This window comes from Chiloscyllium plagiosum, unplaced genomic scaffold (genome assembly GCF_037043375.1).
Source record: "Chiloscyllium plagiosum isolate Xiang-an unplaced genomic scaffold, Cpla_swu_hap1 HiC_scaffold_9, whole genome shotgun sequence".
Taxonomy (NCBI): domain Eukaryota; kingdom Metazoa; phylum Chordata; class Chondrichthyes; order Orectolobiformes; family Hemiscylliidae; genus Chiloscyllium; species Chiloscyllium plagiosum.
In genome coordinates this window covers 56,254,047-56,318,500 of record NW_028270147.1, presented here as the reverse complement: position 1 = coordinate 56,318,500, position 64,454 = coordinate 56,254,047, and the positions used below count along the sequence as shown (strand labels likewise).

General features: G+C 41.2%; 1 protein-coding gene across 1 annotated transcript; it reads left to right on the top strand.

Annotated features, from left to right (window-relative positions):
* Positions 1-9,108: 9,108 nt before the first annotated feature.
* Positions 9,109-58,795, top strand: LOC122554392 (cytochrome P450 4B1-like). Its single transcript, XM_043699322.2, has 12 exons — positions 9,109-9,336; positions 11,919-12,063; positions 15,573-15,617; positions 24,172-24,299; positions 31,223-31,347; positions 37,380-37,531; positions 39,533-39,639; positions 41,332-41,522; positions 42,270-42,403; positions 43,890-43,954; positions 50,216-50,298; positions 52,066-58,795. Exons 1-12 carry the CDS (start codon positions 9,163-9,165, stop codon positions 52,235-52,237), a joined length of 1,521 nt encoding a protein of 506 aa, XP_043555257.2. The 5' UTR covers positions 9,109-9,162; the 3' UTR covers positions 52,238-58,795.
* The last annotated feature ends 5,659 nt before the right edge of the window (positions 58,796-64,454 follow it).

Sequence of the window (64,454 nt, the reverse complement as noted above, 5' to 3'; positions counted from 1 at the left end):
CTAATCTCCAGCATCTGCAGTCCTCACATTCTCCACAAGCACCTGAAAACTGAACTGCGAAAAAGCCAATAGACTCTCGTGCAGTGGTGCCACCCACCTAATTGATATTCTCTCATATTTTAATATGCACCATACAGCCTTGCTCATTGATCCACAATAGGACTCAAGAGAACATTCACAAACTCCATCTCACTCTCATCATTGTACTGGTGTTGCTGCACTGTACTGGATGGGGAAGAAATGGAGAAGTAGAGGACTTAAAGCAGCAGGGCTGTAGGAAGTCCTCACAATGTACAACAGATGTGTGGAACTACTCACTGAAGAGCTCACCCACCTTGCAGGGAGATAAGGATCAACAATCACATTCCTAGACCTGAACAAAGAGTGTGCGTAAGGAGGCTGAGGTTGTTCAGATGGGGATTTGCTGACCTCTGCCCTGAACGAGAAGAAAACTTGCTGCGTGCTGGGTTAATGGGTCAGAGATAGTGGGAAAAACATGCCATGAAGTGGCACTGCAATAATACACCACCTTCAATCGTTATGCCTCTGAGTCACATCTGGAAAATATTTCAGGCAGCACCACCTCAAGTGTATCATAAAGGTCAGAGATACACTATTTGCCTGTGCCAGTGATGAATAAAACAAAGTTCTCTCTCCCTTTTACTGAATCCATAATGCTATAAATTGCAACCTTAGAATGATTCAGACAATTTTCACATCTTGAGTATAAAATCAAAATTAGCTGAAATGTGACTTGTTAAATTCAGCACACCAAAGTAGCAAGAGTGAAGGTTTTTTACATCTACACAAAAACAAACTTTACTATCAGGTAAACACCCACTGTCAACTCACAGTGCTCACTTTAATAATAGTTTTAATGACTCAACAACATTAATGATGTGTACCTATAACAGTCTGATTAGAACTGATAAAAGTGGATCATGTGGGGACTCCTATTGCTAGTGGTTGCCAACCTGTGAATGCTTGATTCCATGAAATCCTGTAGGCAGATTGAACTTATCCACTTGTTAAAATCTTAGGTGAGGCCCCTTGATTTATGCTTCCATCTGAAACCACAACTTTATTTTGAGGTAGACAAAGTTTGAAATCCTAGGGACTCAGTAATGCCACAAATTCCACATTTTTGATCAAAATAAACTTTGCTGTTCAAGGTTAGAAAAGTAAAACTATCTACAACATAGAAACAACTTACATCCAGAACTATGCATCTGATAACTTACGTGCAGTCAGATGTCTATTAACTGTAACTCCACAGGCAGCTACATGGAGCCTGTTCCTTTGCCTTGACTTTCTCACTGAGTAAATTTAATTGACCCTTGAACTGCTGTTCACTGATCCTTGAATTGATCTGTATGACCTATCAAAACGCTCTAAAGGAGTCCCATCTTTATTTCTGTGCAGGAACAAATGCTTCATATCTTGGAACGTCCTGTACCCTGCAATTTTGCAATCTTTACAGCTAATATCTGCCAACTTTAGAACACACAGAGACACAAAGCAACACAAAAAAAAATGATTTTATGACAGAATTCTACCTCAGATAACTCTGCAATCTTGAAGAATGATACACTAATGGAAGCAAGCTGCTCATTGCAGCTGAATTGCTTAATGTGAGCCCAAATACTGATATGCCTGTGGATATAACATTTATACATATTAGTGAGCTCTAATAAATGCTTGTTGGATATCACATCAGGCATAACATGAGCATTGCTGTATCAGGTAAAACATCTTGCTGGAGGCAAAACCCACCCCACCAGCCAGCTCAGCCATCCCATGGACATGAAGACCAGGCCTAAGCCAATCTCCTTTCAGAGCACTCTGTCCATTTTGGTGTTGATATGCAGAATTCTCAATCTTCTGTTAAAATTGTGGCACTCTGTAATTAACACTTATTTATGTCTTGTTTTGAACTATGCCCCAATATTGATTGAGTTATTAATTTTTTCCAACTAATTAATTTGGGCCTGTTTATTCCATTATTTTTCATTAATTTTCCAGTTCAATGCCTCTGCTTCCTGTTTCTTTTTAGATGTTTTCTGTATCAGTAAAAATAGGGGGTTTTGTGCACTATTTCTCATGTATGTCCTTTCTTGATGTCATTTGCTCCTTCTATTTCATTATTCAGTGCAGATTGAGCATGCAAAATACCAATTAAGGAAATAATTCTCGAAACATCCAAGAAGCCTTTCTATTTCCATCCTTGACATTCTTTCAAATTTGTGCATATATTTGCAAGTTTTGATGCAAATTTGTGAATATATTGTGTGATCGTGATACCATGGCTACTTTATTTGCGTTGTGGTCTGACCAGTTCATTAGTAAAGCAGCAATCTCTGGATATCTGTGCTTTATTGTGTCCACTATTAACCCTATCTTTTTATTTTATGCATTGCATATGTTGACCAGATATTGATACCAGAGAGTTCACTCTTGTTACCCAGATCAATCCCATTAACTAAATACTTAGATGCACAATCTTTGATCAACATGCATGGAAGCAGAAGAAATTGATTAGATGCAGGCTCAATTTAAACATACAATAGCAGCCATTAATATTGCTGCCATTTTCATGAATCAAATATTGTATTACTCATGGAAGGCAGAGGGTTGAAATTCAAAGCAGCTGTTGTACACTGTGCAGGAGGACATCCTGGAAGCAGCATGCAAAATGAGAGAGGACTTCTTTCTGTAAGGGGCTGACCTGAATGGAGCGAGTGGTGAACATGAGCTGGCAGAGTATTTTCAGGAGGTACCTTACAGCCCCTCACCCGTAAATGTTGTTGAGGACCTGCCTGCCCTCAAGCCTGGTATATGCAGTGAACCAATGACATTGCCATAAAGCCTTATATCTCATTTATCATGTGGCCATGCAGGAGAAACAGGTCCATGATGCCCAGAAAAGAGCCCAGACCGTAGAAAAGGACTCCATCCTTCACATTAACTCTATCATGGAAGAGGAAATACAGAAGATCACCAGGAAGGGTGAATACACTAGTATGCATGAGGGGTAAAATACACATTCTCTGATGGTGGGTGAATAGAAACTGGAATGTGTAGTTTATGAGCAACATGACCTCCAGCTCATCTGACAGTATACCAAGAGCCAGCTGCTTGGGAAACCTCAGCACTTCACAGGAATTGTGCTCTGATGTTAACAGACTACCATCTAGACAATCTAAAACAGTGAGTCAATGGCACGGGCAATGTTGAGATGTTTGGAGGGGATGACATATGCAGCCCAATTACTGTTCCCCTCCAACCTAAAGTGGCATCTAAAGTGCTAGTCAGGGTTTAAAGTGCTAAAAAAATGAGGATACCACTTTTACAGATCTTGTTACCATCATTGGCACTTCTGACTGACCCATTGTGTAGTGTGGCTAAAGACAGAAACTGCCTCTTCACTGGTGCCAAAACAACAGCTTCTGGAGGACTCTGAACATGCACCTGCTAACGAAGCATGACTACTGCAGGGTATCACAGCTGGCAGCAGAGACAAGCACTCAGGCAGCACCCACCTCATCCAAGACCACAAGAGAAGTACTGTATATGAGTGGCAAAGAACAGAGGCCGTGGTGTTAACCAGAACTCCGAGTTTGTCTCACCTGTAAGTATGCCCTTTCACTATTTCAGAGCAGTGGTAAATATTGATCATCAAATAAAATGTGAGCTTCCTTTTATTAATGGTGGGACAAGAATAGAGTGATGATCTAGTGCAAGGCAATAAGGGTCAGTTAAACCTGACGAAGGAATTAGTGAGGAGAAAGTGAGGACTGCAGATGCTGGAGATCAGAGCTGAAAATGTGTTGCTGGAAAAGCGCAGCAGGTCAGGCAGCATCCAAGGAACAGGAGAATTGACGTTTCGGGCATAAGCCCTTCTTCAGGAACGGCTTATGCCCGAAACATCGATTGTCCTGTTCCTTGGATGCTGCCTGACCTGCTGCGCTTTTCCAGCAACACATTTTCAGAAGGAATTAGTGAGATTGTTGGACAGATGTACATTCCTGATTGACAGTATGAGGCTGGACATGCTCTCACGGGCAGCTCTACGTGTGGTCCAGACCATAGTTTTTTTTTCTGGATCAAAAGAGCTCAGCTGAACAGGTCTAGATCAGATAATCCCTGACATTGGTAGAATCCTTTTGAGAAACTTGAAGTCTGCACTAGTGGCTTAGTCACCCTGCTTTGCCGTCAATGTGTCACTGTATTGTTCGTCTTCCTTCTCCTCCTACTCTTTCTCTGATAAATGTGTCAATGTCATGAATGACCCTCTCCAGGGTCCACCCGTCCATAGGGGGCTATGTTCCAAAGAACACAGTAGACCACCACAATATGCATAAAGCTTACCAGAATGTACTGCAGAGTGGCAGCTGAGTAGTCAAGGCAATGGAACCATACCTTCAAAAGACCAACACCGGTTCTCTGTCAAATCTAAGTATCTTTCTTTTTATTGTAATTCCTATTGTGGGCCTCAATTGTCCCTCTGCTCTTACCCCTCTCCCTGCAATTACTGCAGACCCATTGGTACCTGAGCTATTCACCCTTTTATGTGCCTGCCTAATTTTTATGAGGCAATCATGACTAGCTCAATCAGATGTAACAGTTTTACAATTGAGTGAAGTTCACTACAAAGACCTGAGCTGGCCAGAATTGATTGGAAGGGGAGTCAAGTAAGGAAGGCAGTGGAGTAGCAATGGCAGGAGTTTCTGGGGGTAATTCAGGAGGCACAGCTGAAATTTATCCCATAGAAGAAGAAGCATACATATGGGAGGATGAGGCAACTATGGCTGACAAGGGAACTCAGACTCAGTATAAAAGCAAAAAGAAGCATACAATGTTGTGAAGATTAGTGGGAAGCCAGAGGACTGGAATGCATTTAAAAACCAGCAGAGCAAACTGTAAAAGCAATAGTGGGGGAGAAAGTGCATTCTGAGAGTAAGCTAGCTCGTAATATGAAGCTAGAGAAATAGTAATGGGGAACAAAGAAAGAGTGGTAGATGAACTGAATAGGTCCTTTGTATCAGTTTTCACAGTAGAAGCCACCAGCACCATATCAAAATTTAAAGAGAGTCAGGGGGCAGAGATGATGGTCATGGCCATCAGTATGGAGAAGGTTCTAGGGAAGCTGGAAGGTCCGATGGTAGATAAATCATATGGAGCGGATAAGCTACAGCCCAGAGTTCTGAAGGAGATTGGACAGGCACTGGTGGTGATCTTTCAGGAACCACCATCATCAAAGGACAAGAAAGCGGCTCATGTAACATCCCTGTTTAAGAAGGAAAGGAGGCAGACAACAGGAAACTAAAGGCTGATTAGCCTGACATCAATTATTGCTAAGATTTGAGAGTCCATTAATAAGGATGAGATTACAGAGTACTTGGAAGTGCATAATAAAATAGGACTGAGTAAGCATGGTTTCATCATGGGGAGGTCATGCCTGACAATTCTGTTAGAACTCTTTGAGAATATAACAAGTAAGTTAGACAAAGGAGATCTATTTGGATTTCTAGAAGGCCTTTGAAAAGGTGCTACACAGGAGGCTGCTAAAAAAGAGCCGATGGTGTTAGGCACAAGTTATTGGCATTGACAGAGGATTAGCTGACTGGCAGAAAGTAGGGATAAAAATGTCTTTATCAGGATGGCAGCCAGTGACTAGTGAAGTTCTATAGAAGCCTATGTTGGGACCATATCTAATCACATTATAGATTGACAATTTGGACAAAGGAACTAGGAGTGGTGCTGCTAAGTTTGCAGATGACATACAGACAGTTGGAGAGTGAGGTAGTGTTGAGGAAGTGGAGAGCTGCAGAAGGACTTTAACAGGCTAGGATAGTGGGCAAAGAAGTGGCAGATGGAAATCAATGTGGGAAAGTGTGAGATTATACACTTTGGTCAGAAGAATAGAGGGGTAGAGCATTCTCCAAACAGGAAAAGGCTTCAGAAGTCTGAAACACGAAGTGACTTGAGAGTTCTGGTTCAGGATTCTCTTAAGATGAACATGCAGGCTCAAATGGCAGTTAGGGAGGCAAATGCAATGTTATTATTCATTTCATGAGGCTGGAATACAAGAGCAGAGATGTACTGCTGAGGCTGTATAAGCCTCTGGTCAGATTGCACTTGGAATATTGTGAGCAGTATTGGGCTCTGTATCTAAGGAAGGAAGTGCTGATGTTGGAGGGGGTCCAGAGGAGGTTAAAAAGAATGATCCCAGGGATGAAGGGCTTATCATATGAGAAGAGGTTGAGGACTCTGGTTCTGTACTTGATGGAGTTTAAAAGGGTGAGGGGGAATCTCATTGAAACTGTCTGAATACTGAGCGGTCTGGATAGAATTGAGTTGGAGAAGATGTTTCCACTACTGGGAGAGATTAGGACCTGTCAGCATAACCTCAGAGTGAAGGCTTGACCCTTTAGAATTGAGATGAGGAGGAATTTCTTCAGCCAGAGGGTGGTGAATCTGAGGAACTCATTGATGCAGAGGGCTGTGGAGGCCAAGTTATTGAGTGCATTTAACACAGAGATAGAGAGGTTCTTGATTAGTATCAAAGATTATGGGGAGAAGAAAGGAGAATGGATTGAGAAAAATATCAGCCATGATCAGATAGCAGACTAGACTCAATGGGCTGGTCTATTTCTACTCCTATATCTTAAGGTTTTATGGCTCCCCTTTCTTTCTTTATGCACTTGGTCAGCTCCTTACTGAACATGTAGGCCATGAGCCTCCATTAAAATCTCAACATTCCCTCTGTGAACTTTCAGTGAACTCATTAACTCATTGAATTTGGCTCACTATTAGGCGTGATTCAACTCATTGCCAATGGGATTGCTAACAGGAAACAGGCATGATTGATTGTGCCTATATATCCAGCCCTTGATGTGAGTCACAAAATAAGCAGCAGGGTTCTGGAAGAGCCCAAGGTTATAAAGGGTGAAAGTTGGAAGGCTTACCAGGAGAGTAGGTAGAACTGCAAATCCATAGACCACAAAAGTGAGGATAAAGGTTTCTGCAGCAGGTGAGCTTAATCAGTGCTGGAAACCGATAACATTATGAACTTAGAATCCGGTGGTCTTGATAATAGTACAGATATATTGTCAGAGCTCATCACAGGGTAATTTCTTTCTAATTCACCTTGTTCAGAGATGTTATGGCATAACTGTGGAGTAGGTGGGACTCAAACCCAGGCCTCCTGGTCTTATAGGTAGGGACACCACCACTGCATCACAATACCCCTTGCATCGTTGAGTCAAATAGGATGCCAAGGTTGTGAAATATCTGATTCATTGTCTGACAGTAACCAGGTAGAGAAATAGAGCCAACTGTTCATTATATATTGATGGGTCTAGGTGTAGGCAAGTTGTAAGTTTTTAGGATTCACTTGTTCCGTTATAAATAGATGTTGATTTAATCTTCAGTTCTGAAGATGGGTCATTGGACTCAAAACATTAACTCTGTTTTCTCTCCTCAGATGCTGCCAAACCTGCTGAGTCTCTCTAGCAATCTCTTGGATTGTTAAATTATGGGGTGCTTGCTGATAATTTGTAAATGTATAAATACAGGTTTATAAAAGGGTGAGAAGGTTCTAAGATCATAAGAAATAGGAGTTGCACAAGATCATTTGGACCTGAAAACCTGCTTTGCCATTCAGTAATATTATGATGGATTTGACTGTGGCTTTACTTATCAACCTGTCTCAACACCTCCACAATAACATTTAGCTCCCTTAACAAAAATTGTCTAACTCAGTCTTGAATATATTCAATGACCTAACTCCATTGTTCTTTCTAAAAAAATTATTCAAAAGATGAATGACCCACTGAATGAAGTAATTCCTCTGCATTTCCAGCTTCAATGTGTGAGATCTCTTATTTTGAAATTATGCCGAGTTCCAGATTTTCTACAAAGACAAATACACTTACATTCTTTTTGAAAAGTATCAGATCATCACTCATTCTTCTGAAATTCAGTAGATAAAGGCCCAACCTGCTCAACCTTTTCCCATAGGACAATCCCTTGAGTTCAGGAATCAGCCTAATGAACCAACCCTTAACTGATGCCAATGCACAGACATCTCTCCCTAAATAAGGGAATAAAAACTGCGCATACTATTCTTGATACAATCTCATTGATGCCCTGTTCCAGACTATAGCTGAGCTTGGAAGCACTTAGGAGATGTTTGGCCTGTGGACTGAGATGAAAGAAGTGGATGCAACTGATTGTTAAATAAACCTTTTGTAGAGGATTTTGTCAGTAGTTTCATGAAAATCTAAATTTGAGGACAGCAGCAAAAAGTAGTCTGGCTTTAATATTCTCAGAAAAGAAACATTTTGTTGAGTTTGTTTCTGAATAAAATTAGTACCATCCTTAGGAAGACTTGTGAACATTTCCTATTATTTTAAGTTGAATGACTTAACAGTTCTTTTGCCCAATGTCATGTCATTGTGAAGTTGCAGTTTTTCCTAAAGTTTGTGAAACAAGGCAAAAAATCTCTGCCATGGGGAGTTGCCCTTTTAAGTTGAAAGTTACAGAAATTGTTAAGTCTGCATCAAACGAGTTTGTATCATACATGCAACCTGTCTTATTCTTGACCTGGGTGTGCCAGGAATAATGGCACTTATAACATTTTTAATCAGGGCAACACCTTTAGATAATGTTCTGAATGATATCCAATCCTCAAAATCTTGGTACAGCCTTCTATTTGCACAATATTTGGATTGTTTGTGAAAATTTACTGTGGGAACTTGCATTGAAATACTTTTTTTTCTAAAAGGTTTCATGGTATTTTTCAATTGTTTTTCCCTAGATCATAATTTGACACAATTGCAAGATAACCACAATGTCACAGTGATGTATATGAGGGCTAAGTTCCACACTAGTAACCCTAGTATTAGGTGCAAATTTCACAATATTTGCAGTTACTGTATAAAATCAATGATAAAAAGATACTCAGATTACAGGTAAAATGCTGATTGATTGCGAAAGCATAGTAGGATTAAAAAAAACTCTGATGTGCTGTGGATTGGCTATCAAAATTTGCTTTGGAGGTGTGGCTCTTAAAAGGCAGATTCAAGTAACTTCTCCTCACTCGGGACTCCAGACCTGCAAGTGATTTGACAGCAAACACCATTCCCACAATTGCAGAAAATGTTCTCATTTACAATCGACCTAATTCAGCTATTTCAGCTAATAGTTCTTATTTGTTTAGCATATATTCTGATGAAGACACTGAAACTTTTTCGAAAGAGATGGAAGTTGATAGCAGCAATGAAACCTTTTCCTGGACCCCCAGCACACTGGCTATATGGACATGCACATGAGGTATGTATGAAATAAACAAATAATTCAAATGGTGTTACCTTTATTCTTTAAGAATGCTCTCAACACTAGCTAATACTTCCAGCTCTCGTGATTTTGTTATTCATCCATATTTATTACTATTCAAAACACTGCTTAATAATATTATGAGAAAATGAGAGAACATTTCTCTCCTTTCTACCCAAAAGTATCATAGTGACTGCTCAGTTCAGTTAGTAGCACTCTTGCCTCCAAGCAATAGGTTTTGAGTTTTAGCCTTAAAACAGTATTTGAGGTTAATACTCTAGTCCAGTACTGAAACAGCATTGTATTGCCAGAGAGCTCCTCCGAGAAATGAATCATTTTACTCAATTTTATGAATTCTTACCTTTAGTGGGGATCTTTGATCATTGGAAACACATGTTAGGAAATTTAGCAAGAACCATCTGGAAAATTTCTTTTCCAGTCCGTTTAGCAAAAGATCTGCGGCACTATTTGAAGTAAACTCATTGAGGCTGAGGGGAAAATGTCATAATTCTCCCCTCAGCCAGTGCTACCAAGAAGGCAGATTAGTTGGTTATTCACTTAATTTCTCTTTATCAGAGACTGCTGTTGTTGGAATAATTGCCTCGAACATAGTAGTCATTTCAAATCAAAAATGAGTCATTGTGTGAAGCAGATACTGTTTTCTTCAAATGATATTGAAGTGCTTTTACAATTTATTAAATTATAGAGTTTTCTTTCTGTTCTACATTGTTTTATGCTCCTCCTCCATGGAATTGTCTCCCCTGGTTCTTGGAAGCAATGGGTGCAAATTTATCACCTGTTGAAAATGTTCTTCCATCTGGAACAGATGAAGATTCTCTTCCGAACGCTCAGTGGGTCTCATTCGGTTGCAAAGTCTTCCCAGGTGCAGCCTTTTAACTGGTGGCTTCCTCTGGTGTTTGGTCCCCATCAGAGGACTGCAGCAGAAGGCTGGCAGCCTGACCAGGATAGGTAGGCAAAGCCAGGGAACAGGGGGAGCACGGGAATGTCTTTAATGGGTGGGTGCTTAGAGCTATGTGGGCCAAAGCTAGTAGTGAACCTCCCCTACCCCCCACTCCAACCATGTAGCAGAAATGCAATCACTGGCAGATTTATTTAGGCCATAGATGCAGGTTTTCCTGTCCGTTGGACAGGCACTTTCCAGAAATGTGACATCAACCTTTCCTATTTTCCTCACAATCCAACCTCCAAACCCACCTTGAAAGATCTCGTAGGATTCCACTCATTGTTTCCTGTCCCTGAAATCTCTGCTTCTTCGGGTCCATTTTCTTTTATTAATCATAGGAGGTGAGTATCGCTGGCTGGACCACTATTTATTATCCATTTATTTATTATGAGAAGGTGGTAGCAGTTGCCATTCTTTGGTGTAGTTAAATCCACATTGTCATTAGGGTGAGAGAAAGACTGAAGGTGAAGCGATATATTTCCACTTCAGGATGGTGAGCGATGTGGAGGGAAATTTATAGGCTTTGGTGTTCCCATGTAACTTCTGCCCTTGTCCTCTAGATGGCAGTGGTCGTGAGTTTGGAAAGTGCTGTCTAAGGAGTCTTGATGAATTATTTGAGAATCATAACAATGCATCCTGTAGAGTGACAGGGATTACTGAAAGAACTTCTGAAAGGATTTCAGCACTTAACTGTGCATATACCTATGCTAGAAGTTTCTATAATTTTCAGTGTAACTACAGCAAAGACTAACGGTTTCATTGCCCCATAATTTGCAGATATAATAGCAAAGCACTATATAATACAGTGACTTTCTGAGGAAGGGTAACAGGACCTATAACGTTAACTCTAATTTCTCTTCAGAAATGCTGCCAGGCCTGCTGACGTTTTCCAACAACTTATGTTTTTGTTTATGATTTACATCATTCACAGTTCTTTTGGTTTTTACAGGTTGTATTCTCCATGACAATGTCACTACTAATCAAAGTTCAGCTGCTCATCAACCAATCTCCTCTCATGCAGTATAAATGTGGGTTTTCTCCTCGAATTTGCATTCTTGGAAAATGCCCTGATTAGTGCAAGACGAAAAACTTCAACAAAATGGGCCTTTTTTCAGCAATCCACAAACAGGACAGCAGCATAGGCACTTCTCTGGCCTAGGTGATCCTGGGCAAAGGAAGATTAAATCATCCCAGATTGGTCCTCGTTATCTAGTAATCCATGCTGGAAAATGTAAGAGCTTGACCTGCATCCTGTTTGTTTTACAGTCTAGGTAGGGGTACTTGTGAAAAATGTTCACATGGGTAAGATATAAACAAAGTACTGGAATTGTTACAGTTAAGCCCTAGTATGAATCAACATTTTCAGGAGAGGAAGGAAAAAAAATCTAACATCAGGACACCAGACCCGCACTATCCTCACTTTGCTTTAAGAATGCTGTGTTGGCTCATTTCCAGTCGTCAAGACAGTATTCTTCTGCTGAATCTTTCTGTTTGAGCCATTTGTTTCCTATTTGGATGGATCCTGAATATGCCAAGATTGCCTTTGGTTCCAGAGAGAAAATCTTCCAAGATTTGTTTAGTTTTTTTTGTTTCACCTTGTTGGATTTCATTACAGTTTTCTCAAGATGGGACAGATCTAGATAAGACTGTGGTATGGTCACAGAAATATCCATATGGACAGCAAGTGTGGCTTGGTCCATTTACAGCATACTTAGCTGTATACCACCCTGACTATGCTAAGGCATTGCTTGCATCCTCAGGTAGGAAATACAGATTTATTTCAGTATAAATGAGCTGTGCATCTTAATCTGAATTGTTAAAGAAGATTATCACTTTGTCTAGCAGGAAATATGCCACACTTTGCAAATGAAACAAGGTTATTTTGGTGATTCTATGATGTTTTATCAATAAACCCAACAAATCCTCAAAGTAATTTGCTTCTTGAATGTGTGGAACTTATATAAAGTCTTATTCTGGAAGTTTTTAACACATGCAGTACTTTTTTAGCACTATGTTTTTTAATGATACTTAAATGTAAAACTGTTATATCAATTTATCCTATTGTTCTAAGTGTTGTAAAAATATACATATGTATACTGCCAATGTAAAATTCATGAAGCAATGACATTAACAGTTTTGATACCGTTTGCGTGTAACAAAATTTACAATGAAACGAGGAAGATTATAGACTAGGAGTGAGAGAAAGGTGACAGATCAGACAACAAGAGTTTTCTTATATCATGTTCAAAACAGCAGGAATTGTTAGAATAGTCTCCCAAAGTGTCTAGAACAGCAAAATGGAGAGCATGTAATTAGCAAAAGAAAAATAAATTGATTTTCCTCAAGCAACTTCCAGCATTTTGATGATGTTGCATTATAACAAAGGTAAAGTCATTACAGTCTCACTAGACCATGGGGTTTCTCTATCATTAGAGAGAAATGAATGATGATGGTTTAACCTGAGGATCACCATGCCTCGGGTGTGGAGTAACAATTGAGAAAGTGAGTCCTATATGATAACCTCAGCTGGTGTGGGAATTGAACCCATGCTGTTGGCATTACTCTGTATCACAAACCAGCTATCAGTGTTAACCAACCCGCCTAGCGCAAATTAAGGAAAACCAATGAAAGTGGTGTATTTGGATTTTCAGTAAGTTCTTGATAAGGTCCCACACAGAAGGTTAGTAATTAAAATTTGAGCACATGAGATTAGTATGGATTGAGAATTGCTTAATAGATAGAAATTAGAGAATAACCTTAAACAGATTATTCTCAGGATAGCAGGCTATTATTATTGGATACTACAAAGGTTAGCGCTAGGGACCAATTGTCTTATTTCCAAATTGGGTGAGAATGTAAGTTAAGAGGCATATACAAGAAATCTAAAGAGAACTTGGACATTAGTGAATGGGCTAGAACATGGCAGGTGGAATATGATGAATACATGTGAAAGAATAGATTTGGTAGAAAAAACACAGAATTGCCCAATATTTAAGTTTTAAAAATTGGGAAGCTCAGGGTCCAAAGGCATTTGGGTGTCCATGTTCATTAGCTATTAATAACTAGCATACAGGTCCAGCAAGCAAATATGAAGGCAAATTGTTTGGTGACTTTCATTGCAAGGGGCTTTGAGTATAGGAGTAAAGATGTCTTGTTGCAATTGTGTCGTGCCTTGATGAGGCTGTACCTGGGGTATTGTGACCAGTTTAGGTCTCCTTGTGTAAGGAAGAATATATTTGCATAGAGGGGGTGCAATGGAGGATCACTAAACTAATTCCTGGGATGGTATGATTATTATGAGGAATGAGGAGTGATTAGTAAAAGTAGGTCTGTACTCTCTAACAGGTTCAAAGAGTCATTGGTGCTCTACCTGAAAGTTACAAGTTTCTTAGTGTTTGACAAAGTGGATATAGATAATTGGCCCAGATTTTCCAATGGCCAGACAGTCAATATTCCATTGTGGATGAGAATTGTGCATGGGGACCCTATGAAATTGCCTTCATTGTAGACTTTGAAGGAACTGCCTGGTAAATTGAAGGTTCTGCTGGGCAATTCCATAATGCCTGGAATCCTCCAAAACTCCCCATTTAAATTGGAGAATTTGAAAGGTTCTTGTGAAATTCATTAAATGCATAATATAATTTCTGAGTAACTGTTAAACTGACCCCATACTTACCTGACACAACCAACTGCACTACCCTAGCTCCTGACATGACACCCCCTTTCTCTATTCTGCACCCAAACTCCCCTCATTGCCACAGGATCATTTCTGACCCTTCGACCTTCTTTTTCACTTCCACACCCAACACTCTATTCCCTCACTATTGGACACATTGCCCCCTTGCCCCCACCACAGCCAACAGCTCTTCATCCACCATTGGGCTGGACCCCTATTCCTCTTCCATTGGATGCCGCTCCCCCCGTTCTCTCATTCTGCACCCGAATACCCTCTTCACCTCCCGCTAACTGCTGCAGGACCCAATACTACTCTATGCCAGATCAGATTTCACCCACACACTCTGACCTACGGTAAACACTGCATTACCTGCTTGTCCACTTGCTGTATTGCATCATAGAATCCTATTGTTTGCCATCCCCTTCCCTTCCGATGTGGCATCCTACCATACGGCATCATATCCCCTGGCACCTTACCCATTACTTACCTGACACCCTATTCTACCTGACAACTTACCCATCTGGCACCCTACCTGTAGTGATTGTAACGCAGTCAACCAGATGGATCTCATAGAATATGAGCTCCCTGATTGGGGCTGTTACTCTGGTCCAGGCAGACGGATATAAATACGAGTGTCAGAGATTCTGTTCACACGAGGAGCTGACTCTGAGGAAGTTGGATCAGTGTCAAGGACTCTGTGTACGTAAATAGATGGTGTTAGATGATGGGATACCGGCCTCTGTGAAGTTATTTTACTAGCCACCACCCCCTACCCATGTCACCATACCCTCCCAGCTTCCTAACATGACATTTACATTTATCCTAACATTACTTTTACATTAGGCACTTACTGTTTGACAGCAGCTTTCAAAGTGGCTGTCTGGGCCTACAAATGTCAAAATATGGCAGCTGACTCTGTGAAAAGGGGCTGTGGTTTGCCTTCCCCCCAGTAATGCACAATTAGAGAACATCAGAACAAAGTATGGCACTGTACTTCTGAAGGATTCCCGAGACAAATCGCCTCTCAGAAATGTGGAGCTCCATCCTTTTATTCTGAGATTGCCACTGCTTAGAAAACCTGGCCCTTGATGTTTCCCCTATTGGCGAGTTTAAAACCAAGCACACAATCTCAGGATAAAGAGCAGACCATTTAAGGCTGAGATTAGTAGGAATTTCTGCATTCAGAAGGTGATGAATCTTTGGAATTCTCTGCCCCAGCAGGCTATAGAAGCTCATTAATTGAACAGGTTCAAGACAGAAATCAACAGATCTTTGGGGACTAATTTGATAAAGGAATTTATAGATGGCACAGAAAAATTGCAATGAGATAGATGACCAGCCACGATCAACGTAAATGCTGCAATATGCTCGACAGGCTAACTGACATACTCCAAAATTCCCAGATGTTTGGGTTTTAATAAATCAAGAAAGTCATACAACTGAAATTATTTTCAATAGAGAAATTTTGACTGAAAATAGTTCTACTTTTTAAATTTAAGAGAGGAATGTGGAATGCAGAAATAGACAAGATGGACTGTGATTGCAAAACTATGTGCTATATGTTTTATACGTATGTAAATGTATATTTTACAGAACCAAAAGATGATGTGGCATACCGGTTTATGCTTCCTTGGATCGGTATGTATTGTGAAATCTATTCCTGCATCATTGTATTGGAACATTTTCTTAAACTTTGGTCATAGCTATAGTAGCAACATTGAGTGTTTTTCTTTTATGCGTTAAATTGTACAGAAAAAGCATATTGTGTTTCTGAATAGATAACATCGCTCATATATTTTGAGAAATATTATTCTGGCTTTCCATATTTTTGTGCTTTTATTTGATTTGAGGACCACTTACACCACATTATTTAATTGTCTCATTTTACCACACCCTAATTTTCACTGAGTAGAAATCAAGTCGACAACAGCTGAGGAACGTGGGAAGAGTATAGGAGTTGGGAGGTCATGTTGCAGCTGTACAGGACTTTAGTCAGGCCACTTTTGGAGTATTGCATGCAAAATTCTGGTCTCCCCATTATAGGAAGGATGTTGTGAAACTTGAAAGGATTCAGAAAAGATTTACAAGGATACAGCCAGGGTTGAAGGGTTTGAGCTATAGGGAGAGGCTGAATAGACTGGGGTTATTATCCCTGGTGTGTCCGAGGCTGACGAGTGACTTTATAGAAGTTTATAAAATCATGAGGAGCTTGGATAAGATAAATAGACAAGGTCTTTTCCTTGGGATGGAGTCGTCAAAAACTAGAGGGCATAGGCTTAAGGTGAGAGAGTAAAGATCCAAAAGGGAGCTAAGGGGCAACCTTTGCACACAAAGAGTGGTGTGTTTATGGAATGAGCTGCCAGAGGAAGTGGTGGAGGCTGGTAAAATTACATCTAAAAGGCATCTGGATGGGTATATGAATAGGAAGGATTTAGAGGGATATGGTCCAAATGCTGTCAAATGGGACTAGATTAGGTTGGGATATCTGGTCGGCATGGATGAGTTGGACTGAAGGGTCTGTGTCCATGCTGTATATCTCGATGGCTCTATGACCTTTGATCTCAGCAGTATGAGACCTGGGAGATTTTTGCACTTGAACCTTAGTTGTCTGACTTGGTCTGTTCTGAAAATGTGTTGCTGGAAAAGCGCAGCAGGTCAGGCAGCATCCAGGGAACAGGAGAATCGACGTTTCGGGCTTAAGCCCTTCTTCAGGAAAGGTCTGTTGTCTGCCCAAATCCTGCAGGGAGTAGCAGCAGCAGTGTGCAAAAGCAGAATATCATTTAGCAGGAGATCACTACTGAAACTGAAGGAAGATTCTTAGTTCCCAAGTAAATAGGTCTCACAATTAAGAAAGGGGGAGCCTAGTTCAGGGGATGCTTAAACTTTTCTTGTGAAAAAGAGCACGTGTGCTCTCCATGACCCCACAACCACAGTCAAAAGTTGATGTTTAAAAGAACAGTCTCTCCTGGCTGTTCTCATTAGCTTCAGCTAAAGGGTAACTTTGACTACTTTCCCTCTTAAGGCCATGTTTAAGCTGCCAGTCAAGCCTCAGTCTGTATATTTATTAAAGACGAACAGGTTTTAAGCAGCTGCTGTTGCTCTCTGGTCAGAAGAATACATTAAAATAGGAGATACGTATAATAGAGCAGATGACTAGTCAGTATATTTCTTAATTGGTTTTAATTGCCTGCTAGTACAATCTTCATTGCATATGTAGGATTAATCTCCACTATATATTATAGCGCTGTTATTAATACTATGTAGTACTTTTTTTGGCTCTGAGTTATAAGTTGACCACTAAGTCTTTTTCACTTACCAGACACTGAAACATATCCCATTACAATCATTTTCACCTGTATCCAGGCAAGTGCAAAGATTCTTGATGCAATGCAGGTTATGTTGCTTACCTAGTGTCAAGGTTAAGCAAATCTCTTCTGGTCTGGATAGGAACTTAGAGTGAGAATGAATTGTTGTGGTCCACATGGATTCTCCCAAAAATGTAGTTCTGCTGAGGGATTAAAAACAGCTCCTGACTAAACTAGATAGCAGAACCACAAAGATAATAGCCTAAGGATTGCTATCTGAGCCACATGCAAATTGGCTTAAGGTAAATAAGATTAGATTACTTACAGTGTGACAGGCCCTTCGGCTCAACAAGTCCACACCGACCCACCGAAGCGCAACCCACCCAGACCCATTCCCCTAACACTACGGGCAATTTAACTTAGCCAATTCACCTAACCTGCACATTTTTGGACTATGGGAGAAAACTGGAGCACCCGGAGGAAACCTAGACAGACACAGGGAGAATGTGCAAACTCCACACAAAGAGTCACCTGAGACAGGAATTGAACCCAGGTCTCTGGCATTGTGAGGCAACAGTGCTAACCACTGTGCCACCATGCCGATGCTGATGAGAGAGGTGAATGTGTGACTCAAAGACTGGTGGAGGAGAGACGGATTCTAATTTCTTGGTCACCGGCACCAATATTGGAGGAGAAAAGAAAGCTGTTCTGTTGGTACGGACTTCATTTACATCGCGCTGAGATCAGCATCCAGGCAAATCGAATAACTGCTGCTTTTCTCCAGCATCTGCAGTCCTCCCTTTTGCCTTTAAACTAGTTAGTTTACAGGGGAGAGTTCAATTGAAGGGACTTTTATAAAAAGAAAGGAGATAGCAGAGGTGCAGGGGAAGAAGAGATGAGTGATAAGCAGATATGAAGGAGTAGAAAATATGCACAGAAGAGTGCAGCAGAAATTAAAGCCAGAGTGACGAATAATTGTAAAAATTCAAGAACTAAGGTTCTTTATATGAATGCACACAGCATTTGTAACAAGATAGATGAACAACACAAACAGAAATAAATGAATATGACTTGATAGCTATAACAGAGTTGCAGAGTAACTTAAACTAGGAACTCAATATTCAAGGATAACCACATTCTGGAAAAATAGGCAAAAAGGAAAAGGAGGTGGGGTAGCTTTATTAATAAAGGAAGGTGTTAGTACAGAGGTCATGCATTTTGATGGAAAGAATCAAAAGGCAGACTTATTTAAATGGAGAGAAATCCAAAACAGTGAAGGCAGAGGGGTCTGGGTATCCTTGTGCATGAAATACAAAGGTTAGCATGCAGGTGCAGCAAGTCATTAAACTGTCAATTGGAATTTTTGCCTTTCACTAGAGGGTTGGAGTTTAAAAATTGGAAAGTCCTGTAACAACTGTATAGGGTATTGGTGAGGTCACACCCAGAATACTGTGCACTGTTTGGTCCCCATATTTAAGAGGATATTCTGGCATTGGACAAAGTTCAGCAGAGATTCGCTAGGCTTATTTCTGGAATGAAGGGGTTGACTTATCAAGGCCCCAACCTTTATTCTTTATTCCTTTATTCTTTAGAATTTAGGTAAGTGAGGGGTGATCTTCTTGAAAAATACAACATCCTGAGAGGGTTATATAGGGTAACTGTTGACAAGATGTTTCCACTAGTGGGGGAATCTCAAACCAGGGGACATAGATACAAAGCAAGAGGACACCCTTTTACAACTAAGAGGCGGCACGGTGACTCAGTGGTTAGCACTGCTGCCTCACAGCACCAGAGACCTGGGTTCAATTCCAGCCTTGGGCAACTATCTGTGAGGAGTTTGCACATTCTCCCCATGTCTGCGTGGGTTTCCTCTGGGTACTCCGGTTTCTTCCCACAATCCAAAGATGTACACATCAGGTGAATTGGTCGTGCTAAAATTGTCCGTAGTGGTGGTGCATTATGCAGTGGTAAATATAGGGTCAGGATGGGTTACTCTTCGGAGGGTCAGTGTGGACTTGTTGGGCTGAAGGGCCTGTTTTCATACTGTAGGGAATCTAATGTGAATTAATTTCTTCTCCTTGCAGATAATGAATGTCTAGAATTTTATATCCAGAGATTTTGATCACTAATGGTATTTAAAGAGGAAATAGATAGATTTTTGAAACATTGAGGAATTAGATCATAGAACATAGAACATTACAGCGCAGTACAAGCCTTTCAGCCCTCGATGTTGCGCCAACCTGTCCTACTAATCTGAAGCCCATCTAACCTACACTATTCCATGTAGTCCATATGCTTGTCCAATGACGACTTAAATGTACTTAAAGTTGGCAAATCTACTACCGTTGCAGGCAAAGCATTCCACACACTTACTACTCTGTGAGTAAAGAAACAACCTCTGACATCTGTCCTATATCTCTCACCCCTCCATTTAAAGCTATGCCCTATCGTGCTCGCCGTCACAATACTTGGAAAAAGGCTCTCCCTGTCCACCCTATCTAACCCTCTAATTATGTTATATGTCTCTATTAAGTCACCTCTCAACCTTCTTCTCTCCAACAAAAACAGCCTCACGTCCCTCAGCCTTTCCTCGTAAAACCTTCCCTCCATACCAGGCAACATCTTATTAAATCTCCTCTACACCCTTTCCAAAGCTTCCACATCCTTCTTATAATGTGGTGATCAGAACTGTACACAATACTCCAAGTGCAGCTACACTAGAGTTTTGTACAGCTGTAGCATAACCTCGTGGTTCCGGAACTCAATCCCTCTATTAATAAAAGCTAAAACACTGTATGCCTGAGTGGAAACCCTGTCAACCTGGGTGGCAACTTTCAAGGATCTGTGTACCTGGACACCCAGATCTCTCTGCTCATCTACACTACCAAGAATCTTATCATTAGCCCAGTACTGTGCATTCCGGTTACTCCGACCAAAGTGAATCACCTCACACTTGAATCCTGAAGAAGAGCTTATGCCCAAAACGTCGATTCTCCTGTTCCCTGGATGCTGCCTGACCTGCTGCGCTTTTCCAGCAACACATTTTCAGCTTATCTATGTCTCTCTGTAACCAACAACATCCTTCGTCACTATCCACAACTCCACTGACCTTAGTGTCGTCTGCAAATTTACTAACCCACCCTTCTACGCCTTCATCCAGATCGTTTGTAAAAATGACGAACAGCAGAGGACCCAACACTGATGCTTGCGGTACACCACTAGTAACTGGACTCCAGGATGAACATCTCCCATCAACCACCACCCTCTCTCTTCTTTCAGCAAGCCAATTACTGATCCAAACTGCTATATCTCCCACAATTCCATTCCTCCGCATTTTGTACAATAGCCTACTGTGGGGAACCTTATCGAACGTCTTGCTGAAATCCATATACACCACATCAACCAGTTTACTCTCATCTGTCTGTTTGGTCACCTTCTCAAAGAACTCAACAAGGTTTGTGAGGCACAACCTACCCTTCACAATACTGTGCTGACTATCTCTAATCAAATTATTCTTTTCTAGATGATAATAAATCCTATCTCTTATAACCTTTTCCAACACTTTACCAACAACTGAAGTAAGGCTCACTGGTCTATAATTACCAGGATTGTCTCTACTCCCCTTCTTGAACAGGGGAACCACATTTGCTATCCTCCAGTCTACTGGCACTATTCCTGTAGACAATGATGATTTAAAGATCAATGCCAAAGGCTCGGCAATCTCCTCCCTGGCTTCCCAGAGGATCCTAGGATAAATCCCATCCGGCCCAGGGGACTTATCTATTTTCACACTCTGCAGGATTTCTAATACCTCTTCCTTGTGAACCTCAATCCCACCTAGTCTAGTAGCCTGTATCTCAGTATTCTCCTCGACAACATTGTCGTTTTCTAGAGTGAATACTATCGAAAAATATTCATTTAGTGCTGCCCCTATCTCCTCTGACTTCACACACAACTTCCCACTACTATCCTTGATTGGCCCTAATCTTACTTTCGTCATTCTTTTATTCCTTAAATACCTATAGAAAGCCTTAGGGTTTACCCTGATCCTATCCACCAACAACTTCTCATGTCTCCTCCTGGTTCTTCTGAGCTCTCTCTTTAGGTCTTTCCTGGCTACCTTGTACCCCTCAAGTGCCCTAACTGAGCCTTCACATCTCATCCTAAAGTAAGCCTTCTTCTTCCCCTTGACCAGAGATTCCACTTCCTTGGTAAACCACGGCTCCCACGCTCTACAGCTTCCTCCCTGCCTGACAGGTACATACTTATCTAGGACACTCAGGAGCTTTTCCTTGAATAAGCTCCACATTTCTAATGTGCCCATCCCGTGCAGTTTCCTTCCCCATCCTATGCTTCCTAAATCTTGCCTAATTACATCGTAATTGCCTTTCCCCCAGCTGTAACTCTTGCCCAGTAGTATACATCTATCCCTTTCTATCACTAAAGTAAACATAACAGAATTGTGATCGCTATCACCAAAGTGCTCACCTACTTCCAAGTCTAACACCTGGTCGGGCTCATTACCCAGTACCAAATCTAATGTGGCTTCACCCCTTGTTGGCCTGTCTACATACTGTGTCTGGAAGCCCTCCTGCACACACTCCTGACAAAAACTGACCCATCTATAGTACTCGTACTATAGTGTTCCCAGTCAATATTTGGAAAGTTGAAGTCCCCCAAGACAACTACCCTGTATCTCTCACTCCTATCGAGAATCATCTTTGCTATCCTTTCCTCTACATCTCTGGAACTATTCGGAGACTTATGGAAAACTCCCAATAGGGTGACCTCTCCTTTCCTGTTTCTAACCTCAACCAATACTACCTCAGTTGACGAGTCCCCAAACATCCTTTCTGCAACTGCAATACTGTCCTTGACCAATAATGCCACACCTCCCCCTCTTTTACCATCTTCTCTGTTCTTACTGAAACATCTAAATCCTGGAACCTGCAACAACCATTCCTGTCCCTGCTCTATCCATGTCTCCGAAATAGCCACAGCATCAAAGTCCCAGGTACCAACCCATGCTGCAAGTTCACCCACCTTATTCCGGATGCTCCTCGCATTGAAGTAGACACACTTCAAACCAACTTCTTGCTTGCCGGTGCCATCTTGCGTCCCTGAAATTTGATTTCGAACCTCCCTACTCTCAACCTTTTCTGTACTCGAACTACAATTTTGGTTCCCATCCCCCTGCTGGATTAGTTTAAACCCACCCCAATAGCCTTAGCGAATTTCCCCCCCAGGATATTGGTACCTCTCTGGTTCAGATGAAGACCATCCTGCTTGTAGAGGTCCCACCTACCCCAGAAAGAGCCCCAATTATCCAAGAATCCAAAACCCTCCCTCCTGCACCATTCCTGTAGCCATGTGGTCGACTCCTCTCTCTCCCTATTCCTCGCCTCACTAGCACGTGGCACGGGCAACAAATCAGAGACAACAACTCTGTTCGTCCTAGCTCTAAGCTTCCATCCTAGCTCCCTGAATTTCTGCCTTAAATCCCCATCTCTCTTCCTACCTATGTTGTTGGTGCCTATGTGGACCACGACTTGGGGCTGCTCCCCCTCCCCCTTAAGGATCCCAAAAACACGATCAGAGGCATCACGAACCCTGGCACCTGGGAGGCAACACACCAACCACGAGTCTCTCTCGTCCCCACAGAACCTCCGATCTGTCCCCCTAACTATGGAGTCCCCAATGACTACTGCTCTGCTCCTCTTCCCCCTTACCTTCTGAGCAGCAGGGACAGACTCTGTGCCAGAGCCCTGTGCCCCACTGCTTTCCCCTGGTAAGTCGTCCCCCCCCCAACAGTATCCAAAACGGTGTACTTATTGTTGAGGGGAATGGCCACAGGAGATTCCTGCACTGCCTGCCGGATCCCTTTACGTCCCCTGACTGTAACCCATCTGCCTTTTTCTTGTACCTGAGGAGTGACTACCTCCCTGTAACTCCTCTTAATAACCCCCTCTGTCTCCCGAATGATCCGAAGTTCACCCAGCTCTAGCTCCAGTTCCCTAATGTGGTTTTCGAGGAGCTGGAGTTGGGTGCACTTCCCGCAGATGTAGTCAGCAGGGACACTAGTGGTGACCCTTACCTCCCACACTCTGCAGGAGGAACATTCAACTGCCCTCACCTCCATTCCCACTATTCTAAATTCCCAAAGAAACTGTTGAAAAATAAGGAATAAAAAATAAACTTGTTACCTTACCAATCTGGCACACAGAACCTTTTTTTTTGGTTAGAGGAGGAGCATGGGTGGGAGATACTACCCGAGTAGTGTTTCGGGTAACGCAACCACACAAATATATGACTTCCCAGAAGTCCTTCGCTCCTCCTTCGCACCTCTCAGCCAATGGCAGAGCTGGGTATGATGAGCCTGCATGAAGGAGAAGTTGAGGCCTGGGACACATCAGCTATGACCTTCTTAAATAGCAGAGTAGGCTTGAGGAGCTGAATGACCTACTGTTGCTCCTATTTCTTATTTTCTTATGTTTGAATAACAGGCCAACACAGACATGCGTCATTGTCCAAGTACAACACTCACACAGGTGTGCTATCTCAAGTGAACTGGATAGCAATCAGGAATAGTAATCCTGATTTTAATTCTACCTACCTCAAGGATTTGGACCCATTAAATAATCTACTGCTGTGCTAGCTGAATTTAAATAAATTAAACAATCAAATCAGGATCTTCCTAATTTCTATAGCTTATTTCCCTGTTTTGCAAAGCACTCACCAAATAAGTATTCAAAATAATTTTATTTTTGCTTTTTTTTCTGTATTAGCCATTCAGTTATTTATGAAATGAGAGCAGAAGTGTAACTATCCCAGTGGCATTGCAGCAATTCTTATGTTTTCTGTATTTAGTCATGTTCTATGAATTTCAGGTGATGGTTTACTGATAAACAGTGGCCAGAAGTGGTATCGTCATCGGCGACTCTTGACACCTGGATTCCATTATGATATATTGAAGTCGTACGTGCAAGAGATTGCAGAGTCCACCAAGATCATGCTGGTATGTTTTTTAAAATGATAACACTAAGACTGTGATATTCTGACAAGAGTGTTCTAGACAGCCGTGATTATTGCAGTCAGCTAGCATGCCAACATCTCACTTGTGGGCCTTATATTTAAAACCAGCTGAGACAGATGAATGAAAGTCTTCACTTTTTACTTGTTTGTACAGTTCTAAAGTGAAATGAGTTTGGACCATTTCTTGATAGCTCGACATTTCAGCATAAAAATGGGTCAGGAGGTGAATTTCTTTGTGGTTTTCTTATTCCTTTTTCCTCCATTTGGCGGAAGTCCAATTTATGTGATGAAGTTACAGTCACATAGAGAAATCTTAACTACACTTGTGATTTGAAACTAAGGGCCAAATCTTTTTCCATGATGGGGACTTGCAGTCAGGAAGCTTCTCCACTCCAAACCAACTCAGAAGAAAGTGCCCTAGATATTTAGATTTTCATTCTATGGTGGGTGGGGGTTGTGGGATGTAGATCGTAACAGGAGTTTGGCCTTCCAACCAAGAAACAGGATGGGGGTAGCCACAGAAGCTACCAATTGAAGAGAGGGACTATTTAGAAGGCCTTCTTTGGTGCTCCAGAACTTCATCCCAACTGTTTTAAAGGAAGCCAAAATAATCCCTCTCACGTTTTTCTCTCTCTCTCTCACACGCATGAGTGCGCACGTACACACACACACACACAAACACACGTCCATAAACCTTCCATGTCACATATGTCTCTCTACTGACCTCATATCACCCTTCATAGACTGCAAACCAAATCAATGCTAACTCCTGACCTCCACTCATCCTTAACTTAAGTGCATTTCATTTCAGTCTATGCCTACAATCCTTCACCACACGCTCTATGCCAACTCAGTCTGTATCCACCGCAGCAAGCATATAGAGATGAAACAAAATAAATAAATTATATATGCTATTGATGACCAGTATTTTTTAAATTCTCGTTCATAAGAACCTCATTCAATGCACTTAAAGTCTTTCAAGTTCTTAATCTCTCATAAAAATGCAACCATTTCTTTTAAGTACCTAATCCCTCATATAAACAAAATTTGTATTATTATTCCTGCATCAAACACTTGGAGCTGTCAAACAACAAATTTAGACTTTTCTCCCCCCTCACCCCATGGTAATGGTGGTGCTGAGTTATGGAATTGGATATACAACACGAGGATCATAGGGCTGCTCTCTCATTAGAGAGCAAGAGAGAGAGAGAGAGAGAGAGAGAGAGAACTGGTGGTGACTTAACCTGAGGGTCACCATGCCTCAGGTGGGGGGGAGAGGTTGAGTACGAGAATCCTTTGTGGTAACCTCAGCCGATGTGGGAATTTAACCAGTGCTATTGGCATCACCCTGTATCACAACCCAGTAATCCAGCCAACTGAACACCACAGTGAACACAAATTCTATCAATAGTAGCCCTCAGCCTGATGCAAATTGAAAACAGTGATCTTTTTGAACTCACTTTTTTTCTTGCGAACACTTAAAGAATTTGAAGATTTAAATGCCTCGACCGTTCCACTGAGTTTAAGCCACTTTAAAGCACATTCATGTCTACTTTTAACAATCCCAAAGGGCATCTGACCTCTCACAAGACTTATAAACCCCTCCCAAAGAACATCCTTTTTCAATGGGACATTTAGCCTCTTCTGAAGGTGACCTAATGTCATGTTTCTGATATCTTACTGATGGAGTTTGGCCTGTTTGAAGACTGCTGTGCTTTTACATTAACAGGTGCCTCTGAACCATGCATATACAAGCTTTAACCCACTCCTAGTGCTCCCTTGTCCAAAATGATTGGTCCTGGATTTGGAGGTGGAATTTATGGAATCTTTTCCAGTTAAATTTTCCTCTTAGTTTTCCAGTGCCAGTTCAGGACTTTGGAGTAGTATGAATGGCACATTGAGCAGAGCTCATACTGTAATTTCTTCCACTGTTTAACTATTAAAGTGTGCATTTATTATTTTACAGTTACAGGCATTCTACTTGTTAAAAATAGTTTGCTTAGTACAAACGTGAGGGGACCTGTTTAATAGTAAGGTTATGCGCACCATGTAAAAACATGTGACCAAAAGCTGACATTAGTAATTTATTCATGCCTTATGTGGGCAGCTTTATTTGCTGCCCCAATGATTGTGTACTGCATCCAGGTTGATATCTTGTTCAGGTGAAATGTATGACTTAATTCACATCAAGTTGTCTTAGTGATTTATTTCTAATCGATTTCTGTGTTCAGATTTAATTAAGTTCATTAGGCAAAATCTACACTCACAGTCAGCACTTGATGCCTGAAATGCTTCACATATGTCCAGGAGAAATTGTTTGCCTTGTCCACCAAATCACTGAACATCTGAATGGAACCAATCTTGACATTTTCCACAACCATGTAATCAGAGCATACTTCTTTCACCAAAGTTTGTTATAAGATTGGATTATTTTGATATCGGTTGCTCATTACTGGTCCTTTCCAAATTCATAACTGATTGTTGTGGTGATTGCAGCCTAACCAAATGCAGGCCACTCAAATATTTCCACTTCTGGAAATCTGCTTTCCAGGCAGTCTCAAAGAAGTTGAACAAATTGAAGGATAGCAGCAGTGCATCACTGTCGAGAAAAGACAATCTTCTTAAACTTCATCATTCCAATGAAAGTGTTCACCTGAAACTGAAACTTCAGTTTATTAATCTTGGTTTTTGCAAAATGCACAGCTACAATTGTTGCCAAACAGTTTCTCTGCAAGGATTTGCACAGTGATGCCAGTTGAACTCAAACACCATATGAGGTGTTAAGATGACATGGTGTTGTGGCTTTGTGAGCATTTTCAGATAATGTTTATTGGATCACTGCACCTACCTTTCCCACAGCTTTAGCCCCCTTCCCCCTCCTCAAACCTGATAAAAGGTCCCGACATGAAACGTTGACTCCCCTCCTCCACTGATGCTGCTTGACCTGCTGTGCTTTTCCCAACTCCATTCTGATTTTCCAGCATCTGCAATCCTCACTGTCTCCAAGTCACTGCGCTTACTCCCTTGTCCTGGACAATACTTGGTCAAGACATTGGAGATTCACATTGACAGCCACCTCGCTTCAATCAGAGAACGAAATGCCACTGGATCACACTGTGATACTGGCAAATTCTTTGCATTGTCCTTTCTTCACAGTTGACCATGAAACATTGAAATGCTTCTCAGAACAATGTATACAATATCTTGCGTAACTGAGACCTTTTTTCAAGTATCATCTATTCCCAGATCTTCAGTGAGCAATGCAATGCTGCTCAGACAAATGTTTGATTTCAAGTTGCAACACTGCTGCTGCTGTTCCACAGTTCTTTAAAGTATAACCCACACTTGTTTGATTTAAACATCACCTACTGAAAATCAACGTCACTGGGCAATACAATTGCTTCATTACTGTCACAATGGAGACTCTGTCACAAGCAGTCACTTTCAAAAGTCCTGAAAAGACAATGAGTCCTATAAACAAGTGCAAATTCTGTTGAAATTTGACATACAAAAATTAACATTACTGGTGCTGAAATGTCTCTACTTGCATCAATGTATGACAATTTGATTCATGCAATTCAACCAGAATCTGTTACTGAATGATTATTGCATTAGCTTAATTCAAAGGCATAATTCTTGCCACTTTCAATAATTTATGTTAATTTGCAACATGGACATGAATCCCTTGCATAGAAAATGCGACACATTTACCTTTATTGCAAATACAGCATTGATGAGAACATCCACCATCAGGATTGGGTTTTTTTGTGCTCTGTACAGTTCTCCCTCATCTTATGATTTTTTGATGTTTTGGTGAGCATTTAAAAATTACATCTTTTAAATTTATAAACTAATAATACCACCAATGTGCAATTTCTGTGCAAATGCTGCTGGAGGTAATCTGATTTCCAAGCATTCACACTTTCCTGCTGCCAAACTTGGTGCCATCTCTTGGTTTGGAATAAATGGGCATAGGACAACACGTTGGTTTCACAATAAGTGAAGATTTCACTGATTCACACCTCTTTCTGTGTTGAAGATAGCATTTTGGTGTTCAAGACCTTGAAATGTACACAAGATTACTCTAAGCAGCTTGAAGACCCATTTGCTTCCCCACAAAATATTTTAACCTCATCTTAAGAAAAGAAAATGCAACTTGTTACTTCTGGTACATGTTACATCCTTCCGGACTGGCTGTCTGCTTCCCAGAACTCACTGCCTGATCCTCCTGACTGTAAACTCCCTGGAGCTGGGCTCCACATTTGACTAGAGCTGATGCCACCTGGCCTCCCTTCCCCTTCCCTCAGCCAACCTCCTGATTCTCCAAAATTCCTGGAGTTCCGAGGCTGTGGACACAAATGCATGGCCAAGTACCGACTGGTTCAGAAAGCTTGGGCTCTGTGGCTGTGGGATGCATGGATGATCATGGGCTGTGTGTGGGGTTTACCCCACAGGTAGCTGCACAAGTGCCGGGAATGTAATTTCTGCCTTTGCCAAATGTGGACCTAAATTCTCAATTAGATGAAGAGTGAGCTGTAGAATTGAGAAACACTGCTGTCAATTGCTGCAAAATCTTTGGAATTAAGTCTTCAGCTCCAGGTTGATGTGACTTTATTTCAAGTGACTATTCCTCAACTGTGCCCCATAGCTCTATAGCCATAGTGAGCTTCTTCCTCCAGGAAGCTGACACAGTTCATTGACATGTCACTCCTTTTTTTTAACCATGCTGTGCTAGAAATAGGAATGGAATAAGTGGTTAATTTTGATCGCCATAAGCTTGATGGGCTGAAGGACCTTACACCTCTATGCTCTATGAATCAATCAGTACCACCTCCTTGCCAGCACTAATTCTAGTCCCACCTTCCCTCACTTCACTTTGACTCATGTTTGGAGGTGTTGCTTGGGAGGGAATAAGCAAGCTATACAAGGAGCTATCAGAGAAAGTTGAGGCACAATGTAGTTCCATTGAACCGTGGTGGGCTTAAATATTTGCTCATCCTCATTATTCTCTCTACAATCATCATCAGCATAGTCTATGAAGATGTTTTTACTTCTCTTCATCATCATCATCTTCCTTTTCACAATCATCAGGCTTTCCTTCATGATGTTTGAGTCCCTTTCCTGTGATGGATCCATCAAAAAACAGTCTGCTAAGAATGAGTCAGCAAAGCCCTATTGTGATTGATGTGGAGGTGCCAGTGGACTGGGGTGGACAAAGTCAAAACTCATAAGACACTAGGTTATAGTCCAACAAGTTTATTTGAAACCATAAGCTTCCGGAACTCCTACTCCTTCCTCAGGCAGCTAATGTTGTGATTGAGACAGATAAGGCTTTTGAACCGTGTTATTGTAGAGAAGTGCACCCACCAAACTTGGTGCTATTACCTTGTCAATCAACATTAGTGTCTTCTAGGGCCAGATTCCGCTGTAGCTTCTCAGTTTGCTCAGTGTAGAAAGTTATTTAATATCAAGATTTCCCCATCTGGTGGCCAATTTTGCCGGCAATAACAATGCATGGGTTACCATATAAACCCATATTAAACATCCCATTTTAACACAATAGAACAGCCCAAAGTATAATACAAAGTTACATTAGGAGAATTATGTTCCTCTAGAGAGTGGCCTGACAGAGAAGTTCATGGTGGGAGTGTTGCCCACTTCCATTGGTATTGGGATGGCATGGTGGCTCAAGGATTAGTACTGCTGCCTCACAGCACAGTGATTCTGGTTCGATTCCAGCCTCAGGTGACTATCTGTGTGGAGTTTGCATGTTCTCCCTATGAGTTTCCTCTGGTTTCCTCCCATAATAATATTAAAATAATAATATTAAGTTGTTTCCAGATGGAGTATTTGGGCTCTCACAGAAGTAGATCAGAAAAATTCATCAATATTCTTAATTATTAAAATTCCATTAATACCCAAAGCCAGAGCATTCGAGGAATTCCTAGATACGCACATGGATAAGCACATGAATGAAGATGGGTTAGTGTAGGGGGACGAGCTGAGAATAGTTCACAGGTCAGTGCAACATTTGCACTGTATTGTTCTATGTTCTATGTTCTATACCACAGCAGTTAAATTCGCATAAGACAACAGGCATAAATTAACAACAAAGGTTTTTGGAAAAATATCTGGCACACACTTCTATACACAAACAACTCTAAACAGACCTTCTAGACTAGTGAGATTATAGCTTTCCCATTTTCCATCGCATATTCACAAAACTAGAGTATGGTAAATAAATTTGTAACATCTTTCAGATCGCAATCTCAGACTTAAATTTAACAGTTGGTGTAGTTACAAGAGCATCCATTGCATTTTTCCCATAAATTAATTCCTGAATTTATGCGGCCTTAAGGTAAAGATTCCACATTCTTTTGCAAGCAGTTCATTTCCTCATTGATTTCAAGTTTTACTGGCTTCCCCTGAGGTCTCTGTGTCTCCCACCTCCACCACTTGCACCCTCCCTGTCTCAGTGTTCCTTTATCAATAGGTTTACAACTGTTCTCTGCAGCCTCCCTGTCGAACCCTCCCCCACTTTGGAGTCTCCCCTCTCTATCCCCATCCAATCCCCCTTGCAATCTCTCTCTCCTCTTTCTTTCTCTCTCTGACAGCTTTTCAGCCTCCTATCTCCTGCTATCTCCTTTCAGCCTCTCTCACTCTACTCTTAACTTATCAGGCACTATCCTTCAGGATTCTATCTTGACAGAAAGGTGACAGACCCTGCTTCCCAATGCTTCAGACCTGAACTTCCCAGCTCTCGGTGCTCTGCCAGCTTTTTCTTACTTACCATATACTCAAGTCACACCTGCTCCAGAGCTGTGAACTGATTGATTAGAAAATAGCTAATTACTGTGTTATTACAGCCCTGGATGGGGTGTGAATTAATCATATCTGTCTCCACAGGACAAATGGGAGCTGCTCAGCACAAAAGAGCGGTCTGTGGAACTCTACCATCACATCAGCCTGATGACATTGGATAGTATTCTGAAATGTGCCTTCAGTTTTCACAGCAACTGTCAGCTTGAAAGGTTAGGATTTGAAAGATTTAAAAAGTAACTTTTTATGCATTCTTTTAACTAATTGTAGTCTCAGATAAAATGAGAATGTCTCCCTCTTTCTGTAACTGTCTCTTTCCTGGTTCAATTTTTTCATCCCCTCACTAGTCTTATAATGAATGTGAACAAAGGTGCCTGATCACTTAGCCTACTAGTGTCTAATTCCTCTCTGCTATATTAACACAGCATGAAACCGTTGATTTCAATTTTTATTCTTTTATTAAAAATACTAAAGACAGAAATTCATATGATAACATCATGTGGTTTATATTTTGTCTCCTCTCTCTCTCTCGTTCTCTCTCTCCATCTCTCTCCCGTTCACCCCCTTGTGTAACTCATACATTTCTCTGGTCCTCATCAATGTTTGACTTCTTTCTTTTGGGGACATTTTAAATAAGAATGGGTTTTGGGAGCACTTAGATCGGGAATGGGGAGAGGACTGTTTGGGGCTAGTGTTAGATTTAAGATGTTTGCAACACAATTGAACTGGAATGTTCTGTATACCTGCTACCAATCATATCTCATTGGGACAGTTGGGCCTGGATTTTCATTACTGAGATGGCTAGCTTGAATTGAGACCTGGCTTGCCATACTTGGTTGTTATAAAGTGTCTCAAATGGCATAATATTCATTCTGGGGGAAGAGGGTAAGGTGCAGGATGGAGTTTACCTTCCACCACTGGAAGGTGTCACAGGGTGGCTAAGTGCTGAAGCAGGAAATTTAAAAACCCACTTCAGTCCCCTGAGACTTTGTCCCAATTGTTTGTTACATTTTAGAGCATCTAGTCCACATCCTTCATACTCCATCACCTCCTCACTCACTCACTCAATCTCCTTTCCATCATGCCAGTACATGATCCACATCCCCTCCCAATGGCCCATCGCACCTCCCATATCAACCCACAGGATGTCCATGCCCATTTACCCAATATACACAATGTACAGAAACAATGAACTCTATAGCAATGATAGCATGCATTGAAATTCATAATTCTTGGAAAATAAAATTTGTCCCACAACACTGCAAAAGTGTCGATGAAACAGATCACTAAAGGATCAGTAACAGAATTGTATCAATAACATAAACATGAAGCAATCCACACCTCTTAGGCTTAAGCAAATAAACATTGAGGCATTGACGAACGAGATTACAGTGAAAAGAAACATAACTTTAGTAAAATGTTATTCAAGCTAAGTCACCAATTCTAGTCAGCTGTCAATATGAATTCTGTGGGAAGATTTTAACAGTGCTATGTAGGATAAAGACGAGTTTCAGTTGCTTAAATATTGCTGGACAGGATAAACCAATCCATCAGAATTTGGACTATAACACCGTGAGATATGGAGAATCCATTGAGACGTCCTATGGGTTGATATGGGAGGTGCGATGGGCCATTGGGAGGAGATGTGGATCATGTACTGGCATAATGGAAAGGAGATTGCATGGGGAGTGAGTGAGGAGGTGATGGAGTATGAAGGATGTGGACTAGATGCTCTAAAATGTAACAAACAATTGGGACAAAGTCTCAGGGGACTGACTGCCCTTGACTGCATTTAAAGCTGCAGTGATCTTAAAATAATATGAACATGCAAAGGATGAAAACCATGATCAAACTTTAAGGATTAACTTATCACTTCTTAAACAGTAACCAAATTCCCAGCGCTGTAACAGGTAGAATAATGGAATTCCTACAACACGGAAGCAGGCCATTCAACTCATCGAATCTACACCAACCCTCCAAAGAGCGTCCCACCAAAACTCAACACCTCCCCCCCAAACCCCCTTATCCCTGTATTTCCCATGGCTAAACCACCCAGCTTGCACATCCCTGGACACTACAAGCAATTTAGCATGGACAATCCACTGAACCTGTACACCTTTGGACCATGGGAGGAAACCCATGCAGACACAGGAGAATGTGCAAACTCTACACAGTCTCCAAAGGCTGGAATCAAATCCTGAATCCTGGCGCTGTGAGATAGCAGTGCTAATTGAGGCAGCAGTTCTAACCACTGAGCCACTGTGTCACCCCTTGTCAAAGGAAGTGACTGTAAAAAGATAATGACAATTTCCTTTAAATTTAGATAAGCATTTTTTAATAAAGGTGGGACTGTTGCTTGAAATCTCTGAAACATACAGCATTGGACGTATGCTGCAGTCACACTTTGTTAACCTTGCGAATACCCTAGAAGTGTTTGAAGATGGAGTGCATATTAGTGAGTTGTCACTCAATATCACTTGCTGTTCGTCCTGCTGAATATTATTTAAATTTGATGACCCAGAGGTCTCCAACAGAATCAAAGATGAGCCAATTCAACAAGTAAAGGACTTGGCCACCCTTAAAGCAATGAATCACAAAACTTGGAACTATGCACATATCTCTGGGTTAAATTGTAAAGTCAATGTGGCTACTTGTTTACATGTTGGAATTGGTTTAGATTTGTCAGATTTTGACAACCTATGTCATCATTCCATCATCGGCTTTTGAACATGTTCTTGTCATATTTGCATTTGAATGGGCGTGATATTTAACAATCAGTGTAACTGCGATGGGGTATGGCAAACTTTATGACTTATGAGGGAGGCTGCAAGTGAGAGAAAGAATGGATCTCTTGTAATTATGTGATGTTTACTTCAATACGAAGAGATGGAAATGGGCAAACAATGAGGGAAACTCAATTATGTTATAGATAGAAATCACAAAAATTCAGGAACAAGAAAGAGGCAATTTTGAAGTGAGGCAGTGAAATAAAGATCAAAGCCCAGTTGACTGCCTGGGCCTGAACTCTGGGGAATGCTGCCCTGGTCAATGCAGCCAAGCTTAGGAGTGAAGAGAATAGGAGAAAACGAGGATTGTAGATCAGAGTCAAAGAGTGTGGCGCTGGAAAAGCACAGCCAGTCAGGCAGCATCCAAGCAACAGGAGAATCGTTGTTTCGGGCATAAGCCCTTCATCAGGAATGAGATTTGTCGGCCAGGGCTGAGAGCTAAATGGGAGGGGGGACAGTTGGGGGGAAGGTAGTTGAGAAAGCAATAGGTGGATAAAGGTGAGGGAGAAGGTGATAGGTCAGGGGGGGGAGTGATAGACAGGTCCGGAGGGCGGTGCCTTCATTACTTCAGTGGTGTAGAGGTCAGTGCACAACACTACCACTGCGTCCCCATCCCCCCTTGTCTGCTGGCTTGATGGTGAGGTTGGGGTTGGAGCGGAGGAAGTGGAGAGCTGCTCATTGTGAGGGAACAGAATAGGTGATTGAACGAGAAATGACATGAAGAATCCTCACCACAAGTGGAAAATAAATCCAATATGGATTCCCACTGCCCTTCATTCATTTCACTTGGCAAGATTTGAACCTATAAATCAGAGGAATCTCTGTGGGATTGATTTTAATCACAGTAAGTTTCAAGCAGAAGTGGATGCAGAATCAGAGCAAAGATGATTTAATAGGTTAAGTTTCAGGTCTGGTGTATTTTTACTGCATGCTCATTCAAATGCCAATCTGTAGATAAATCAGACATCTTCCAGTGTGGGTAGATCAGATGATCAAGTAGTGGCAAGGAAGGGATTTCTGGAAGGTTGCAAGGAACATTAACCATTCTGCTTTCAAGAAAAAAAGAATTGACATCCATCTAAGGAATAAATTTGTGATCAATTGCAGGTAATGGAAGTCAGCACATGATATTTCATCATTTCTACTGTATTTCCAATCTGCATTTGTTCGGAATGTTATTTGTTATTACCCAATCAGAATCACTTCCAGTTAATTACTTTTGAAATATGCTCACTTGTTGTATAACCAAAGATAGTAACCAATTTACACACAGAAAGATATCAAAAGAGTAAAAAGTTAACTAGTTAAAGAAAAATGATTAATGCTTTTCGCAACTTCAGGATGTCCCAGAGATGTTAGTAAACTCAACTTTCATGGAGTGAAATTTTATATTGTTTTCATGGTGCCATATAAGTAGACAAATATGAGAATGGTCCTAAGGGAAGAGTACTAAACTGGGCCAAAGCCAATTTTATCAAAATTAGGCAGGAGCTGAGAAATGTGGATTGGACACAACTATTTGAAGAGAAGTCCAGTTTTGATATGTGGGAGGTTTTCAAAGATAGGTTAAAGATAGTGCAGAATAGGCATGTCCCATTGAAAGCAAAGGATAGGAAAGGCAATATTCGTGAACCGTGGATGACAGGAGAAATCGTACAACTAGCCAAGAGGAAAAGGGAAGCATACATAAGGTCCAGGCAGCTAAGAACAGAACGGGCCCTGGAGGAATATCGGAAGAGTAGGACCAGTTTTAAACGAGGAATCAAGCGGGCTAAAAGGGGTCATTAAATAGCTTTAGCGAGCAGAATTAAGGAGAATCCCAAAGCGGGTAACTTGAGAAAAGATTGGTCCGCTAAAGGATAATGAAGGAAAGTGTGTGTTGAACCTGAGAGAATGGGTGAGATTCTGAATGATTACTTTGTATCAGTGTTCACTGAGGAGAGGGGTATGACGAATGTTGAGATTAGAGATAGAAGTTTGATAACTCTGGATCATGTTGACATAAGTAGGGAAGATGTATTGAGTAGGCTAGAAATTTTTAAGGTGGACAAATCCCCAGGACCAACGGGATCTATCCCAAGTTGCTGAGGGAGGTGAGAGAGGAAAAAGCTGGGGCCCTGATAGATATCTTTGTAGCTTCCTTAAACACAGGTGAGGTGCCGGAGGACTGGAGAGTTGCTTATGTTCTCCCCTTGTACAAGAAGGGTAGTAGGGATATTCTGGGTAAGTACAGACCAGTGAGCTTGATGTCAGTGATGGAAAAGTTGCTAGTGAAGGTACTGAGGGATAAAATCTATTGATATTTAGAAAAGAATGGGCCTATCAGTGAAGGGCAACATCATTTTGTGCAGGGGAAATCGTGCCTTACCAATTTAATAGAGTTCTTTGAGGAAGTGACCAAGTTGATAGATGAAGGATGGGCTGTAGATGTCATATACATGGACTTTAGTAAGGCGTTTGATAAGGTTCCCCATGGTAAACTAATAGAGAAAGTGAAGTCACGTGGGGTGCAGGGTGTTCTAGCTAGGTGGATAAAGAACTGGTTGAGCAACAGGAGACAGAGAGTAGTAGTTATGGGGAGTTTCTCAAAATGGAGAAAGATGACCAGTGGTGTTCCACAGGAATTAGTGCTGGGGCCACCATTGTTTGTGATATACATAAATGATCTGGAAGAGGGCATTGTTGGTATGATCAGCAGATTTGCAGATGACATGAAGATTAGTGCAGTAGCAGAAAGCATAGGGAACAGTCAAAGAATACAGGAGGATATAAATAGATGGGAGAGTTAGGCGGAGAAGTGGCAATGGAGTTCAATCCAGGCAAATATGAGGTGATGCATTTTGGGAAGTCTAATTCTAGAGTGAGCTATACAGTAAATGGAAGAGCCTTGGGAAAAGTTGATGAGCAGAGAGATCTGGGAGTTCAGGTCCATTGTACCCTGAAGGTTGCTGCACAGGTGGATAGAGTGGTCTACAAAATTATGAAGGGTATAGATAAGGTAGATAGAGATATGCTTCTTCCCAGGGTGAAGGATTCAATAACGAGAGGTCACTCTTTCAAGGTGAGAGGTGAAAAGTTTAAGGGGGATACACGCGGCAAGTACTTTACACACAGGGTGGTAGGTGCCTGGAATGCATTGCCTGCAGAGGTGATAGAGGCAGGCATGGTAGATTCATTTAAGATGCATCTGGACAGATGCATGAGTAGGTGGGGAGCAGAGGGACACAGATGCTTAGGAACTGGGCGACAGTAGATTTGGATTAGCTCAGGCTTGGAGGGCTGAAGGTCCTGTTCCTGGGCTGTAAATTTTCTTTGTTCTTTGTTCTTTTAAGCCTCTCTTAACTACTATACGTTATTGTAAATGACAGTAGTATAGTAGTTCATGATGTGTGACAGAAGTCATTAACTAAATGAAAATTCAACAATTCTTTTCCCTGAATTCTGTTTTCATTTTCCAGTAACAACTCATATATCCAGGCTGTCTATGAACTTGGATTCCTTGCTAGTGAACGATTTAAAACCTTCCAGCATCATTATGACCTTATCTATTACCTCACCCCTAATGGGATCAGATTCCGGAGAGCCTGCAACTTGGCTCATGAACACACGGGTAAGCAGGACTTCCCAACAGACCGGGGTCAGCCAATACCAAACTGCACAAGCTGTAGAATTCAAAAAAAAGTATCAGAATGAAGAGATATAAAATCATTTAGCCAGTTGTCCATTTAATATACTTTCAAAAATATTAACTTGGATGTTGCATGAGAATGGGTGGGATTGCGGCATGCCTGATATTAGGTGACTTTATCAATGAGTAATGAAATTGATGCAGTGGTAGGATATGCCATTTGAAGTTGGATTCACTAGACTTCACAATCCATGTGATGTTGCTAAACATCCTGCACTGCACCAGAAAAAAATGTCTCTTTTCTTGCAGAGACATTTCTGTATTCTTGCTGTTCTTCTGTTTATTCCATTAGCATATATGTAGAGGTCTCCTGCACCACACACCCACACCCATCCCATAGGAAAGAAGGATGCCTCACCACATCTTGTACCAAGCCCTCTGAAACAGTGTCTGAAAGGCTTGATGCTGTACTCTCATGTGTTTAATCATTACTCAATGTATCAGCTCAGAGCTTCCCTTTTCAAGTGACTCCCACTAATTTTTCGAATCACTATCTACTTTTCTTTTAAAGTTACCCACTGGTTCAGAGCACCTTATTCAGTATTGGGCCCAAAGCTGGCTGCATGGAATAATAAAGCACCAGCTACCATGCATTTATTATGCTGTCTGAATGAGATGAATGGTCATGGGCTAACCATGTACCAAGATCCCTATACATGTTTTCTATGGTTAGTCAATTTCTTCCCCTCAGTTTTCCTGCCTTTTAGCTCATTCCAGGCTCAGTAATCTCGCCATGGGTCCTTTGTAACCTTCCAAACCCACAACCTCAATAGCCTCGCAGGACAGTAGCAGCCAATGCATGGGAATGACACTAAATGCAAATTCCCTTCAATGTCACACAGTATCTGAGTGTGAACTACGTTCACATTTCCCCATTGTTGTGTGGCCTAAATCCTGGAACACCCTTGCTCCCGGCACTGTGAGTGTCCTACACTGCAGGGACTGCAGCTGTTCTACAAGGCAGCTCACCATCATCTCCAAGGCAACTGGGGATGAACAATAAAACCTGGCATAGCCAGCAATAACCATATCCCATGAATGAACAGAAATATTACTTCTACTTGATGCTCCACTGGTTAAGTATGTCTAGACTCTTTGCCATATTTGCCAGTTCCGGGCCATGTTTTTCAACCAATGTTTCCTCACACTTATCTCACAAACTCTTTTTCCATCTGCAACATATAACTTAGTCCAGGAGATTTTATGAGGGATATGGGCCAAGTGCTGGCAGATGGGACTAGATTAGTTTAAAATATCTGGTCAGCATGGACAAGTTATAGAGTCATGGAGACGTACAGCGCAGAAACAGACCCTTCGATACAACTCATCCATGCCGACCAGATATCCCAATCCAATCTAGTTCCACCTGCCAGCACCCGGCCCATATTCCTCCAGACCCTTCCTATTCATTTATCCATCCAAATGCCTTTTAAATGTTACAATCATACCAGCCTCCACTACTTCCTCTGGCAGCTCATTCCATACACGTACCACCCTCTGCGTGAAAAAGTTGCCCCTTAGGTCTCTTTTATATCTTTCCTCTCTGACCTTAAACCTATGCCGTCTAGTTCTGGACTCCCTCACCCCTAGGAAAGAGACTTTGTCTATTTATCCTATCCATGCCCCTCATGATTTTATAAACCTCTGTAAGGTCACCCCTCAGCCTCCGACGCTCCAGAGAAAACAGCCCCAGCCTGTTCAGCCTCTCCCTGTAGCTCAAATCCTCCAATCCTGGCTAACATCCTTGTAAATCTTATTTGAACCCTTTCAAGTTTCACAACATCTTTCCGATAGTAAAGAGACTAGAATTGCACGCAATTTTCCAAAAGTGGTCTGTTTCCGTGCTGTATATCTCTATGTCTCTATGATTCCATGTATCCTTCAATTGGGACATTTCTCTATATTAAACTATTCTTTTATTAGATAAAGTAATACATCAGAGGAAGGAGGCGCTGAAAGATGAAAAGGAACTTGAACGAATCAAAGAAAAGAAGCATCGTGATTTCTTAGATATTCTTCTGTGTTCAAGGGTCAGTACCTGTAAATAATCTTGCTTATGTACATTGATTTTTATGCTGAGGTGGAATAGGCCAAACTGATCAATGTGACATTTCCAAAAATATCTGTGCTGCAGCATTGTAGAAGGTGTGTACTGTTCTATAAGGGTGGGAAGGATCTAAAAGAATTAATGTTGTGGATTGCCTTAAGCCCCATTCAATATGATGTTGTCATACAGATTTAGTGGATGAACAGATTAGGATCTCAAAGGAGTAAGACCTACCATCCAGGTCTTGATATTTTCTAATCAATTTGTTCAGAAATGTGATTACAAACCTTTGGAGCATCTGGGAGCTTAACCCAGGCCTTCTGTCTCAGAGGTAGCTATGCTACTGCTGCATCACAAGAGTACCTACCATCTAGGTCTTCCTTATAGTCGCTGTAACAATGTTGATTAGATTAGATTAGATTCCCTACAGTGTGGAAACGGGCCTTTCAGCCCAACCAGTCCACACCGACCCTCCAAATAGCAACCCACCCAGACCCATTTCCCTCTGACTAATGCACCTAACACAATGGGCAATTTACATGGCCAATTCACCTGACCTGCACACCTTTGGATTGTGGGAGGAAACCAGAGCACCCAGAGGAAACCCACGCAGACACGGGGAGAATGTGCAAACTCCACACAGACAGTCGTCCAAGGCTGGAATCGAACCCGGGTCCGTCACGCTGTGAGGCAGCAGTGCTAACCACCGAGCCACCGTGCCACTGTAACTAATGTTAATCACATTAGTTTAACTTCTAACTAGTTGCTATCATGCAATAAATTACTTTGTGTTTAAGACAAGAGTCTCTTCTCATTAGATACTGTGTCGTTTTCCTCTAATATGCTAGACCAACAGATCCTATTGATCCCTACCAGGAAAGAAGATGGTGGCAGCAAATCTACCAGATAATAAGCAATAGAACAGAATGTTCATAAAACAAATGATATGTTCCTGCCTGTAAGTGCAAGGAAGTAAAGGAAAATGTTACTTCACCTTTTATCAGATGATGTTTTTTTCCCAATACATATCTGCAGTCCAAGGGTTTGAGAGAAGCCATATTTCACATACCACTGTCACCTCCCTCCACAAGCAGCTTGATGTTTCTTTCTCAAGTGTTTTTTTTATTTATTTTTTGTATTTTATCCCACAGAGAGTGACGGTTGATCTCATTAACACTGCCCCTTCTCAATACCTGACTTGCTTCATTGGGCAACTCCCTCGTCTTCCACTTGAAAGTGCATATTTAAAGTACTTCAGATCACACATTAAGCTAATCAGTTCAATAACCTAACAATCTGCTCAATAAGCCAAACTACCTGATTTACTTGCTGTTTCCCAATTTACTCAGCATTCCTAGTTTCCAACCATCACTCTCCAATCCTGTACTTTCAAGTTAAGCAGTTGTAACTACAAATGATTCATCAAGTGAGCTGACATTTGAAAGTGACTGTAGGCTTAGCACTGGAGAGACTCAATGTGTGGAAGTCCTGTGTACAGGTCGCAGCAAGACGTAAGGCCTACTGTCAATTTCTGAGGCAACTATGTTAAAACATTTCACTTTCTCATGGCTTGGCATGGATTAAGAATAATTAATCAAAAATATAATTCTCCAGTGAAAATCAGTCAATGCCAGACAATCGATTCTGACTCATTGTAACGATAATTTTGCTTTAGGATGAAAATGGAATTGGACTATCCGATGAAGACCTACGAGCAGAGGTTGATACATTCATGTTTGAAGGCCATGACACTACAGCGAGTGGAATCTCCTGGCTGTTGTACTGTTTGGCTCAACACCCAGAACACCAGCAGAAGTGTAGAGAAGAGATCCAGGAGCTCCTCGGGGGCCAGGAGAAATTTGAATGGTGAATTATGGGGCATATTTTGCTCGTCAGTGTTTATAGGATGTAAAAGCAAACTCTCAAATGGAATTCTTTTACACCATTGTGCTTTGATTAATGATGTAAAATTCCTCAGCCCATACATAAGGTGCTGCATTGAGTTCTGGGCAGCACAACATGGGGAAAATATAATCAACGACAAAGAAGAAGAGAAAAATAGCAGGACTGCTTCACAGAGTAACCGAGATGAGTGACACAAAGTGATCCATTGAGAAAGGTAGACAACAGGGGGCGCAGTGATGATTATGATGAGCAATACTTTAAATTAAGCAAGGAAAGTAGAATCAGAGAACATAACCTCAATTTTGTGAGACTCTTCTAGTAAATGAAAATCTCAATATGAATAAATGTGGGGTCAGAAAAGTCAGAACAGAATATCTGATCCATACCATGTCACACTGAGATGAAAAATGCTTGTTAATGGTCAGTGCAAACAAATGCTATTATTTAGGTAAGTTTCACAGTGAATTTAGCTGTTTTCTCATTGTTTGCTTGCAACACAGCTTTATGGGTATCGCAGTTTATGGATTTGGGTCTTTCAATGTTGTCTTATTAAAGAATATTTTTTATTTGCAAACTTTAGAATTGGTACTGCTTACTATTAGCACTTTGCAGCCTTGTTTCTGCTGCTAGCAAAATTAATCTAATTCAAATAATATATGTCAACCAATTTTGTTTATCTGCTATTAAGTATTCAATATTTATTTTCAGGGAATTCTTAAGTAATATGCCTTACACCACAATGTGCCTAAAGGAATCACTACGGCTTTATCCCCCTCTACCAGGAGTGTCCAGGAAACTGAGCAAGCCACTCATATTCCCTGATGGAAAGCAAGTACCTGCAGGTCTTATATTTCAGAATCTTTTATTATTTGCATAAATTATTGTCAAGTACTTCATTATAAATCATGTACTCATTCTTCTTAAATATTATCCATCTACAAACAACTGCCAACGGGTCATGGAATAGGTGTATGGTGATATGGACACTAGTGAAGGAATGATGATTACTGCCACTGTTATAGCCATCGCATCATTTGTCTGCTTAGTGAAAATCAAGCAAAGAAAATCATTGATTCTTTTCTGTCAACAATTTGGAATGTATCTGACAGTTTTAGTGAGATTCTGAGTGATGAGTTTTAGCCTCCTTGATTCTGAGCATTTGCAAATTTACAGTGCAAGATTACTTCGGACATTCCTCTAAATGGCTGTAGACTTGTAATCTCAGTAAGGTTTGAAGAATGGATGCAATGACAGTTGTAAACATCACAATTGTGCAGTGAGGAATCTCTTTTTCAAGGATATTTTACTTTGGTGAATTTTCTCATCAGTTCCTTGGACTCTAATTCCATGGACCTTCAATTTTCCAATTGCTGTGTGAACTGTTGTCACTCAATGTGTCACTGCTAACACTTAGGCATTATTTTACTCAAATCATTTTGTTTCTCCTAATGATGCTATCTGCCACATTTCTATTTATCCTAATCTTATGCATGTGTCCAAGTGCTACCTGAATTGGTGAAGCAAATGATGACTGGCTATTGTATGGGTACTTAGTGTTGGTGGCCTTGAACCTCCTGGTGTTTGCTGATGGAATGACTTTACAACATAATGACTTGCTGTATCTACCTACTAGCTGGAACATCTTCAGCATTATCAGTGTGTCTGCTGAGGAAAAGCTGCTTCAATTTTTCCTCCTTTCGTTTTCCATTTTCTGAGTGCTACTACATGATGATGAGAGATCTGAATGTTATAGAGTCTAGAAAGTGTGGCAGAAGTAGTGGTAGGACCAATAAAGGAGCCAACTCTTTAGCATTGCCAAAATTACAGTTAAATAATTTGTTCAATCCTGATGAAGGAGTCAATGGTCTCAAGAGCAACAGAGAACAGAAATGTGAAGCTGCAAGAATGTGCAATAATTGAATGCTAGAAATAGAATTGATAGAAATGAATTTCAAAGCATTAACCTAACTCTAATAATCAGATTTTTTGAAGCTCATTGATGAAATTATGTACAATAATTATTCCAAACGTTTCCACAGATTTTCATGATTTACTGAGTATGTCACTGACATGACGTAAGCAAATTCCAACATCTCAGATGTCAGGAAAATGCCAGAAAGAAATCAGACACTTTTCCCCAAAGAGGAAATGTCAAAAGGCTTCCACTATATCTTCAAAGACTCATTGCCTCACCAGCAGGAACCTTAGAGCAGACTACCTGGTTGTCCCATAGCCTGGGAAATAGTGTGCAATATAAAGTTTGGAAAATAAGACGAATGAGTCATATGTCTGAAATTGCTACTGAATGTGTGAATTATATTTTCACAGGTTGTCTGGTTGCATTAAGTATCTACTCCCTCCACAGGAATCCAAATTTCTGGGATGATCCTGAGGTAATTTATTTTCTAATACTGAGACATTAGTTGACAGAGTCATTACATGAACACAATCCTGTTAGTGCACTGTCACTAGACATTCTACCAACCTCTAAAACAAGACTCTTTGATTCAATTTTTCCATTAATTTGAATAGTATCATATTTATCTGCTTTATGCTTAACAAAGATACAATACTTTAGATATTTATTAATTTGTAATTTTTGAGTAATATCTGTAATATTTCTGAGTATCTCATTGACGTTTGAATATAAACCAAATTGTGTAATATTTTATGATGGAAATCTTATTATCCACCACTTCCCTGCTGTTATCATTCTTTTGAATGGATCTCTCAAATGTTAATGTTGATCTCTCCCCCTGTATTCTGCACTCTGTTCTGCTATTCAGTGCACTTTTGTATGATCTGCCTGTAAAGCATGCAAAACAACACTTTTCACTGTATCTCAGTACATGGGACAATAATAAATCAAATCAAATTTAAACAACTTCCAACATCTAGATACTCTTGAGGTGGACCAAGTACATGTTTACATCTGTTTTCTGTATGTAGCTTGTTTTAACTAAAACAGGTCACTAGTCTGAACCCAGAACATGATAATGCCATTCTACATCAAGTATGGCTGACTAGGAATCTCTATCATTATTATCTGAGGTAGGCATGATGGAAGGATTTGAAGATTGATAAAGTGTTTAGCTTTGTTATCAATGCACTTTCTGTGGTTTTGAAGTCCTGAAGTAGGATTTAAACTCAGGAACTTCTAGTTCAGAGGCAAAGAACACTACCCACTGACACACAAGACCTTATGTGGAATCTTACCAGATCCTATGACTAGAAATTTGGGAGAATTGTGTGTCAATTTAAAGTAGGCCTTTCTCATCGCCAGAAACAAAATATACCATTTTCCACAGATTTCCCGACCTTGATTGAGATTTTTGCTGGTTAGCAGCGAGACCCCTATGAGCAGGAATCGTCACAAATTATCATCTGCATTAGTATTTGATCTTGTTTTATTAATCTACACTCTCCTATTTTGCCACCCACTGGATAGAAACTTGACACAGAGAATTCCCAGCACAAAAGCTACGGTGGGTGCTTTTTGACTCCAGCTTGCTGCATGCTCCTCCAAACCTTCATCTTGGACATACAACATCAATGTCTCAGGACATGAGGGACATGGATAGGATAAATAGATAAAGTTTTTTTTCCTGGGGTGGGGGAGTGCAGAACTAGAGGGCATAGATTTAGGGTGAGAGGGGAAAGATATAAAAGGAACATAAGGGGCAACTTTTTCACGCAGAGGGTGGTACGTGTATGGAATGAGCTGCCAGAGGATGTGGTGGAGGCTGGTGCAATTACAACAGTTAAAAGGCATTTGGATGGGTATATGAATAGGAAAGGTTTGGAGGGATATGGGCCAGGTGCTGGCAGGTGGGACTAGATTGGGTTGGGATATCTGGTCGGCATGGACGGGTTGGACCGAAGGGTCTGTTTCCATGCTGTACATCTCTATGGCTCTATGACATGCTTCATGGATACTGGCCATATGCATCCTGCATCCATGGAGACTGGCATCTGACGTGTGCTACAACTTACCATGGTATACCTCAAATCCACTTACAGAATGCTACTGTCCTTCAATGCTGCACTTTGAATCACCGTGGTAACTATCATTGCAATGTTGGTGCAAGGGTGTTTTGCATACAGAAATGGTCAATCAGCTCATTGTTCAGGCAAGGCTGCATCTAATTGCTCACTTTCTTGGCAATCGCTCACTCAGCTCCCACTTGGATGTTCACTGCATCCTTATCTTGCCTTGCTGACTTTTTGTCTGGCTGGTTTCAAACTTTAAGGCTTTAAGGTAGTACCCTAAACAGCAAAGCACAATGGTAGTCAGCTTGTCAACAATTATTAGTCAAAGGCTATACATGTTGCTATATGACACCATGTTATGTCCATCTCTCATGTACAGCATGTGCCAGCAGTCTACATGGTAAACATACTGCATGTTTATCAATCAAATAGTCATGCCTCCAAGTCAAAAGTCCTCAGTTGAGTCATAGGGCTTGCTGTCAGTCAAGTGATTCAAGAGCAGCAACCAATCACAAAGTAGGGCTTGGGCAAGGGCTGTCATTTGGACAGTCACAGATAGGGGATCTGCCTCATTACAGTCAGGGCATTGGGCTACTGTAAAGATGTGGAGGCAATCAATACTGAGAATTGTAGGCTGCAGCCTGGAGTGCAGAGGGAAACTTGATACCTATGTAGAGGGGAAGTTGGTAGTACATGGGATGACTTGGGATGCTGTGGGAGAATGGGTGGCAAGTGTTCACCACCACTGGCCTCGATGATGATCTGTGATGTACAATGATGGACATTACCAAACTGGACAGATGGAGTTTAGGAGTAAGGTGGATTGTTGGAATCTCAGTTCAAGGTGTGGGTGGATACATCTGGTGATTTGGTGAAGGTCAGTTATTCAGGGTGTGCGGGGTACAAAGAAACATGGAGGCTTGGGGTAGGGGTGGGGTAGACAGGTGTGGACCTGATGATCAGATTGAACCTCAGACTCAGGATATTCTTCACAACCCAAATTTCCTTCCATGATCTGCCAATTACTAAAAATTACCTGAGGATGGAAAAATGGGTTGGACCATGCCCAAAGTGGGTGAAGTCAGTGACTATTTAATGGACTGCATGATGGGAGAACCTTCAATGGCAGCTGCATCAATCATGAACCTGCATTGAGCAAATTCACATCCTCTGCAGTGATATCTCCATGCATGTGACAAGGGTTCAAATGTTATAGGATCATTGATTCATACAACATGGAAACAGACCCTTCAGTCCAACTTGTCCGTTTCAACCAGATTTTCCAAACTAAACTGGTCCCATTTTCCCCCACTTAGCCCATATCCCTCTTAAATCCTTCCAATTCATGTAGCTGTCCAAATGTCTTTTACATGTTGTAACTGTACCTGCATCTATCACTTCCTTTGACAGTTCATTCCACAGCTGAAAATGTGTTGCTGGAAAAGCGCAGCAGGTCAAGCAGCATCCAGGGAACAGGAGAATCGACGTTTCGGCTCTGATCTCCAGCATCTGCAGACCTCACTTTCTCTTCAGTTCATTCCACATACAAACCACCCTCTTTGTGAAACAGTTGCCCTTCAGATTCTTCTTAAATCTTTCTCCTCTCACCTTAAAATTATGCCCTCTAGTTCTGAACTCTCCTACCCTTTGGAAAACACCTTTGCTATTCACCTTATCTAAAGGCAATGTTGACTATGTCATTGATCCTTGCAAATTGCAGATAGAAGCCTCGGTGAAGCAGAAGTAATCAAAGGCAACCTTAAAAGAGGTATCTGGGGTCACATCACATACAGCTAATGCTAGAGCTCCCAGGGTGCAAAACACATGGACTAGAAGGACAATGCAATAAACCCAAATGTGTAATGCTAGGTGATGCTTGGAGGAGAAGAGTTCATTGCACATACAGCACTTAGATGAAGTGTTATTACTTTGTCTCATGACTGATGGAGCACTCATCAAAATAGGATCCTATGTCAAAGTATCAAGATGAGTCAATACATGGCCCCTCCTTACCAAAATGCTCCATTTCTCACTCTTTGGAGAAGTGTATACAGCCAACTTTTTTTGTTTTTATCCATTCATCAAATATGGACATAGCTGGCCATGGCAGCATTTATTGACCATCCCTCGTTAACCGTGAGAAAAAAGTGGTGAGCTTTGAACCCCTGTAATTGATTTGCTGTAGGTAGACCCACAATGCTGTTAGGGAGCAAGTTCCAGAAATTTGACCTGACGAAGCATAAATATATTTCTGAGTCAGGGTGGTAAATAGCTTAGAAGGAAACCTGCAGGTAGTGGCATTCCAATGTATCTGCTGTTCTTGTCCTTCCAGATGGTAGTGATACTGGGTTTGGTTGGTGCTGTCTATGGAACCTTGGTGAATTTCTGCAGTGCAGCTTGTGGATGATACTTACTGCTGCTACTGAGCGTTGGTGATGGAGGGAATGAATTTTTGTGGACGTGATGCCAACCAAGTGCATACTTCTCCATAGAGTGAGAGATGGACTCTTTTGATAAGGAGGTGTGCATGTAGTGACTCGGCATTGCTCGAGATAGTGTCAAGCTTCTTGAGTGTTGTTGCAGCTGCACTCATCCAGGCAAGTAGGGAGTATTCCATCACATTCCTGACTTGTACTTTGTAGAAAGTGGGGAGGTGAGTTATTTGTGTAGGCTTCCTAGCCTCTGACCTGCATTTGTAGCCAAAATATTTATTGCCAGTTTAGTTCAATTTCTGGTCAGTGGTAACTGCAGGATGTTAATTATGAAGGATTCAGTAATGGTAATGCCATTGAATCTTAAGGGACAATTGTTAGATTTTACCTTGTTAGAGATGGTCATTACCTGGTACTTATGTGGCATGAATGTAACTTACCACTTGTCAGCTCAAACTTGAATATTGTTCAGATCTTTCTACATTTGGACATGGGCTGTTTCAGTATCTGAGGATTCATGTGTGATACTGAACATTATTATCAGTGAAAATCCCCCCTTATAACCTTACAATAAAAAGAAAGTCGTTGGTGAAGCAGCTGAAGATGAGTAAACCAAGGATGAGAGCATTCCCATTTGAGAATGAGCTGTTGCTGTCTGTAAAATGCAACATTCCTCATTGCTGCTAATAATCCCACAGGCACAGCCTTTAACACATAAGAACATCACCAGCTGAAAATGGAATAGAGATCAAAATAAGTCAATCATGCTAAGGAATTGCTGTGAGATTTTTTGAATTATTGAGACCAAAATAAAACATAAATGGGATAGCATACAACATATTGTAGCAAGTTTCAAAGTAGAAACACATCAAAGAAAACAAACAACCAGGACAAAGCTTCTGTAGTTTATCAATGGGATCTCAATCTCTTAGTACGGTGGTACCTTGAAGCTTACTTGCTATTATCTATAACATAAAGTTATCATTAATTACAATTATTTAAAGTTATTTTTTGTTTACAGTTGGATCTGAATGACAGTGATAAACAATTATTTCTACAACAACCTAATCACAGGATTTAAATAAGAGCACTGTTATTCATTCTGCTTTGGACAGGCTTGAAATGGAGAAGTATTTTACTGTGTGTCACAGTAGAATGCAAAATTTCAGTTACTGAGATGAAAGAAAAAGTTCAGTTCTCCCAAAATGTGTTTTACAAGTAGAATTTTGTAAAATTGACTACACTTGAGAGTGAGAAATGCACATCAGAAGTGAGCTTGGAAGAGCAGGTTGTTATGGTGACAGTGGCAAAATGCCAGGGAAGCGCATTGGGAGGGCTCCCTGGAGCAGTCATACTGTCAGGCCCTTTTTAGGTGAAAATGGCAGTGGCTTCCCACTCTGCTGACCAGGGGCAGAAGGCCTATTGAATAATTAGAGGTCAAATTAAAGGCTAGTTTTTCTGGGCTACCAGGGTTGGATTGACTCCTGCAATGTGATGAAGCACCTGAATGCATGGACACAGTCTCCCAGTCACTTCCCAGCAACTGGGACACCATCATTTTTGAGAGGCCTTGGCATAACAAAGGAGCAGTGGTGCAAAGGCCAGCCCACAGTCCTGACTCCACCACCGGAGGTTAATGCTGCACCCCTGCCACTCCCCACGTCTGCCCCCAGCACGTTCAGTTGTCAGGGCTTACCTACTAAGCCCCAGCACAGAAAAACAGTTTTCAGCTACGAAGGTCGTCGCTCAAAATGGAGCTAGGCACTTTGCCTGCCTTAGAGCCACTGCAGTTAGTGCACTTCCTTGGTAATGGTGCCAAGGCTTCACAACTGCTGACCCTATGATTGAAGTGGCAGTTTGAAAGAGTAGCACCCCACCACCCTCTCATTCTTAATTACATGGCAAGCTTGACAGTAACTAATTAAAAGATACTCAAAAGGCCCGCATCTGTGTTCCAAGGTCAAGTCTCACACTGGCTGAGAATATTCCAACCTGATATATGTTATCCCATAACTGTTTGGGCCCCTTCATCTATAGTTTCTGTCAAGTACCCTTTGAAATTCAGTATACTATAGCTCTCTAAATGATGATGTAAACATGCAAGACTATCACATGATAAACATCGTGGATTTTTATGAAGCTGTTTTACCATAACCTAGCTTTTTGTTGATATTTGTACAAGCATCTACTACACATTTCTAACTGATGTTTACCATTGCCTTTTCTTATCAGAAATTTAACCCATTGAGGTTTACTCCAGAAAATTCAGAAAATAGGCACCACCATTCCTACATGCCTTTCTCTGTCGGACCAAGGTATGATAACAAGAGTGTTGATTGTCAGTTTGATGTTGTTCGTGACACAAATTATTTTTATATAAACCTAGTTTACAGCAGGTGTATTAATGTATTCCAGTTCAGCAGAACAGTTTCATATCCTTCTATTACTGTTAAGTAATATATAATACTGGAATCTACAATATTAGGATCAAAATTATAAAGTTTGGGGAGATGTGGGGTGAAGATTTCTCATGTTAAAAAAAAATTGTGTTTTTCGGGGTGGGATGAGAAGACATTAATGGAAAGAGACCAAAAGCAGGATCAAATGTTATGAGGTTAGCAAAGCAAGATTAAACAGATCCAGTTGGAGAAGCTTAGGGAGAGAGTTCCAAAGGTGGGAATGGCTCAATGAATAACTTATGGTGTTTCAGAATGGAGAATATGTCATATAAAATCAAATGAAGAGATTGATCTGGGTAATTGAGCTAAAAGGATCAAAGATTGGGCAAAAGCAGTAACAGTCTATTGAGTTGGATGATCAATCATGATCAAAATGAATTATTGAACAGGCTTGAAGGACTGACTAGCCCATTGCTAGCCCTGTTTCCTATGTTTCTATGTATGCTTCTGTAGATGGCTATCTAAAAGCCTATAAGTTGAGAGAATGATGCCATGCAGGGTTCAGGAAATAAAGGGATTGGTGAGAGTTAGACAAAAGAACCATAGATTTGGGTGGGACCTTAATTGTGGTACTGACATTGGATAAGTAATACAGAACCCAAGGTTAATGATCTTAATGCACGGGTTCTAATCCAATTAAGGTAAATGGTGAGGTTTGAATTCAGTAAAAAGAAGAAGCATGAGTAAAAAGCTAGCCCATAGATATTCATATGGATGTTAATCTCACAGTTGATGGTTATTAAAAACCCATCTGGTTCACTAATGATCTTTACAGGAAGGAAACTACCATCCTTACCTAGTCTGGCCTACATATGACTCTAAAACTACAGGAAGTTTAACTTTTAACTGCATGAATGAAGACCTTTCCAGCAAAACCCACATCACGTGAATGATTTTTTAAAAAATTCTCTCAAAGTCCCAAAAGCCAGTTGTCCAAATGAGACCAAATATATCAGATTACCAAATAATGATCCAGGCCAGGATTGAGGCCGGAGCCCCTGGTGATTGCTGATGACTTCCGAAAAGCCTCTGACCCCCTTACCAACGAAGCTAATGAAACACTTCTGATATTTTTCTCTGAAAGCTTTGGCAACAATTCCTCAATACTTGGCATTCACTTCCATTTTGTTGCCACTCAGCAGGATGGAGCTGAAGATTTTCCATCTAATTGTTCAAAAACTTGCCTAGGATATTGAAATCATAAGATTTCTCCCTGACCCACCAACATCAGAGGGGTTAATGATTAGGTATACTCCAAAACTTATGCTGGAATGTCGAGGTACAGATTTTTCACCACAAACATTTCTAGTGTCCTGGGGTATGTAATGACAGTGATTTGAAAGGAATAGGACAATGTCTGATTATTGGGATACTGTGAATTATCAGAATGATGGTACATTGTTTAGAAATGGGTGCTAACCTATCCTGTCAAAAACTGAGATGGCTAATACAATGGTAAACAAATAACCAAATTGACCAGGACCAGAATTTAATTCAGTTCAGCAGAATGCATTATCCCTACAATTATTTATGTAAAGAATATTAACTTATTGATTATGTAGACTTTTGAAGAAAGATTGAAAAACTCCCACGTGTAAACTCCAGTGTACTTATTATTTTTAGGAACTGCATTGGTCAGCACTTTGCCATGAATGAAATGAAGGTGGCTGTCGCTCTAATTCTTAATCGATTTGAACTGGAGGTTGATGAAGTAAATCTACCAATTAAAACACCCCAAATAGTCCTCCGCTCGAAAAATGGAATACATCTGAAGATTAAAAAGCTGGAGAAGTAAATCCAAAAAAAAGATAATTCTGCAATGTCTTTCTGCCAGCTGACAAAATTAGTAACTATTCTTAAAGTAGCAACTTCAAGAATAGACAAATTAATTTAAAAGTGAATAATAATTTTTGCTGTAAAACACTGGAAGGTCAACTTGAACTTTGTTTGGAAATGTAAGATTGATAATCAAGAATCAGGAGTGATATAAAATGGGCTGCTTATTTTCTACCAACAATTTTGCTATTAATTACTTGTGGACTTCCCAGCACATTGTTTCTCCTTCTGTTCTTTTTCCTTTCCACATCTTTCTGACGGCTGGATCTGTAATCTTGAAGTTCTAGGAGCTGGTTTGCCTCATCAGCTCATCCAATGGTCCATTTTTCTTGTAGAGAGAAGCTGAAATTGTTCACTTAGAATTGAGGAGTTCAAGATCATGAAACATTTTTACAGAGTGAATTGAGAAACTTTTCATTAACAGGGGAGTTAATAACTAGAAGGCAGAGATTTAGATAATTGGCAAAATAATTGGAAGAAGAGATCTTTTTCTTTGTTTAATGAGTTGTCACGTTCTACAGTATATTGCCTGAAGGAGTGATGGAAATAAATTCAATAATAAATTTCAAAAGAAATAGGATGCATACTTGAAAAAGCTATGGAAAAAGAACAAAGGAGAACAGACTGATTAAATAGTTGTTACATTATGCCAGCACAGGCACAATATGCTAAATTACCTTCTTATTTGCTCTAGGAATCTATGATTAAATGATTAATTAATCTACACAATCACACAGTCAATATCCTTATGACTTGAATTGGTGTGAAAATACTGTTGATAATGTTGACAAAGTCAGCTGTGTCATTTCATATGCTATTGCAAACAAAGGTATCAGATATGTGACAATAATTGCAGTGTAGATGATGATATAAATCATTCAATATAGCTTGGACAGTTTAGTTTTGTTCCAAAAACCCTAATTTAAAGGCCATTCACTTTATGTCATGGTATATATTATGGAATTGGAAGCAGTTGTTTTATTCTGTCTTATCTTATTAGTTTACAAATCATAACAAATTAAAACACATTGACAATTTATACAAAATGCACATACTTGACAACAGGCAAAAACAACTGGCTATCTTCATTACTTGATAAAACCATTTCTCAACGTCCTTTATTCTTAACTTGCTTAGCAATGCTAAGACTTTTCTTTTTCCCAAAATTGAGCAAATTAGAGATTTGGGGCAATGTTATCTCAGTGCTCATAACTCCAGTGAAAATGCTGAACTTAAACTATTTTATGTCAGAAACTATTTCACTTCTGCCTTGCAGCATGGTGCTCTTCTTTGGTTTTGTGTTAGGCCTGAGAGAAAGATAGGGGGTAAAGTCTGGATCTCAACACACAGATGAACATTATCAACCAAAGCTTTCCACTTCATTAAACCATTGAAACTAATAGCTTATAAAAGGCCCATTAGGTCTATGCTGGTGCTAAATCTTCACCTGGAGTTATCAAATCTAATCATTTTAATTAGAGTGTTAGAGTTGTACAGCACGGGAACAGACCCTTCGGTCGAACTTGTCCATGCCAACCAGATATCCTAAATTAATGCAGTCCCATTTCCCTATGAACCCTTCCTATTCATTTGGCCATCCAGATGCCTATTAAATGTTAGTTTGTACCAGCCTTCACCACTTCCTCTGGCAGCTCATTCCATACATGCACCAACTATACCTCTGCAAATCATTGGATGAAGAATTGAGCTGACTTTACCAGATTCGGTTAATGTAGTAGGGTGTGGCCTCAGCACCTGTAGAAAAGCAAGACAAAGAGGTGCTACTGTTTTCAAAACAATCAAGTGAGATGTGGATGCTGGAAATCAGAAACAAAAATAGAAATTGCTGGAAAAACTCAGCAGGTCTGGCAGCATCTGCGGAGAGAAACCAGAGGTAGCATTTTGGATCCAGTTCTGAAGAAGGGTCACTGGACCTGAAACATTAACTCTGCTTTCTCTACGTAGCTACTGTTTTCAATCCTGATAGCTATCCAATGACCTCATTTCCATGTGCAGTGCATTGTGGAGTTTCATTAAAGGGGAAGCAGCTCAGATCTGGTGTATCATTGTTGGAACAGTTGCCCACTCTCAATGTTCAAACTTGCAAATGAAGGAAAGTAGTTGGGGCAAATTTTTATGGTGTCTGTTTATCTTGACTCCACTGCAAGTTGTCAGTTGTAAAGGAGGATGGGAAAAAAAGAGAAAATGATGGGTAAAGTAGAAGAAAAAAGGATTAATTTCACTGAGATTAAGGCCCAGATTTCCATGGAGTCAGGAAGACCCCACAGCCCTTCACAAATTACATGCAGGGCCCAGCACCAAAATTCCCACCTACTTTCTGAAATAATTTTGCTGGGAAGGTATATGATCTTCCTATGTGGTAAACCTGAACTCAGCAGGGTTATTGCAACTTATTACTGAGTTCAAACAGGCCCCTTTTGACTATTACTTAACCTTTTGGGATAGAGTAAATTTAAAATACTCTTCAAAGAGTAAAAACATCAGTTTCAGCTATTTCATCCCCTCCTCTTTAAATTTGCAAAATAATCCAGGCACACAATGTCAGAGAGAATTTTGAAAATTGTCTGTCGAATTGTTTTAATTGACAGATCACCTGATGTAAGTTAGAAAAACATGAGCACCTATTCCATACTTTCAAATTAGTTTGTTATTATGGGTTGTTATTATGAATACATGACGAAGTTTCAAAATCTAAAGTTTATTTCAGCAGGTGGTTCTGATTTCACAGCTTTATGAACAATTTAACGAAGCTATTTAAAGAATAACTTTTCTTCAATGTAACTACCGAATAGAAATATTCATTTTCATAACAGGTTAACCTCTTGGGGAGATTTAATGATTTTATTAGTTTCATAAATAAAAGCAAGTTCTTCTCATATTCAGTGTGTATAAGTGATATATATTGGATTGCTAGAAGTTTATTCTGATTTTTTTAAGGCTCTGCCATTGTTGATCATGGCCAATTTGGTACAGAGGTATCAACCCAAGGGCCCAGGTATCTCACTAAGAAGAGCTTATGGGGAGTGAATGGGTATGTTGGGTTGTAAGGGGGAGGGCTGCAGGTCTTCATAACTTCCAAAAGGAAATAATCTATGATCTGCTTCTGACTGAGTAGGTTTTATTTCATCCCACTCTGTATCTCTGGAATAAAGTTGGGTCCTTTGGTGCTTTTTAAACAAGGATGGGATTCCTGAGTCAGAAAATTTCTGTGGTGAAAATGAGGCCTTAATTGTCATGGAATAAATATATTCCAAATCAGTTGGTTGTTTTTGAATTAATCATTATGGTAATGTGATGTAGTGTGTTCTGAAAGTAAATTTGATTAATGCATAGTAGTTTTCTCTCTTGACCTTGTTGCTGTGGCACTTGCCCTGGTGAACTTACAGCATTTTAAGTTCTAGAGTATTATGTACAGTCAATGAGTCTGAATTGTAGCCACCACTTCAGCCACATATTATGTTTGCACTGGGCGTACTGCAAAATAAACAAAAAATGCAAGAAACTGGCAGTGAAAAATGTTTACCATTGGAGATAACTATTTTAAATCCATAATCAACATATGCTATAGCTATCAAGCCTGGAGAATTATTGAATAGAGATTTGTAAAGAAATATGCTTTTTTTGAGTCATACTGTAAATTAACAAAATCATTGTTCAAATAATTTGGAGATGCCGGTGTTGGACTGGGGTGTACAAGGTTAAAAATCACACAACACCAGGTTATAGTCCAACAGGTTTAATTGGAAGCACACTAGCTTTCGGAGTGATGCTCCTTCATCAGGTGGTAGTGAGGAGTGACGCTCCGAAAGCTAGTGTGCTTCCAATTAAACCTGTTGGACTATAACCTGGTGTTGTGTGATTTTTAACATTGTTCAAATGAGTTGCATGGATTTGCTCTTCATACTTGTTCAAATTATATTTTGAGATTTTACAAGTGTTTTGACAGTAACACTTTTCTCAGTAATAAACAAATTAATGATGAATAAGGACAACCTTTAGTCTTTGGATTCACTGGGGAGCAATTCCATACAGTTTTACAATATTGCTGCTATTCTGGATTCACCTTGGTCATAATGTGGGTGAGGTTCTGAGTATAAATGGAAACATATTTGCATACATAAGAATGCAGATGTGCTATAGTGCAAAAGTTGAGTTTGAGTGACTGCAGATTTCTGACCATGGACTTTCACAATCCTTTGAGAGAAGTAATTCCTCCTCAACTTCTGTTTTAAATCTACCCCTTATCATAAAACTATGAGCTCGCTTTCTAGATTTCCCCAAATAGGGGAACATCTTTTCTAAATCTAGTTTGCCAATCCCCTTTAGCATCATATTTACCTCTATCAGATTTTCTCTCATTCTTCTCAACTCGAGAGAGTATGGGTCTAAACTAGTCAATCTCTCTTCATACGACAAATCCCTCATCTCTAGAAACAATCTAGTGAACTTGCTCTGAGCTGCCTCCAATACAATTACATCCCTCCTTTACCAATAAATGTCAAAATTTCATTTGCCTTCCCTTTTACTGCTGTACCTTCAATTCTAGTTATCTGTGATTCATGCATGAGAACACCTGGACCTCTTTGCACTGAAACACTGAAGTTTCTCTCCATTTAGACAATAAATTGTTTTTCTATTCATTTGAACAAAATGGATAACCTCATACTTATCCATGTTAAGCTTCAGCTGCAAATTTTCCTCTCTTCACCTAACCTATCCATATCCACTTGTCCATTTTTTATTTTTTCATTGCAACTTTCCTTCATAAGTTAGTGTCATCTGCAAATTTCGTGGAGTACTTTCTATCCCATATCTGAGTCATTAATACAATGGCACCAAATGAGGACATTTGATCCATTAAATTTATGCAGACTTTCTGTCAAGATATCCAGTCAGCCCCGTTCTCCATCTCTATCCTGCTATGACCAGGTGAAATGGAGTAACTTAGTGCCCCTCTTTTTGACCTACTCTCTGCCAGCATGATCATCATTCCAAGTTGGCTAACTGGCAGACATGTCTTTCATCTCCAAATATGAAATGATCATATAAACGTGAATTACAAAAGATGTAAATTGCTTCATGCAACTCAGTTGCCTGATTTGTTTTCTTAAAACAAAATGATGATTTCAATGTGGATGGCTTTGTTTATTCCAATAGTCCTGTAGTCATGCCTCAATCTGTGATCAGGGATCCATGGCAACCATTTTAGGTCCGAACATTTCCATCTTAAAACCTAATTTTAAACCATGAAAGGTCAAAGGTAAGACAATTAGATGACAGAAGTTGAAAATTAACAGTTGATATGTACCACAGTTATATCAAAATCCAAAGCTCTCAAGTATTCACTCAATTCACTTTTTATATCATTGGTCATCTCTGTTCCACCCTTCTGTGATGTATCAATTACAAACTGACCGTTGGTCACAATCTGTTGAGCACTTCAGTACTAAGCAATTATACATGGCAGATGTAGTGACAGGCAAGCTAACTATCCAGTCAGCTAACAGCTGGAGGCCAGGTCCCTGCTGAGCCTGAAGCTTAAATACTTTTTAAAAAACAAACAAAACATTTACATACTCACAAAATAGGTTTGACCGATTACTATGTGAAGAACTCATCTATTTCTGTGACCCTCATAAAGTTGTCCAGCTTTTCTTAATCACATCTGTATAATTTACTTCAACCACTTGATGTAGTATCAAATGTCACATTCTCTTCACTCTTTGGGCAAAGACATTCTTTCTGAATTTCCTAGCAGTTCTCTTAGTGACTAATTTATTGGGCTTCGTTGGCCTCAAGAGGAAACATTCAGTCTGTGTTCCTTCGAGCAAAACATTTCAAAATTTTAAATACTTTTATTAGGTCATAAGAACACAATAAATAGGAGAATGGTTGGATCAAATGAGTTATTGTACCTGGTCATTGCTGATCTTGGACTTTTAATCCACTGTCCTTCCTACTTCCCATATTCCTTGATTCCCCGAGAGACCAAAAATGTGCCTATCGCAGCTTTTACTCAATAGTTGAGCATTCACAACCCTCTGGGGTAGAGAATGCCAATGATTCAAAACACTTTGAGTAAATAAATTTCCACCCATCTGTCTCAAATGATTGGCCTCTTTTTCTAAGATTTGCCCCTGTGTTTTAGATTCCCCACCGAGGCAGAAATAATCTTTCAGCATCTACAGTATGAAGCTTCCTCAGAACCTTGTATATTTCATTGAGATCACTTCTCATTTTTCTAAACTTCAGGGATTATAGATTCAATTTATTCAGCCTGTCACCATAGAACAGACACTCATCCCATGCATTAATTTACTTAACCCTTGCTGTATCATTTTTAATGCAAATATGTATTTTATTAAATGTGAAAACTAAAACTTCATACATTGTTCCAGATTTAGGGTTACTAATGCCTGTACAATTGTAGCTAGACTGTTTATTTCTGTGTTTAATTCTTTTGTAATAAAGGCTGACATGCCATTTGTCTTCCTAATTTTTTTGATGTACCTTCAAATTAACATTTTGTGTTCCTTGCATGAGTACACCCAAGTCTCTCTGTATATCAACACACATGTCTTGCACATTTTAAAAAACATACTGCTTTTCCATTCTTACATGGAAAGTAAATAAAGTTACAGTTCTTCTCATCATACTTCATCTTCAACATCATACTCCATTGACTTCAGGAAACAAGGTGAAAGAGCATGATTGCATCAATGGAGCAGAGGTGGAGATGGTTGACAGAGTCAAGATTCTGGCAGTGATGATCACCAACAATCTGTCCTGGTCCACCCATGTTGATGCTTTGATCAAGAAAGCACAGCAATGCCTCTACTTCCTCAGGAGGCTGAGGAAAATCAGCATGTCTATAAAGACTCTGACCAATTTTAATAAAAGCACCATAGAAGGCATTCTATCCCAATGCATCACAGCTTGGTATGGCAACTGCTCGGCCCAGGACCGTAAGAAACTCCAGAGAGTTGTGAACACAGCCAACCTTCCATCCATTGACTCCATCTTTACTTCTCACTGCCTCGGCAAAGCAACTAACATCATCAAAGACCTCTCCCACCCCAGGTAAAATCTCTTCCAACCTCTTCCATTGGGCAGAAAATACAAGAACTTGGACATAAATACCAACAGATTCAAGAACAGCTTTTTCACTGCAGTTATTTGACTTCTGAAGGGACCTCTCAAACGTTTGATTTAATATTGATCTCACTCTTTAGGGCACCTCCTCTGCAGCTATAACATTGTATTCTTCATTCTGTTTTATTACCCTAATGCACTTTGTATGATATGGTCTGCCTGAGCTGCATGCAAAAACAAAACTTTTCATGTGATAATAATCAATCAAATCAAATCAAAAATCACCTTCTATTATGTTACCCAGTCACTTCACCTACCTATATCTTTTTGCAACCTCTCTGCCTCCTCTGTACAGCTTACCTTTCTATTTAGCTATTCTATCATCAACAAACTTAGATGCATTGTGTTCTGATGAAGAGTCACTAGACTTTAAATGTTAATGTGCTTTCTTCTCACAGATGCTGCCAAACCTTCTGAGTTTCATCAGCAATTTCTATTTTATTGCTTCAGATCTCCAGTATCTGCAGTTCTTTGTTTTGTTTTAGACACACTATTCGCAGTCTCCTTGTCTAAATCCATAATATAGATTATAAATAGTTGAGATCTCAGCAATGATCGCATGACACTCCACTAGTCACAGGTCAACTTGAATGTGCCCTATTTATGATCACTCCTGTCCATGGCCCAATCCCCTGTTCGTTAGCCTGACTCTGTGAGAGTCTATCTTGTTGAATAACCTAATATGTCACATCTCATAGAATGTCTTTTGGAAATCCATGCATGCTTCATTACCCAGCCTTTTCCTTCAGGAGAAAAATAAGTTGAGTTGGTCAATTGTTTGCTGAATATATTGGTAAATATTGGGAAGAGGTACAGATGTTCAAAGATGTACGCATCAAATTGTTGAGGATCCTACCCCATCACTGGGAAGAAGTGTGGGACGACTTACAGAAGTCTTTAGAGCCATATCTTACCTGAGAGTTTTCAAGTCCGGATGCCTCCGCCTCAGTTCTCTGGAGGAAAAAAAGACAGAAAACTGAAGAGAAACAGAAATTGCTGGAAAAACTCTGGCAGCAACTGTGGAGAGACAGCAGAGTTAATGTTTCAAGTCCAGAATCCCTTCTTCAGAACTGGACTGATGAACCTGTCCTGAAGAAGGGTCACTGGATTTGAACCGACGTTTCGGGCAAAAGCCCTTCATCAGGAATACAGGCAGAGAGACTGGAGCGTGGAGAGATAAGCTAGAGGAGGGTGGGGGGGAGAAAGTAGCATAGAGTACAATAGGTGGTTGGGGGAGGGGATGAAGGTAATAGGTCGGGGGCGGGGGGGAGGTGGAGTGGATAGGTGGAAAAGAAAATAAGCAGGTAGGACAAGTCATGGGGGCAGTGCTAAGCTGGAAGTTGGGAACTGCTGTGAGTTGGGGGAAGGGGAAATGAGGAAACTGTTCAAGTCCACATTGATGCCCTGGGGTTGAGGTTTTCCGAGGCGGAAGATGAGGCGTTCTTCCTCCAGGCGTCTGGTGGTGAGGGAGCAGCAGAGAAGGAGGCCCAGGACATCCATGTCCTTGGAAGAGTGGGAGGGAGAGTTGAAATGTTGGGCCACAGGGCGGTGTGGTTGATTGGTGCGGGTGTCCCGGAGATGTTCCCCAAAGCACTCTGCTAGGAGGCGTCCAGTCACCCAAATGTAGAGGAGACCGCATCGGGAACAACGGATACAATAAATGATATTAGTAATGTGCAGGTAAAACTTAGATGGATGTGGAAGGCTCCTTTAGAGCCTTGGATAGAGGTGAGGGAGGAGGGTGCAGGTTTTGCAATTCCTGTGGTGGCAGGGGAAGGTGCCAGGATGGAAAGGTGGGTTGAAGGAGGGCGTGGACCTGACCAGGTAGTCATAGAGGGAACGGTCTTTGCGGAAGGCGGAAAGGGGTGAGGAGGGAAATATATCCCTGGTGGTGGGGTCTGTTTGGAGGTGGCGGAAATGTCGGCGGATGATTTGGTTTATGCGAAGGTTGGTAGGGTGGAAGGTGAGTACCAGGGGTGTTCTGTCCTTGTTACGGTTGGAGGGGTGGGGTCTGAATGCGGAGGTGCGGGATGTGGACGAGATGCGTTGGAGGGTGTCTTTAACCATGTGGAAAGAGAAATTGCGGTCTCTAAAGAAGGAGGCCATCTGGTGTGTTCTGTGGTGGAACTGGTCCTCCTGGGAGCAGATATGGCGGAGGAATTGGGAATACGGGATGGCATTTTTGCAGGAGGTGGGGTGGGAAGAGGTGTAATCCAGGTAGCTGTGGGAGTCGGTGGGTTTGTAAAAAATGTCGGTATCAAGTTGGTCATCATTAATGGAGATGGAGAGGTCTAGGAAGGGGAGGGAGGTGTCAGAGATAGTCCAGGTAAATTTTAGGTCAGGGTGGAATGTGTTGGTGAAGTTGATGAATTGCTCAACCTCCTCGCGGGAGCACGAGGTGGTGCCAATGCAGTCATCATTGTAGCGGAGGAAGAGGTGGTGAGTGGTGCCGGTGTAAGTACGGAAGATCGACTGTTCTACATAGCCAACAAAGAGACAGGCATAGCTGGGGCCCATACGGGTGCCCATGGCTACCCCTTTGGTCTGGAGGAAGTGGGAGGATTCGAAGGAGAAATTGTTAAGGGTGAGGACCAGTTCGGCCAAACGAATGAGAGTGTCAGTGGAAGGGTACTGTTTGGGACGTCAGGAGAGGAAGAAATGGAGGGCTTGGAGGCCCTGGTCATGGCAGATGGAGGTGTAGAGGGATTGGATATCCATGGTAAAGATGAGGCATTGGGGGCCAGGGAAACGGAAGTCTTGGAGGAGGTGGAGGGCGTGGGTGGTGTCTCAAACGTATGTGGGGAGTTCCTGGACTAGGGGGGATAGGACAGTGTCGAGGTAGATAGAAATGAGTTTAGTGGGGCAAGAGCATGCTGAGACAATGGGTTGGCCAGGTTGGTCAGGCTTGTGGATCTTGGGAATGAGGTAGAACCGGGCAGTGCGGGGTTCCCAGACTATGAGGTTGGAAGCTGTGGGTGGGAGATCTCCTGAGGTGATGAGGTTCTGTATGGTCTGGGAGATGATGGTTTGGTGATGGAGGTGGGGTCATGGTCGAGGGGGCGGTAGGAAGAGGTGTCTTCGAGTTGGCGTTTGGCTTCAGCGGTGTAGAGGTCAGTGCGCCAGACTACCACTGCACCCCCTTTATCTGCTGGCTTGATGGCGAGGTCGGGATTGGAGCAGAGGGATTGGAGGGCTGCGCGTTGTGAGGGTGAGAGGTTGGAGTGGGGGAGAGGAGTAGACAGGTTGAGGCAGTTAATGTCCCTGCGGCAGTTGGAAATGAAGAGGTTGAGGGCGAGTAATAGGCCAGCACGGGGTGTCCAGGTGGATGCTGTGTGTTGGAGGTGGGCAACGGGGTCCTCAGAAGGTGGGTGGAAGTCCTGATTGTGAAAGTAAGCTTGGAGGTGGAGGTGGCGGAAGAAGTGTTTGACGTCACGGCGTGTATTAAATTCATTGATGCGTTGGCCGGAGAGGGATAAAGGTGAGTCCTTTGCTGAGGACTGATCGTTCGTCCTCTGTGAGGGGAAGGTCTGGAGGGATGGTGAAAACTCGACAGGGCTGGGAGCTAGAATCTGGTGTAGGTGTGGAGCTGGGAATGGGGGTGGAGCCAGTAACTGGAGTGGGTGTGGTGGTGGGGGGAATGGGGGTGGAGTCATAAGCAAGGGTGGTGTTCCCCTCAGGGTTCTGGGGGGCGGGGATGGTGACAATGGGATCTGCGGGGTCTTGTCAGCAGAATGCAGGTGAGTGGTGGTGGGGAGAGAAGTGGTGGCAGACACGGCAGTGGGGGGTTGCGGAAGTCACTGAGCGTGTGATATCAGCAATGATGTGAGGGGCGGGAGTGATGTCACATGTGGTGCATGAGGAATTGTGAGGGGTGGAAGTGGCTGTGGGAGTGACCATGATGGGGGCAGAAGTGACATCATCAATCAGCGTGGGGGTGGCAGCCGCACCAGTCGCATGATTAATGGCGTCTGAGCAGTTCCAGAGGCCAGGGGAATCTACTGGAATGTTTGAGGAGTGCTGGTTATGGAGCTGGGTAGATAAAAGGTTGTTGTACTTACAATTTTTGATGTTTGAGATGGAGTTGAAATACTGTTTGTTGAGAGTATGAATTCTCCTGAGGATGTAGTACAGAGTGGGTCCTTTACAATTCTGCCTCAGCTGAGGCAGGGTAGACTGTAGAGAGGTTAGGTGCCGGCGCATTGCTGCGAGTGTGGAGCGGAGGATCTTGAAGGAGAACCATTGCTGGTGTTTTTGAATCTGTAGTCTGTACAGTTTGTCCTGTTCGGGTCCGAACTCTGCTGGTTTAAAGGTGGTCCGGAGAACACGTGGGATGAGTTGGTTACGGAGGCAGGCACTGAGGAAGCAAATGTGGCTGTGGTAGCGAGTTTGTTTCAGGACATGATTGAAGAGCTTCAGGGCAGAGGAAATGACCTGGGAGTTGCAGTGGGAGAGGGACTCCCTGAGATTCTTGTAGAGAGAGGAGGAAAACTTCTTCAAGGCAGGCATCCTTGCAAGAGGATTTGCAGTAGGGTTAAAATCAACTAGGCAAAAACAATGACTGCAGATGCTGGAAACCAGATTCTGGATTAGTGGTGCTGGAAGAGCACAGCAGTTCAGGCAGCATCCGAGGAGCAGTAAAATTGACGTTTCGGGCAAAAGCCCTTCATCGGGAATACAGGCAGAGAGCCTGAAGCATGGAGAGGGAAGTGAGAGGAGGGTGGGGGTGGGGAGAAAGTAGCATAGAGTACAATAGGTGAGTGGGGGAGGGGATGAAGGTGATAGGTCGGGTTCGGGGTCGGGGGCGGGGGGGGGAGGGTGGAATGGATAGGTGGAAAAGAAGATAGGCAGGTAGGACAAGTCATGGGGACAGTGATGCTGCCAGACCCACTGAGTTTATCCAGCAATTTCTAATTTTTGTTTCAGATTTCCAGCATCTCAGTTCTTTGTTTTAATTTAGCAGAAAACTGAAGATCTGAGTTGCTTACCAGGCACTCAACACAAAG

Bases quoted from the DNA above. Each gene is read 5' to 3' on its own strand.
- LOC122554392 (XM_043699322.2), top strand. From the start codon at position 9,163: ATGTTCTCATTTACAATCGACCTAATTCAGCTATTTCAGCTAATAGTT. The intron at 41,523-42,269 runs GTGAATTATGGG...ATTTATTTTCAG, and splicing joins GGCCAGGAGAAATTTGAATG to GGAATTCTTAAGTAATATGC. The intron at 50,299-52,065 runs GTATGATAACAA...TATTATTTTTAG, and splicing joins CCTTTCTCTGTCGGACCAAG to GAACTGCATTGGTCAGCACT.